Source organism: Saccostrea cucullata, unplaced genomic scaffold (assembly GCF_032062105.1).
Source record: "Saccostrea cucullata isolate Sc308-1 unplaced genomic scaffold, CSIRO_AGI_Scuc_v1 ctg1078, whole genome shotgun sequence".
Lineage (NCBI taxonomy): Eukaryota > Metazoa > Mollusca > Bivalvia > Ostreida > Ostreidae > Saccostrea > Saccostrea cuccullata.
Window position 1 is genome coordinate 149,663 of NW_026924913.1, and position 72,089 is coordinate 221,751.

Sequence of the window (72,089 nt, forward strand, 5' to 3'; positions counted from 1 at the left end):
TGCATTTTTTAGGTGACATGAGTCATTCAGGTGACCTATTTGCTATACGTTTTTGTTCGTCGTGCTTAAACCCTTTGAACATTTTCAGATTCCACTCTGAACCCGCTTAACCAATTTTTGCATATTGCATCTACAGGTGAAGGGAACGAAAAGTGAAAGAGTTTCATGGTTATCGGTCTAAATCTATCAAAATTGATGTAATCTTTAAAAGTCTTCTTTACTCTTGGACTATGAGCAGTCAAACTGTTTCCATGATTGTAATAAGCATTGAGCCCCCTACCAAAATTGTGACGTTTATGTACCCAAGGTCAGGGGTTCTGCCGTTAGGGCGAGGCGCTAGTCTATGCATTAACTCTTTGAAAATTTTCCCCTCTGCTCCTGGGTATTACTTCGATTAACTTCTTAATATTTATGAATAGGAAGAGCGCCTCGTCCAAAAAAATATAAATTTAACGCTCATGGGTGAGGGGGTCCATTTAATTTCCAGGGGGTGGTGAAGGGGGGGGGGCTTATTTAACACTTATTATAAAACAGAAAGTAAAATAACGCTTTGAAAATCTCCTCTGTCCCTTGGCATTAATTAAACAAACTACATGCGTAGTTATGATGAGAATGGATGCCTCTTCCAATATTAAGCATCTCAGGGTCCCTGGGTCAGGGATTTTTGGGAGGGCTCTTTTGATTAAATAGCCAACTGCATTTATGTCCCTTAGTACTAAGCAAACTAAATGCAATGGTATCAATATAGATGAATTAGATATGATTGTAAGTACATGTGCCTTTTCTTTGCTTCTGGGTATCTAACAGGTAAACAGAATACACAATTGTGACCATAACACAAAAAGCTGGAAATGTTGTTGATGAATTGAAAGAATGTATTAATGATTCACCTTTTATAAGCATATACAATGATGGTTTAAGCGAAGCAAATGATAGTTACTCCGCTTTGCTAAATGTTGTTTCAAGAAATCCGTGTATATACATAATTAACAGGTTATTTGATCGAATGTGAATACAAGAAAGAATGTTATATATATTCTAGTAGAAACAAAATTGAAAAGAATGTTCGGTTTGAATAAGCAAAACATGATCAAATTCTGAATCTTGCCTGAAAAGCAGTATAAAAAATTGACATAAAGATTATTAATATACACTTAGTACAAGTTGTAATTGTACATAGTATGTTTACACTCTTTACACTAGGGTGGGGATATATAAATTATAAAGTGAAAATGCATAAATTAGTTGAAATTCTTCTCTGTTTGTAGGCATTAAGTAAACTAACAAAGTGCATGTTATGTTGAATAAGGCTGTCTCTTCCAAATTTGTGAATCTAATGGCTCCAGGGTCAAGGGTTCTAGTGGCAGGGCGGGTATATATATATTATATAGTGAAAATGCATAAATTCGTTGAAATTCTTCTCTGTTCGTCGGCATTAAATAAACTAACCAAGTGCATGGCTATGTTAAAGAAGACTGCCTCTTCCAAAATTGTGAATTTCATGGCCATAAACTAACCAATTGCATAGCTATGTTGAAGAAGGCTGCCTCTTCCAAAATTGTGAATTTCGTGGCCCCAGGGTCAGGGGTTCTACTGCTATGGTGGGGTTTTAACGATTATATAGTAAAAAATGAATTATTTTTGCCTCTTCCAAAATTGTGAATTTCATGGCCCCTGGGTTGGGGGTTCTGGTGTTATGGTGGGGCTCTATTGATTTTATAGTGAAAATTTATAAATTCTATAAAAATCTTCTTTTCTGCACTTGGATATTAAACCAATGAGCTATGTACATAGTTATGAGGAGGAAGGATGTCTCTTTGATGTTTGTGAATTTCAGGGCCTCTCGTGTTAGGGCGGGACTCTAATGTTTTTATAGTGAAAATGCATGAATTCTTTGAAAATCTTTTCCTTTGCTCCTGGGTATTATGCCAATGATCTTTGTCCATATTTATGATGAAGAAAGCTGCTTCTTCTAAAATGGTTAATTTCCGGGCACCTGGGACAGAGGTACTTGGGGGGGGGGGGTACATAGTATGAAAATAATTTAATGCTTTGAAATCTGCACTTTGGTATTAATCAACAATATGATAAACTAAAATTTATAAAACTTTAAAATTTTAAAAGATGTGGGCCCAGGGTCAGTGGTTCCTGTGGGATGGGGTGCACAACTGATAAAGTGGTAATGCATTTTCTCTTTGTTACTCTGATCTACCTTTGGGTATTGAGTAATCAAAGTAAGCATGGTAAGTGTATAGTTATGATAAGCAATGGTGCCTCTTTCAAAATTGTGAATTCCATGGCTTCTGGATTAAAACAAGAATCAAATTCAATTGTTGGAAAGTTGTTACATGATACTCAGGTGACCTACAAGGCCCATGGGCCTCTTGTTACTAGAAGAACCCCGCCCCAACACCAGAACCCCTGACCATGGGGCCATGAAATTCACAATTTTGGATGGAGGGTTCTTGCTATTCACAACTATGTACGCACTATTTTACCAGAAACCACAAACGGTGCAATGGAAACTCTATCTGATTCACAACAAATTACATATGTATCTATGTAGTTAGTTTTTTTAATACCCAGAAACAAAGTTTTTCAAAAACTTAATGCATTTTCAGTATATAATTGATAAAGCCCCGCCCTAACACCAGAACCCTTGTACCCTTGACTCCGGGGATTTGAAATTCACAATATTAGAGGAGACACTCTTCATCATAACAGTACTATACATTAAGTAAGTTTGTTTAATACACATGAGCAGAGAAGATTTTCAAAGATTGAATGCATTTCATATATATTCATAGGGCCCCTGCTCCTGGTGACATGAAATTCACAATTTTGGGAGAATGGACCTTTCTCGTTATAACTAAGGATGTATTTAGTTTGTTAGGTCACCTGGGTAAACTCAGATGACCTATTGCTATCCGTTTTCGTCCGTCGTCGTGCGTTAACATTTGAAAATTTTCAGCTTCTTCTCTGCAACCACTCAACCAATTTCAACCAAATTTGGCACAAAGCATTTTTGGGTGAAGGGAAACAAAAATTGTGAATTTCATGATCCCTGCCCCCCTGGGGTCTGAGGGGTGGGTCCAAAACCACTAAAATTAATGGAATCTTTAAAAATCTTCTTCTTTACTTCTGGACATCAAGCAGTCAAACTGTTTGCATAATTGTTATCAGCATTGAGTCCTCTACCAAAATTGTGAAATTCATGGCCCTGGAGTTAGGGGTTCTAGTACAAGGGCGGGGCTAAAAATGCATTATTTCATAGTGAAAATGCATTATTTCTTTGAAAACCTTCTCTATTCCTGGGTATTAAATAGACTAAGTGCATAGTTATGATGAGCAAGAGTGCCTCTTCCAAAATTTTGAATTTTATGGTCCCAGGGTCAGGGGTTCTGGTGTTAGGGCGGGGTTCTATTGATTATATAGTGAAATACATGAATTCTTTGAAAATTTTCTTCTTTGCTCGTAGGTATTAAATAAACTAAGTACATAGTTATGATGAGCAAGAGTGCCTCTTCCAAAATTGTGAATTTTATGGCCCTAGGGTCAGGGGTTCTGGTGTTCAGGCAGGGATCTGTTGATTATATAGTAAAAATACATTCTTTGAAAATTTTCTTCTCTGCACCTAGGTATTAAGCAGATGAACTACCTATATAGCTATGAGCAAGGAACAGGCACTTGTTTCTGTAATAAATTTTTGACCATTAGTATAATAATAACACAAGGTATCTAACTCCGATTTACACCGAGAACCCCCTCCCTTAGAATCGCGCTCATTTACAATTTCAGGGGAAATGCACGGGTAAACTGTTTATACCTATGTCTTCTACGATAATTTATCTACACAACCATAGCTGGCATGCTTGTCTTTATTTTCTTTTATCTCCGTAATCAGCGTCAAAACTCTGCTCGCCGAGTGGAAAGTGAAACTCAACCGTAGAATCGTATATTGTAGTCTCGGGCAGAATGCCAAAAATTAAAATCAAGGATAAGAGAAATTATATACACATGTAATACTTCCCAAATTTTAAGAAAAATAAAAGAAATTAAGTTCAAGAACAATATCGTGAAACCAAAGCTTGTTTTTTTTTTTAAATAATTGTTTGAACTAAGCAACTGTACTGTGCTATTTTCATCTGCTAAAAAATCCAAGATTTTTCGTACTCTTCGGGATTTTTCGTGAATTTATTAGATAACAACTAAAACATACCTGTTGTTGGGAATCACAAACACTCTTGGCGGCATAATTTGATTTTTGATGAAACATGGAGCAGCATCAGAAAAGATTTTGCTCATGGTATGCATAAATTAACATGATCACAACAATATTAAAATATCACATTTAAGGGAAACAGATACAATTAATATTAAGAACTATAGTATGTACAACCATTATGCTCAAACGGAGTCGAGAGAGCATCTGGTGGTACCTCTCTAGCAATTAACAATACATGTAAGTCCATTCATAGCCAAGTAGATTTAAAAACAAATCTTCAGGCAGTAGCTGTACGCCTTTCTCTTGAAAAAACAATTAAATTTGCTCTGCGTATGTACCTCCTAACTATAATTTACAAACTTTAGAACTAACAAAATTAATACAACAACTTCCTGCTCCATTTATGGTTGTGGGAGACTTTAATGCCCATAATCCATTATGGGGTAGCGATAAAATAACATATAAAGGGAAAAAACTTGCAATATCACATCATAATCTTTGTACACTTAATAACGGCTCTAGCACTTACCTGCATCCGGGTAATGGTTCATATTCTTCAATAGATATTACTTTGGTAGATCCTTCTTTACTCTTGGATTTCAGTTGGTCAGTACATGATGATTTATGTGGAAGTGATCATTTCCCAATTATAATTAAAGTAAACTCACCCGAGGAAAATAGTTCTACTCAAAACTGGAAACTTAACAAGGTGATTGGAAACAATTTGAAACTATGTGTTTACAAAATATTTCGGATGAAAAGTTTGAAAACAAGCCTGATCCAATTCAAAAATTTACTGAAATACTATTAAATACTGCAAATAAATGCATACCTAAAACCTCGACAAATTCTACTAGAATAAAAAAAAAACATGGTTTACAGAAGAATGTAATGATGCTATTAAAGCTCGCAAAAAAGCAGAAAGACAGTTTAATAGATTACCAACATATCTAAAGAAGAAAGTATGGTATGTGTCAAATTCCGCCCAATGTGCAAAATCTCTAATAACTGGCCTAAACATACCTAAGTATATGTAAAATAAAAAAATAATAAAATTAAATTTGGACCTGCAGTCTATAATGCACAGCAAGTCATCAAAAATGGGGTCATCTGTGCATCATTTTCACTTTTCTTGAAACTTTTTAAAGTTTCTTCTGATACAATATATAATAATTATTGTACATTTGTTGGTACCGTAAATAATACACTGCAAAATTTTGTTCTAAAGTATGAATAAAGGGATACATTTTCTTCTAAGTACACATTCTTAGTTTTGTTTTCATTATAAATGGCATGGTTTCCATGGTAACCAATTCACAAAAAAATACCAGAACATACTTCAGAAGGAGGTAGATTTGTTTTCAAAAACCAATACTATTTCAATATAACAACTACATGACCCTCAATAAAAACAATTATTTCAGAAAAATTCAACTGCCAACAACATACTTAAAGTACATAATCAATAAAGGTAAAATGTAAACATTAACAATATCAGAGCTCGTGCCCAGTTTACAAACACAGATTTCTGACACGATATTATTAAGAAGAGATGTTTTTGTCAGACATTGAATTTTAAGAACATTTAAGTAAGTTCGATTCATAAAACTGTTTTTTTTTTATTAAGATAGGAATGATAATTGTAAATATTGTAAATGTGTCTGGGCTCCTTTAACATCTGAAGTTTTTAATATTTGTAAAATAAATCAAATAAGATGCAGTGATTATAGTTTACTCTTCTTCATCCTCCACTGAAACCTCATCTTCACTGTCGGAAAAGTCAACAATTCTCGCAGCATCCTCTACAGATTCCGTCCAGTCCCGAACTCCAAAGTCACGGACTTGTTCTTCCTGATGCCTGGCATACGATAGATACCAAATAACACACGCAATATGCCCACACATGCCAACTACACGGGCGCCATTTTTACAAGTGCAATACCATGAGAGGATTGTAGTGTCATACTTTACCCAAAGAGTGTACTTTCTAGAACTAATGTGGCGGCTTTGGATTCTAGCACTGATGATGTTTGGAATTTCATTACTGACCAGAACCTCAAACAACCCATCATCAGTGAAATGTTCAGAGGAGTAAGATTTTGCTGTTCTCAGCTGATATACACCAATCGTTAGCTCTCTGATTTCATCTTCCGTGAGTTTAGGAAATGCAATACATGTATTTGTTTCTTCTGCATCTAACTTCTGCCACTTCATAGACCGCTTATCCAGACCTGAAGATATATGTCGCTTGTTAGAATTTAACGAAGCAAGGATAAAAACTGTCCCTAAATATTCAATGTGGTTATCATATCAAAATTAAATTGAAAGAACAGTAAAAGAATTTAAAATTGTAGATACTTTAGTATTTCATTCATAGTAATTATATTTAATATTCAAGAATTATAAACTACATTGCTAATGATGATTGGTTTTACGAACCATTTTCTTGCACAAACGACTGAAGTTCATTTGATTGCTTAGCCAATGCGGTCATCTTCGAGGCTATAATAAGGTCCTCTTCGAAAACACCTGTATTAATAGGAGGGCGGTACTTGTTGCAAATACTGCAAACAATGCGTAGGTAGTCCCCGATATATGGGATTTGAGTGTTTGGTAAAGTCTTCCCGAGATATTTCCAGGTTTTAATTCTTCCATTGACAGACTCCACCACCCACCTTACCTGAAATATAAGAAATATTAAACTTCTAATTAAATCAAGGAAGGAAAAACTTCTTTTTATAAATTATTCTCAAAATATTCTATAATAATATTAAAAAATCTTAAAGTGACTGAGAAATAAACTCAATAGTTCATAAAATATACAAGTATATTGCAGGAATATGTATTTTTAATTTTGTGTAATTTTATGCTTAAGTGATTGCCGAGAAGCATTACCTTTGTCACCAGTCGAGAACAGTTTGCCTCCTCCGTAGTTAGTTGTTTCTTTCCTTTTTGAAGAAAAGCCGGCATTTCGACCTTTATTCCCAAATCTGTCAGCATGTCCTCAGAGTCTCTGAACCCCCTGTCCACGACAAAAACATCATCCTCTCTTATCCAAGATTTTATTTCTTCGGTATTTGATTTCACAGAGTGGTTTAAAATTGAGGCGTCATTATTTTTTGGATCTGCAAGATAGGGCCCTAAGACTGAAACGATGAACCCTGTTGTCGAAACAATAATCATGGGCTTCAAAAGCGGTCGATGCTTGTGCATGCTGTATGATCTCCTGCTGAAAGTATAGTTCCCACTTTTCTGTATATAAATATACGTGCCGTCAAGGACTAATATAGCAGGTGTTGATCCTATAGTAGAGAACATCTGTTGGGCAAGTGGTCTTGTGTGATTGTTAATGATATCGTTTCTTGTGATGTGTGCAAATCCAAGATTTTGGGGAACAAAGTCCTTCACTAACGCTCGTCTAGCGGAATGCACAGCTCTTCGTATCTATATATTATGATAAAATAAACAGCATTTCAATGAACATATTTTGGTAATTCAGTAGTCAAAGCAAAAATACCATTGAGTTTTTCATATTAATTTCCTTGATGAAAAGTGAAGTCATGAGTTGCATTTTAAATATACTTACAGAAAGTCAAATACATAATATGCAATACAAAATTACTGGTACATATGAAAATATAAAATCTTTAATAAATACTGTTTATTTATACCTGGTATTTAGTCATATTGAATAGCGTTGCTAGCATCTGATTGTCCAAGCCCGATCTCAGCTTCATCAAGAGAATTGCAATGCATGTGCGGATGGACCTAGACTGTGTTGTCCGTATGTTATGCACGCTGCCCATCAAGTCGTCAAATTGTTCCCTGCTAAGTCCGGTCAGATTGTAGTAGTCGGTGTCAGTTAGACTAGACGGATCATCAAAGTCCAGTCTTGAACCCTCTTTTCTCAAAACTTCTTCTCTCGCCTGTTGTAACAGCTCCAGAACTGAAGATCTATTTAAGCAACTTGATTTTCTTAATGTTTTGATTTTTTCCATAGCTTCAATGGAGAGTTGGTCGTTTGCAAGATGAACAGGGCAGCACCGAGACCCGGGGGGAATAAATATCTCTCCTTGAATGTATGCCCTGAAGCGGGTGTAAGTAGAGGCTACCTGCAATTTTGGCCCAGGTCTTTTGCAAACGAAACAGTATGAGTGGCCTGTGCTTGTGCTTGGAATAGCTAACCTGACCGATGGCGGACTCCTGTCTGGTAGAGATCTCATTACTTTAGGAGGCGGTTGATACTCATCTTCATCACACTGTTTATCAGTCTTTGTAGTTTCACTCCGTTTTTTGTAACAGATGTGTGAGCATTTGTTGCATATAACTGAGGATTCAGATATATCATAGACACAGAAATATTTCTGCAGAGTCTTATTCGTTATTTCGTTCACTTTTCTCCTTCCTTGTGATTTGTGACGCTGACGGCAAAGAATACAATAAATATTCCGATCCATAATGTGTACTGAAATAAATATAAAATGTAAGTTAATTATAAAATGTAAAATGCAGTAGTGTAAGGAAATATTGAAGTCAAAATTAATAAAATTTCTTGTATCTTTTAATGTAGTTTCGAGTTTTTGATTGACTGAGAAAAAAAAGGGGGGGGGGGGGGGCTCCATCCCTTTGTACCTGTGTTGACATTTCAATCATAATATAATAAGGCATTTACTACTTATTGTTAAAAATTCTGTAAATCTAAATATGTTTTAAATGCAAAAGTGCAAGGGAAATCTTTAAAAAAAAAGAAAGAAAGAAAATTCAAAAATGCAAAGGAAAGTAAAAAAAAAAAAAAAAAAAATTCATCGTCAAGCCGTGGGTTCGAACCTCTGCCGTATTGACATTGCCCTGAACGCGCAGCAATGATAACCATTACGCTACCGCCGCTTGGCACGAAAGTTCCCGTTTTAAAAATCATTATATTATTTTAGAAGGAGGACATTGCAGAACTATTTATATCCTTGTTTACAAAATGTGTCATAATAGTCTTTATATCTAACCAAAGTCTTGTCAAACGAGTAAAAAATTATACTAAGCGCAGTTTCAAACTAGCCACAGCATGATATTAATTTTTATACGAGAAAAGGGCCATGAATGTATGCTCGCCTTCAATATGCAGACGACAGTACTGTTGTGTAGAGCATGGGGGCTACTAATATTTATCTATTCACTTAATAACCCAAATTTTAGGTTAATTTTGTGAAATAAAAATAATATTTTGTTATTTATCTTGCAAGCATGTAGCGAGCATCTATACGTTTCTATGCATAACTACATGTAACGAGGACATCAGTCCATTAGGCCCTATTATTTATCTATTGTTTACTTCGTCGTTCAGGTAATTTAAATCTTTCATTAATTTAATAAGTGGTAAATATATATATCTTACCTTATGTTTAACATTTCTTTGTTGAATCCATTATGAAAATAATCGACAGAGTACAAAAATCCGACGTAAGAAACACCCTGTAGCTCTGGTGCATTCCTGAATCCGCCACCGGAAATCGTCAAAAATATCAAAATAAAGGGTCTGAACATGCCTCGAGCAACACAAAAAGAAAATTAAATTTGTTTTTTTAAGTATGAAATCAGAAAATTGACATTAGAATTTGCTCGAGGACTGTTCACTATCTTAATTTTACAATTTTATGATAAAAATTGTGTTGAAAATTGGTATTTCCGGAAAAAACGGAATATTCAGCCTGCTCTGGACTTCGATGTAGCGAGTTTCAAAAATTTTATAATGTATATATGACATCTATGAGTACTTAATTTTCTTTGCATGATAAAAGTTTTCGGGTTTAATGCTTTATTAAAATCAAGAAAACCTTGGGCCTTCGTAGTATTACTACCGTACTTAATTCTTTAAGCAATTTTCGTATATTTAGAGCAAAAGATCGGAGAACTATAAATTTTAATAAACGAAAATCTTGGAAAAAGTTCGTGTCCAACCTTAATTCACATACTCCTTTCAATAAGTGTGGAACGCAATAAGGAAAATTAAAGGAAAAGGTCCTGAAAAATATCAACATCTGAAGGTTGGAAATCAAATTATTACGGATAAAAAACAAATATCCAATGAAATAGCTAGTACAATTCATAAAAATTCCTCCACAAAAAATGTGAGCCCTAAATTGAAGTAAACATAAAACATCTCAAGAAAATAAACCGTTAGATTTTACATCTGAAAACAACGAATGCTATAATCACCCATTTACTATTGACGAGCTTCAAAAATCCTTAGAAAAGTCTCATGATACAGCTGTAGGACCAGATCAGCTTCATTACCAAATAATTAAACACCTTCCTATCAACAGCAAAGAATGTCTTTTGAAAATTTTTAATGCAGTTTGGGAGCGAGGTCAATTTCCACCTCCCTGGACCCAAGCTACAATTATTCCTATTCCAAAACCTGGAAAGGATCATACGGATCCAAATAATTATCGACCAATTGCTTTAACAAGCAGCTTATGTAAAACCATGGAAAGGATGATTAATGAACGCCTCATATGATTTCTTGAAACCAATAATATTTTATCTACTATACAATGTGGTTTTAGAAAAAAAACGAAGTACAGTTGACCAGTTGGTAAGACTGGAAACCTATATTCGAGATGCTTTTATCAAAAAAGAGCATGTTGTATCTGTATTTTTGGATTTGGAAAAAGCATATGATACTACATGGAGACATGGCATTTTAGAAGATCTCGACAATATGGGCCTGAAAGGACATTTACCAATTTTTATCAAGAATTTTTTAAATGATAGACATTTTAAAGTCCGCGCTTGGGGTCTACTTATTCGGAAAGTTTCAAACAGGAAATGGGTGTGCCACATGGGAGTATTTTATCAGTCACTTTATTTAGTATAAAAATTAACAGCTTAGCTAAAGTACTGAAAAAATTATATGCATGGAAGTTTATATGTGGATGATTTTGTTCTTTGTTATAAAGCTAAAAATATGAATTATACTGAGCGAAAATTACAGTCTTGTCTAAATAAAATTCAAGACTTGGCCGATGCAAATGGATTCAGGTTTTCAAAAGGTAAAACCGCTTGTGTGCATTTTTGCTCTAAGCGGAAGGCTCATGACGAACCACATTTGCTGCTAGATGGAAATCCTGTAAAAGTTGCTAAGGAGATAAAATTTTTAGGTATAATTTTTGATAGTAAACTTTCATTTGTATCACATATGAAAATGCTAAAAGAAAAATGCACAAAGGCCTTAGATGTTGTTAAAGTAATTGCAAATACAAAATGGGGGGCAGATAAAGATACTCTTTTAAAAATATACCGCTCTTTAGTTAGATCCAAGTTAGATTATGGCTGTATTGTATATGGCTCTGCAAGAACTTAATACATAAAAGCTCTTGATGCAATACACATCAAGGCCTCCGACTGTGCTTAGGAGCTTTTTGAACTTCTCCTAAAGACAGTCTATATGTTGAGGCAAACGAACCGCCTCTCGACTTACGAAGAATTAAACTTACTTTGCAGTATATTTTGAAAGTAAAAGCAAATGTTAATAATCCTGCTTATAATTGTGTTTTTCATCCGCAGTACGAAGACTTGTATCATAAGAGAAAATCATATGTAAAACCCCTTGGTCTAAGATCTAAAAAGCATATCAGAGATTCTGAAATACCTTTGGATATTATAAAGCCTTCTAATTTTTCGGAAATACCGCCATGGAAATTAATAAATCCAATTGTAGATTTATCTTTAACTGAATTTAAGAAATCGGACACAAGTTGTCTTGTCTTTAAACAAAAATATGCTCTTTACTGCCGAAGCAAAGGCCATTCAACTTGCATTTGAATATATAAAATCTAGTGAAAAAATATTCACAATATTTTCGGACTCGCTATCTTGCTTACAATCTATGCAAAATAAGAATATTGATCAACTTTACATTTTAGATATATTAATCCAATATTATCATTTGGCGCAACAAGGTAAAACGGTAAACCTTTGTTGGATTCCGAGTCATGTCGGCATCCCTGGAAACACTAGAGCTGACAGTGCTGCCAAAAATGCACTTCAACATGAAATTACTTTATTCAAAATTCTTTACACCGATTTGAAATAACTCGTTAAAATTTATGTTAATTCTCTTTGGCAAATATATTGGAATTTTTGTGACGAAAGTATGCTTTTGAAAACAAAGTTAACAAATCACCTCACTTCGGTCTGAAACGTCAGGACGAAGTAATTATATCAAGAATACGTATTGGGCATTCAAAAATTACACATGAATATTTATTGAATCGGGAGTCACAGCCAGTGTACGATAACTATTAATCACATACTTTTAGAATGTTCCGATTTTACACCTATTCGAAGTAGACTTTTTGGAAGTGTAAAAACAATGTATGAACTTTTTACAAATGTTCATGTTTACAAAATTTTAGAATATATACAAGAAACGGATTATTATAGTAAAATTTGAATAAAATACATGTATAGAAAATAATCTTAATGAGAAATACATGTACATATATCATTACATTTTATTAACGTTTATACAATATTTTTAACAGTTTACATATTTTTAAAAAATATTTAAGTCCATCGGACGGGACGTTAAATGGTGCCCCGTGTCAAGGATAACAACCCCCTTGGCACATAAAAGATCGTTTCTCTGGAGTTCGAAAAAGAGTAGGCTCACTGGGGGCCGCCAGAGAAACCAAAAACTTTACCGATCAATTAACCTAATAGTCCGCCGAAATATGGCTGAAAAATTGCCGACTCGGCGTTAAACAATATACAATCAATCAATCAATCATTTGTGATAAAAAGGAATTCTTTCAAAGTTCATTGTTTGTAAGCACTGACAGAGAATTCATAAATTTCATATAAGCACATATGCTCCATCACAAATAAGTTGACAATAAGCAAATTAAAAAAAGATATATAATAATATACTAGAGAAGGTAAAATGTACTTCTTGTTCCTTTTTTGTAGGGGTGGGGGTGGTGGTAGCTATTTACAAGTTTATCTTTTAAATAAGATCGGTGAGCTAGCGCCGTAGCAATTTTTAAACACTGAAAGAGGGTCCGTAATGAAGTGATTTATTTTGGTGAATACTTTATTGTTTATCGAGGCTGGAGTGCGATAAATTAATAATTTTTTTGTGAAGTGCATTTTATGACACATAGGTAAATAAACCGGGGGAGGGGGGGGGGGCAGTTTTGTGTTGACCCATTGGAGTTTCGAATGTGAAGTACCTTGCTCCTTTGGGTCATCTTTGTTTATAACTGTTAGGTTTACAGCCATACACATAAGATTTTTTTTTTCATATAAATAATGAATTTGTTCGTATTTTTAATGTAAATCCTTGTGTTAGGAATTGTTTGCTTGGCCTACATTGCCATCATATAGAATATATTTTTACTGTGGTGAGGTCTTGGCAAGGATGAACCAGGAAACCACTGGGCTAAGGTTATTATAATAGTAAGCATTAAAGTTATCAAGTGACAAGATATATGGTAATTTAAAACATGTTTTGTGAAGCACTCTGTGCCTGGCGGCAATAAAGTTCGTAAAAGCTATTTTTAGCATACAAGGCACCGTAAAAGTCACAAGGTCATTGATCTTGGTGTTATTTGAGAGAACTTAATCAGCGGAGAATGTATACCAAATATGCAGCCTGTATGTCTTATGGTTCAAAAGTTATGGTGTAAGTTGGATAAAGCTATTTTTAGCATATAGAATACAATCAAGGTCACAAGGTGATTGATCTTGGTGTCATTTATAAGACCTTAATTCGCAAAGTAAGCATACCAAATATAAGTATCCATTTCTCACCAGTTTAGAAGTTATGGCAAGGTTAAAGTAATGATAAGAGACAGACAGACAAACAGACAGACAGGACAAAAACCGAATAAATACCCCCTTCTATCAGTCTGGGCACACAAAAATAAAAAGATTGAAATGATACACATATATAATTTATTGCAATTTTTCTGCAATAGTTATTTGTCAGCATACATTTTTAAAAGTTGAGATGTAGGTATTTTATTACATGTTATACATGAATGCAAATTTTGAAGCAAATGTTATCATGTTTACACATTTAAACTATGTATCTGGTAAATGTAGAAGAATGGAATTGGAAATGAAAGCATGAATACATATAAATCTAGTTTCATGTGAAAGGAAGTCCATGAACTTCCAGCCATTATAAAACATTCAGTCTGAAAATAAAAAGCACAAAGACAATAATTTTTTAAAAAGCTGGCATAAAATTGTTAATCCAATGTGCACAAAGAATGATTTCAATTGAAAAACACAAACATTTCTTAATCATAGTTGTCTTTCTTGACAGAAGAAATGCAAGGGAGTCTTATGAACAAAAAAATGAATGTTCTACATGTATATATATGTTGCTAATACATTGTATCTAGGCCTATATAGTTGCTTACAGAAACAATGCTACTAAATCTAAAAAAAATGTAGACTTCCTTGAATGTACAAGCAAGATAAAAAGAACTTGTAAATTATAAAGAAAAGATGAGACTGATTTAAGTGCACACACAAATATAATTTTAAATGTGGGGGAAAGTTACTTTTAATTTTGTTGGTGAGCAGAATTGCTTCTTTAATCATCTTAGGAAGGGGATAATACATATTTTAAAATCAGAGATGGTATAAAAGGCTAGCAACAGTAGTAAAAGGAAAACATATTTTGTTTTTTCGCTTGATAAAATGAATTGAAAATGATAGAGTGTTAAACAAAGAAAAAAAATTTTGATGAAGTAAAAATGAAAAATATGAAACAAATTCTCAGATATATACATTGTATAAATATACAGAGAATATATATATGAACAAGCGGTTATGTAACCATTCTTTGTTACAATTATTGCATAAATGTACATGCATAATGAAATGTGATACTGCCAATTAAATGGTTAAACATTGTCAAGATTTCTGAAACATCAAGGCTTCTGCTGATAGCAGCAATAACAAAACAAAACTATTCTGAGTTTCTTGTTAGAAATGGATGATGAGGAATACTTCTACAGTCAGTGGTATAATTAACTGACTAAACAGCTTCCAATGAGGAAATTTTGTCTCCCTTTGGGATGTATTTAACAGTTACTGTAGAGCAGGAAATTAACTCGCGGAGTTAATTTTCGCTATATTCGCAGAAAAAGAAATTCCGCGAATTTAACATACAGCGAATAATTCTTCAAAAGTTTTATAAGGATAAATTGAAATTTTATTATTTTCTGTGATTAGCTGTAGACTGTCTTTACAATTATGCGAGTGTATGGATCAATTACAAACACGTAGTTGTTGGTTTTTTAAAGTTTATTAATTGTTTAATTTTTTTCTATAGCTAACGATTAGTTTTGCAATCCTATAAACGTGCGATGTAATCATTTAATAAAACATGCTTGTTTAATCTCACCAGTGCGTATCACTCAGTCATTACCTTTAATCAAGGCATTTAATACGTAGTTAACAGGATAACGACAATTTATTCAATTATTAATTTTCAATTATATGATTTAAAATTCAACATCTGAATACGGTATAATTTTTTTTCTGATTTGGACCTGGAAATAAAAAAAAAATAATTTAAATGCGTACATTTGTAACATTATTTTGACTTCAAATCGGGATCAGTGCGGTGTTTCGTTATAATTCAATCGGGATCAAAATCGACTTTTCTGTCTGATATGCGTGATATACTTGTACAGACTTTCGTAAGATAGAGACGGGAAATATCAGTTTAAACAATATAATAGGGCTGGGTATTGGCCCGAGATTTCGTATTGCGATATATTGCGATATTTTTAACTGTATTGCGATATGTATTGCAATATTTTTAATGTAATAAAATGGCATTTTCTTACAATATTTACTTTAATTTACATGCAGAATGTACATAACTATGATAAGTAACCAACACGGAAAAAAATCTTGTTGATTTTATTTAAGTTATGCTCTGAAATGTTCCCACAAAACAACTTCTGTCTTACTGTTTGGCTTAATAACAAACTTTCATGAGTCCATTTTTAAATTTAATATCAAAATTCCTTAATCTAAGCATATTGCCAATATATCGATATTACAAAATTGTATTGCGATACGATATTTTTTGTCATTGTATTGCAATATATTGAAATATCGATATTATTGCCCAGCTATATTATACCTACAGAAAAATGCTTTCAAGTACTGATTAAGAAATGTTTAAGAAAGTTATCCTTTCCGTGAATTCAAACGACCGCGATTTGCTGAAAATTGAACAAATCGCGATCTTTTCCGACCGCGATTTTAACCTGCTATACAGTAATGGGAGGAATTCTTTCAAGGTTTCCATGAGGTTCTCTGAATTGGATAGGTCTGGAGTTTTTCCCATCGATGAAAAGAGCTGCTGAATGGCATCTGTGAATGCTGTAAAAATCTGCATATTATTTTGGTTGTTTTTGATGAGAAGTTTAACTACAACGGCATGTCCGGCACTACTGACAGTATATTTAATGTGGCAGTTGGAGCATGTCATCATTTCCTTGATCTTTCTTTGTACATTGTAAATTGTAAATCACATGTGCTCCATATTTAAGTCAATTGTATAAAGTTTGAAACTGACAGGACTTAACAGAAAGTAATGGTGCATTGAACAATATTAATTTAAACAGAGAGGATATATTTTTTACCTTGATTCATAGTGATGTAAAAACTTTGTTCAAGGTTATTGTGCATGCATTGACCAATTGCACTCTATGAGTGAAGTATGAGGCACATTGGACAAAGGAAGAATAAGATATATTGCTTCAGACAAGGATTTTTTCATATAATATTGCAATGACCTTGATCCAAGAACTAGAAACATGGTTCAAGGTCAGTGTACACTTTTATCTGAAGACACAGAGTGAATTAAGGGCAAAGGTGAGAGAAGACTTGCTCTGGACAAGATATCTCATATGGACGGATGGATAGACAAATTGATCATTAAAGGGCGCTTGCAGAGTGGGGCCCTATTTTTTTTTTATTTACCTGTAGGTGTAATTGTTCTGTATGCCAAAAATCTGACCAACATGATTGTTTTCTTCCTGTGGAATGTCATCTTCAGAAGAGGAGATGTCTGAATCAGGCTGGAGGAACTGAAAATAATGTTTATTATATTTAAGAACAGCTGAATGTAGTGATGTTATTGTTGTTCCCCCCCCCCCCACACAAAATGTTTTGTTAATCTAAAGGATATTAATTACAATTTCTTACCAGTACAGGTGATTTGTCTGGAATTTGACAGAACCGGAATTTGGCTTTCTGTCTTAGAGTCAAAAGTAGAAGTTTTATAAAAGTTTTTGAGTTGAACATAATTTCCCTTTTCTACAGGTGTGGTGGCCAAATCTCTCCAAAGTGCAACTTTAGTAGAGCTGGATTTGTCTTTCAACTTCAACTGCTTGAAAGGAATTTCTTCATTGCTTGATTTTCTTCTTTTTGTAGTCAATTTTCCAACCTACAAGTACGGTTTATGGAATGATATTTTTTTTCTGTAGAAAAGAATTTTTAAAATGGAATGCATTTCACTTTTGCAGTAGATCTTACACACAAGAATAGAATGAGGGTCAATTATGAATAGATATACGTTAAAGCTAGAGTTGCAAATAATGCATGTTGAAGGATCAAAGCATTGTTAGACATTAAACAGAAGAGTTGCAACAATTAATGTTTGTTACTTACACTGGTTACCTTTCCTTTGACACAGAATTCTTGTTTCACTGGTGAATTAGCAGCCCATTAGAATACTGACATCTTTAGATGTTGAAGCTTCTTCAACCTCACTTAATATTTCAGGAGGGACAGTGATGGAGTCTTTAGCTGCTGCGAATATTGTAAACCCATGTCTTATGATTAGGACCTTAAGAAAAGAAGCAAGAATTAAGGATTTATGTACTACGTGAACCTAACTTTGGGCTACATCACTCATCTGAGCATTCAACATATTAAAAGGAGAAATTATTTCAGATTTGAAAACTTCTGACAATGAATTTTCATATTGTGTTGCTGAACCTCTTGGGGCATGATGGAACACTTTTGAAACTTATTCTACAATTTCGAGGTTGCTCCTAAGACTAGTTGTAATGTTCTTGAGAAGAATGTTTTTATTAGCTCTAATGGTCAGAGACCAGAAGAGCTTAATATGCGATAGTAATATGCGTCCGTCTTTCTGTCTGTCTGTCCGTGTGTCTGTAAACAATTTTTCAAAACGCTACTCCTCCTACAGTTTTGGTCTGATTTTAATATAACTTGGCACACAAGTAAACTACATTAAGATACATAAAATAGTGCATCGGTTTTTGATTTCGATGAACGGTGTTGCCATGGTTACTTAAAATAGAATTTTCGGTGAAATTCTTTTAAAATGCTACTCCTCCTACAGTTTTGGTCTGATTTCAATATTACTTGGCACACAAGTAGACTACACTAAGATACATAAAATAGTGCATCGGTTTTTGATTTCGATGAACGGTGTTGCCATGATTACTAAAAATAGAATTTTCTGTGAAATTCCTTTAAAATGCTACTTCTCCTACAGTTTTGATCTGATTTCAGTATTACTTGGCACACAAGTAGACTACACTAGTCTAAGATACATACAACAGTGCATCGGTTTTTGATTTCGATGAACGGTGTTGCCATGGTTACTAAAAATTGAAATGTCTGTGAAATTCCTTTAAAACGCTACTCCTTCTACAGTTTTGGTCTGATGGCAATGGCTTCTTTTCTCATCCTTTGTTATAAGTACAAACCAGTAGAGCTACAGTCTCGACAGAGACTTCTGGTTGATTTATATGTAGTATTTTTTGTATAAGTTTGATTTCCTGTTTTGGGTCCACCCAACACTGGGGGTGTTGATTTTAAGTAATATAAATATACAGTTCAAGAGGATATTTTAATATCATAGAACAATTCAGGGATTTGGTCTTTGCTGTCCTTAAGAAGAAGAATTTCAAGATTTACATGTAAGTATTTTAATCAGTATAAAATTTCCATTAATGACCCATTGTGGCTTGACCCAATCTCTAGGGGTTATGATTTAAAGGAATTTGAATGTACACAATCTGATGACATTTAAAAGAAAATGAATCTTCACATAAGAATACTTTGTGCTGTTTGGTTGAAATTAGCCGAATGGTTCCGAGAAAAAGAGGAACATGTGAAAAAAAGTTCATGATGACAGGGAACAAAGAAATTTTGACAAGAGAGTTCAACTGAGATTTTTGCTTAAGTGAGATAAAATGTTATATTATTTTTGTAAAAAATGATTTCATATTTTACCAAATGCTTACCCATCTGTCTTAATAATGTCGTGCAAAACAATGCACTCATCCTGTCGAAACAAGGGAAACATCTTTGGGTCATAAGTGCATTTAGCTGATCCTGTATCATCTGCTATGTTTAGTTTTAATAGCCATTCTCTGTAACCACTTAAGGGGAAGAAGGACCTTTAGCTGAAAAAATACCTGTAATTTAATTTTTTTCATATTTTGTATATATCTTATTTAGTATGTCCCACATACTATAAAGCAGACATATCAATAGGTTTCTAGACTTATATCTAAGAAATTGAGTGACAAATACCATACCCCACAGTGTCTGAGCGGAGTTTTGATTCTCCGTGTTTCTGGGTCCATTACTCGGTCGATAATTGAATTTTTTCAGCATAGATAAAAAATATGCCAGCGGAAATGTTCTTTTTACAATATTTCAGAGTATGAATAGGGTTAAAAATTCGAAAAAGCAAGATTCTTTTGTAACACCACATCTAGAGACGGAAATTTACGTACTTTTTAAGACAACTTAAACATTTAAAAAAATCAATTTGCAAAAAATCCTGTCATTTAATATTGGAAAATTTACGTCGAAGTGTAAGTTTGTCATTGTTTTGATTAACTGTAAAAATATAGATTGGTGAAGCTGAGCTCAATATTGCACGGGGCAAAATTAAACAGTCATGATCACGAGAAAAACGTGTCATGTTTACATTTCTCGAGTACGGGAAAAACCCAACTATGACGTCACACATTTCTGAAATAAGCGAAATAAGACACACCCATAGAACATTTCCGTCAACAACCATGTAAAATATTTTTTGCCCTCTGCAATTCATAAAATACCCCACCATGTACATATTATGGCCCGTTTTTTTGATTTTATACTACCCGTTTTTACCATGTATGATCTTACTGTACTAGGAGATCCACTATGACGTCAACGACGCGCTGGACGCACAGTGTAGGGATACGGCAGAGTGGATTAATTTATTCCGTAATTTGATAATATTTGCAAGAAATTTTAGATGTTTTCAGATATTTTTATACTAGATGGTGAACGCAAACAAACAGTCAAAATACTATACAAGTACTGTGGTTTCAATCTCGTTTTGTACATATTTTATCAGAGATTATGACGTAAATCAACTGAGTCACGTGACCATACATCCTTCGTCCCCTTAAACTTTGTTGCCACGCATGGTCACCGATTTTAATGAAACTTCACCCATGCTTAGTACTTCACACCAGAAACAAATATCAAACAAAATTTCGTTGCTATGTGTCTCGGTTGCTATGGCAACAGCCAGAAAATTTTGAAAAATCGAGATTTTCAGCCACTTTAAATCTTGACCGTGGCTTAATAAAAACTAGAAAAAGCATACAAACCATTCTCACAAAAACATGACACATTGATGTCACTTATACTGTAAAGAAACTGTTTAGAATATATCTCTAAGTAAGTGGTAACCAAGGGTACATTTGGAATACATTTAAAATGCTGAAATATGCTGCAAAACACTCTGTATTCACTAATGGTAGGTGTTACATGCTCAAACTCAATCAACGACTTAAGAAAAACAATAAAAATATTTGACCTTAAGTATATAAGGAAAAGCAATATTATTCTATAAATAACTTTTATGGTTGCCATGGTAACACAGTGTAACCATGCAAAACCAGTAAGTAAGATTGGGTTAATGCTACTGTCTTGAGGAAAAACATGAAAATTCAAGATTGGCAAATATGCATCCTTAGGACCTTGCAATACCAAAACCATAAGAAAAATTGGGTATAAATGCTACTTTGCAGTGTTACCATGGAAACAAAGTACCAGTGCTTAAAAGTGAATTATTTTTCGCTGCATTAAGAAATAAATTGCCATTTAATCAAGAAACAAATTAAAGGACTCAGCTTGAATAGTACTTATCTGTTAGAACTGAAGTTGAATATCATATATTGATAAAATTTGATGAATAAAACAACACTGCTGCTATGGTTACCAAGAAGGGAAAATGTTCGATTTTGTGAACTTTATATCAAAATTAAACCCTGTGTGCCAACTTCTTGCATCCACTTAGAGATTGGATGACAGTCAAAATTAAAAGTCAAGTTAGCTGTTTATAAATATCAATCATAAACGTTTTGGGAATCTACATTTAAGGGTACGTATCCAAGGAAAGAAAATATTTTTCAGGTTTTAAGCATATTTTTTCTGCTTATTTCCATAGCAACGCTCTGTTTAAAGAATCTAATCTGAATTTTTTCAAATGTGAAAACTTGGAGCACACCAACATCTTATAAAATTGATCATTAGTTATGAGGAAATGTGCTTTTTTTAAAAGATAGGATCAGATTTAAACATTCAGAGTGTTACTTTGAAGGCTCCCTGTGGTATAAAATCTTGGCAACCATTGCCAACCAAAATGAAATATCATATTTTGTTCTTGGTATATGTTTCAAGGCTTTTTTTTCTATTACTTGGTCACATTTCATCCTATAATTGCTTTTTATTTTTACGTGTATGACTTTATAAAATTCAATGAATATTTTTTTTACTTTTGAATACTTTGTTACCATAGTAACGTATGTAATAGTTGATTTACCAAACATGTTCATCATGCATTTGAGACATCTGACTTTCAACTTTTGGAAACAGTCACTGCCAATTGTTTGCTTTGCCGCAAATGTTAACTGTGGGGCTCTAAACATGTTAAAAAATGCCATTTTTCGAACTTTAAGACATGTTGCCATGGTAACTGTAAAACATAGCAACCAATTTTTGCCTAATTTTAGTTTAGGGTATCAATGACTTTTATCATAGAGAGTTTGGAGAAATTCTGAGACTATGCGTGCCACAGCTTCTATATAAAATTTCAAATCATTACAGAGAATGGCTCTTAACATGGTTCCCTCTTCACTCTTTTTGTTTATGTATTTCATGGGGTTTTCTACTTTCAGAATCTTTGCCGTTATGAAGTTCCTCATGTGATATTCACCTTCTTTAGCTTGTAGCGAACATAAAGTGTTGACATTCCCTGTAAATAAATATGAAAGGTTACAAAATGATAAACATTTGATATGAGTCATTAGAAGAGAAATACCTTTTTTGTTTGGATTTTGTTATAATTACCTGATTTATGAGCACATCTGTCTGTAAATTGTAATTTTCAAATATTGTGGAAATTATTAAAGGAAAAATGCAGTTTGACAGAAAGAAAAATAATGTAATTGAAGTTTCAGATGTGTTGTCTGGTTTATGAGCACATCTGTTTGGAAATTGTAATGTTCAAATTATTGTGGAAATTATTGAAGGAAACATAGGTGATCAAAGATTACGAAGCTCGCCTCGACGAATGTTATCAGTGTAAGTAATGCAAATCTCACATAATATTTTCTGAATATTTAGTATTTATCCCAAAATCAATATTTTTGCAAGTTGTGTTTAACCCCTTACATGGCATATACACATTTCTACGCCTGTCGCATGAAAAACATGTACAGTGTAAACAAATATTCATAACTTTGTTAATACTGCAGACGTCAAGTTCATTGGGATTGATCTGTTCCCAAAACTTTAGCCTAGTCTCTTGTATGGAAAATAAAGGTGAGATCCAGGATCTGAAGCAAGTCTAGTAGTGTTCATCACTAGATACATCATCCATGCAAGTTTGGTTCAGGTAGGGCTTGTAGTTACTTGGGAATGAAAATAGGTCAGATCCAGCATCTGAAGCAAGTCTTACGCTGGTAGTGTCCAGCCCTAGATGCATCATCCATGCAAGTTTGGGTCAGGTAGGGCTTATAATTACTTGGGAATAAAAATATAGGTCAGATCCAGCATCTGAAGCAAGTGTGGTAGTGTCCAGCCCTAGATACATCATCCGTGCAAGTTTGGTTCAGGAAGGGCTAATAGTTACTTGGGAATGGACCTGCTCCAAAAACTTGAACCTGGTCACTCATCAGGAAAATGGAGGTCAGATCCTGCATGCGGAGCAAGTCTAATAGTGTCCATCACTAGATGCATCATCCATGCAAGTTTGGTTCAGGTAGGGCTTATAGTTCTTTGGGAATAGACTTGCTCCTAAAACTTTAACCTGGAACGCCAATGCTAACGCCGACACTGGGGTTATAGCATAAGCTCATCTCCACTTCGTTGACGTGAGCTAAAAATGCAGTTTGACAGAAAGGAAAATAATGTAATTCAAGTTTAACCTGTGTTGTCTGATTTATGAGCACATCTGTCTGGATATTGTAATTTTCAAATTATTGTGGAATTTATTGATTACTACCCGTATGTTCCTAATATATTCTTTCGCTGTTTCCACAACCAAACATTCCTCATAAAGAAAAAATGCAGTTTGACAGAAAGGAAAATAATTTAATTTAAGTTTCATATGTGTTGTCTGATACAGATCTGTATAATCTTAAATACTTCTGTACTACAGTTGCATTGGCAGTTATTTTACTAACATCAAAGTATGTGAGGAATAAAGACTGTAATGTTCTTACACGGCTTAGGGCGACATAAACTTGGCCATGTTCAAATACAGGGTTTTCTATACATATAACAGGACTATCTAATGATAGCCCCTGAGCCTTACGAACAGTAGCTGCCCAACATGGTGACAAGGGAAACATTTCTCTGATTATTTATCTATTTTTAAAGATAAATTCCTGTCTGACTCTGTTAACAGAGTAAGTACCATTGCTTGAACGAAGTGCTGGAGGCAATTCTACGGAATGGTTGAAGGAAACATCAATGGTATAATATACATGATTGTCCTTGGAATGAACACGAACAACGGTACCTCTTGCACCATTAACTAATCCATATATATTGTATATTCAAGTTTCTTAGCAACATTATTCTTGTACCTTCTGAAATATAAAGTTGGTCAAGAAGTCCACCAGGATTTCGGTCGTCTTGAGGTATGAAAGGGTTATCTAGTACAGGGTTATAAGGAGTTGCATCATTATCAGAAAAGTAATGGTAAGCTTTAACAAGGAATTGTTCATGTGGTAACATTTGCTGCATTTTGTAATTATGCAAGTGTACTTGCTGACATAAAGGAAATATATGTAAACGGTCTAAATGTGTATTTTCAAAAATTAAACGACTTTTAAACAATTTGATGTCATCTTGATTTAGAGATGCTGTACGAACTCTGTTTAATAACTGTGCAAATGAATGATCTGATCAGCTTCACTTTGTTCAAATAAAGAATTTTCTATGTTTGTCAACTGGACAGCTTGAATAATATTTTTCTAATTCATTCAGTTGCATTCCAACACATAAGGCTTGTCTGTCAAAGTTAACATATTTAATCAAAAAAGCTTGCTTACTGTTTGTAAAAGGGTATATCAAATTGTCATCATTTCTATGTGGTAAGTAGAGTTATAAAAGTGCATAATAATAGTCATCTGTTCCGTAAGCAGGTTTGGTAACTCTAACTGTTGCAAATTTAGCACGTTGTGTAATAAAAATGTTTTCAGGTAAAGATAGTTTAAGAACTTGCTTTGTTTTGGGGGTTTGTCGTGAAACTTTGTATAAACAGATGAATCTGAAAACAGAAATTTTCAAGAGATTCTGGTCGAGCATAATAATAATCGAAAATATTACAGTCAAATGCATCAGTTGCATTGTCAGACATAAATTGCAACTGCTGTTTGAACTTCAAACGTTTGAACCTTTTTTTCTGGTTTACATGCAATAACACGCACAATCTCTCTGGAGTACCAAACAAGTTGTAAATTTCCAATACGGTATGCTGCTTCTTGAGCAGTAAGAGTTCTATGTTTTAATATGCAAAATCCTATTTTAGAGAGACGACTTCGCATAGATGGTTCAGCATTAGCAGTGTTCATGTTAGAAAGAATTTGAGCTAAAGCATTTTTTAAAACATTGGGTTCAGCTTTGCAAACATAACTGCATATATAGTATGCAATGCCTAATGGGCCATCAACCATCTGAATATCCATGTTAGCTTGCCAGTGTAATAGAATACATGGATTAAATGCATTTACCATGCTATCTTGTTCAGTACGTTTAGTTTCATAAAATCGCCTAGAGGCAGAAACATCTAATGCAGGAATAATTCTAGTATTCTCACAAGTTGTATCTGGAAATGAAAATCTACATTTGTTACCTCTTTTGCATGTGTTGCAATGCTTGTGTATTTGTAATGTTTTTACTAAAGAGTACAATGATGTGTTGCTTTTAGGTATTGTGGTATGTATTGTTCTATTTATGTAAGCAATCAATTCTGCAGGAGAAGTCTGCAAGGAAGGTGCATTTTTCACCCAGACGAATATGTGCAAATGTGGACTTCCACGAGACTGGAATTCAACACGAGCAAAGTAATCAGTTATTTCTCCAAGAGGCTGTTCACCTGAAAGCAACACATGATTCAATAACGCCTTCCACCTTCTTTCAAAATGAATAGCTGTAATGAGGGGATTTAGTTGAACAGCTTTGGGCAAATTTTCTAAAGGAATTTTCAAGGTTTTTGCAAGCTCCTTCCAGTGGTTGTCATTGGCAGAGAGAGTCATGAAAAGTTTTGGACAACCCAAATTTTTGAGCATAGCAATTAAATTAAATAATACTCTTTCCAGTATGCTGCAGTACCACGCATTGTTTTCATAAACATGTAAGAATTCTGAAGTATATCTGGATTTGTAGAAATATGGTGAATGTCATGAAGATGAATAGATCTTGCAGTTTTTCTTATTCTCATATACTGATATAAGTTCTAACAATCTGCTTTTTTCAAAAGATCCAACTGAGGAAAGTAAGTAAGAAATATCAGAACGCCATCTTTTATCAGTATTGTATAATCTGGCTTTGTAATTTTGAAGAAGTGTTAACTTTTTGTGACGGGGGTATGTAAAGCCTGATTTTCCATATGGAAACAAGGTAGGGAAAGCTAATTCTTCACCATTTGCTATTCTAGTTAAATTTGTCAAGTTCTGTGCTAGAGGTAACATGTATGGTTGTTGAGATAAAAAATTGCTAATAGTTATATCTGGTAGAGTACTTTTCATATGAACTGTTCCAAAGTCATGAAACTGAAACTGTCTAAATTTACAGAATTATGACAATAGTGTTGTGTTGATTCATACCAATCTCGAGAAATATCTGAGTATAAAGGATTATTAGCACAAAGCCACCTTAAAGCATTGAAAACTTTTAATGGATTTATTAAAGATGGTTTGCTCAAAGATGATGGAACAATAATAGCTATGTTAGAAAAAGCACAGAATCGTGGTAAATTATGAGCTACTTCAAAAACTGGCAATGGTAAATGTACTACAAGGCCTTTCATACCTACCCTACTGGAAAAGCTGGCAAAATTAATAAAGTGAAGAAAGTATTTATTTTTGAAATGCATCGTTTTTCTGCTAAACTGAGGTCTTGCAATTCTTGTGGGATGTCTCCAGCATTAAGGTTATTCAAAATAGAATCCAGTGGTGGAAAGATATTTTTACTTAGAGAAGATTTGCACCAGCTACATAATATGTCACCCTGACTGACATCATAGTTTGGATATTCATGTGAGCTTTTATAAACTTGGTTTTTAAAAAGGAATCTATTACATATTTTACAGGAAAAATCAGGGTCCATGTGAATGTAGTCTGTATATGCTTTTGACAATGTACTTGTTGAAACTTCATTACTGTTATTACATGTGTAATGATGCTGGAATTGAATGTTTATTGTAGGTGCTATTGTCTCGCACTTAGATAAAAGAGGTTGATGAGGCAACTGAACAACAGGACACATGTTTGATGCAGTAAACTCAAAGTAATTCAAAGACAAAGAGTTGTTATAACAATGATCATGACTGACATGAGAATCAGTAGAGAACTTGTGTTTTATTTTTTTCTTTGCAGGCTTTTGTGATGAATAAGTATGGTTAAGGTTGCAAGGTGTGTCTGAATATATTTGAGAATTATGACATGAATCATGTTCAGTAGAAGAGTTGAAGTTGGATGCAGAATTGTTGTAACAATGATCATGAATGACATGATTGTGTTTTGGTTTTTTCTTTGCATGCCTTTGTGATGAATAAGTATGGCTAAGTTTGCAAGGTGTGTCTGAATATGTATGAGAATTATGACATGAATCATGCTCAGTAGAAGAGTTTAAGTTGGATGCACTCATAAATGACAGTGTGTTGGAATCTTGTGTTATTTGTGATGAGCTTGAGTAAGTGTGGTTAAGGTTGCAAAGTGTGTCTGAATTTTGCTGAAAGAGGAATGATTGCATGAATGATCCTGAATGTTGAAGTTTGAAGGATTCATAGATGATGATGAGTTAGAATCCCTACAAGATAGGAATGGGGTTCTCTGTTTTATCTGTTTTTCTACAGAACAATTGAGAGATTTATCTTGTATACATTCTCTTGCTTCTGATGAGTTTGATGAATCAGGTAGAACAACTGTTTGTGTGAAACTGAATGCTGTAACTTCAAACACTTGATTGAATTGTCTTGTTTGTAAATGTTGCAAGATGTGCTGAACAGTAGAGAATTGTAAAAGGATTGCATAACCATCTGCATCAGTCTGTCCACTTTCATTGCAAGCATGTGAATCAAATAAATAATAGGAATTGGACACTTCATCATAGAATAAAGCAGTGGTATAATTTGAAAATGTTGCTAAAAGATAATTAGACGCAAAAAATGCGTTTAACAAGGCTGATTGCAGACTATGACTACCTTCATATGGGTTACTCTCAGTACCAACAACACCATAAAAGATTTCATGTTGTACAATTTGTAAGTTTATATTGGAATTTAGGAAATTTGACATAGATGGTGGGAGTTCGTTATGCTGCAAGTTTTGTGGGTGTGCTAGACCAAGGCGATTACGAATAGTATTTATATATTCATCGTTCCCTCTATATATAATGTTATCAATATCATCAGTTGTCCACTGACTACCAAGCTTGACTGTCGCCATGCAAAGGGCTATGAGAGCAATAGCAGTACACTGTCTGCCGGCAAATTCCCCGTAAAAATAAGGACATCCTTGATGAATTCTACCCTGTAAAACTCGACCCATATCTATATTAAAATTGTTTTGTAGATATGGACTTTTATATATATAATAAAATATTACATACCAGATTGGGCGTCTGTTTTGGCAGCCATTGCTCGATCGGTTCATTTGTGATTCGGCGTGAATTTTCCCGCGTGAATGTCGTTTCTTTGCTCGGGTTTTCCGTACAATAGACGGAAGCCAAATTGAACAATGGGAAATTATCTTGGTATGTGCTAAATCGTAAATTTTTCCCGCTTCAATGTCGTTTCTTTGTTTAGTTTGTTTAGTGAATGTCGTTTTTTTTTTATCGGATTTTTCCGTAAAATTGGCTGAATCGACCAATCAGAAATTAAGAGTCTATTTTGTGCTTAGATGTAAAACCTTTTTTTTTGTTTAGAACAATCAGATAATTACACGGGCTTTTCCGTCAAGAAAAAAGGAAAATTTGCAGTATTACTAAAATAAATAAAGTTATTTAATGATATAGCGAAATTGTTATTGAACGGTCTATCTATAGTAGTTTTCACAGTTTTCCCAGAATGCACCACCGTGAAGCCGAGCATGCGTATTCCAGCAATTTGGACTAACATAATTGTTAGCGCTCGAGAGCGCTAGCAACAAGAGCCTAAGTAAACAAAATCCGCCAAAATGTCAGATGAGGGTGGAAAACGTGCAAGGGCTGATGATTCAAGTATTCCGTTGTGCGCGTCTGTACAGATAAACGGGGAACTGAAGATAAGTAACAGAACATACGGTTATGATAAACATGATATGTGGTTCCAAGCAGATTCTATCAGACATTACTGTGGAATAAGACAAATCTGACATGTCAGCATTAAACAGGTCCAGGTAAATCAGTAGATCCACCTATATAGCTAAATATAGCAATCTAGGTATTTAAAACTATTATTTATTGCTTAATCTACCTACATCTGAAGCTGACATGCACTAAATGTCATAGAATTCAGAGTTAGGAATTGTCGCATACTGAGTACTACATCTGTTAACAATACTCAGTCACGTGCTAAAAATTCTTATAAAAATGCCGTGTTTCCATGATTTCTTTTCAATAAAGAGGCAGAATGTGAAGAAAAAATACTCCTGACTTGCCTTCATAAAGAGAATTTGTTTTTTTCTTCTACTAATCTTTCAAAACTTGTGTTAAAATCTTGTACGTAGCATCCTTTGTGGTAGTCCATTTTCCCATGCAGCGGAAATGAAAAAGGTTGTCTAGTTGCGGAGCCGGGTCGATAATTTCTTTGATGCCCGGTTTACATCACTTGTGTATGGAGGACTATTGAAGTCATAAAAATTCAAGTTTATTAGTTTCCTAATGTTTTATATCTTATTTTCATAATTTCGGTTGCGTATATATACTTAAGGTATAAAAATAAATTTTGCATTCTGTAAAAAAATTCTTTTACAATAGAGAAGGGTAAGAGGTATGTGAGTGTGTGTTTGTGGTGGTGGTGGGGGGGGGGGGGGTAATATATATATAAAAATACCGAATTTCTTTCAAAGTAACTGCTGAAAACTGGATAAAAGATAGATTCTGAAACAGTTTCATTCTTTCATTTTTATCTGCAACCATTTGCAAAAACATCAATGAACTCTCAAAGAAAGAGAAATCAAATTTGATTTTTTTTGTGTGGAACATTTATATTCCCTTTTCAGATTTGGCAAAAACCTACAATCCTACTTCTTCTCTGGTAGTCGGAGTGTGTGCACTCTAAATTCAGTAGCTCGGTCTGCTGCTAGCTATCGTGCTCTTCTATCTTGGACCTAAGACCAAGCATGTGATGCAGTGGCAGTAGGTGAAACAGCAGACACAATTACTTATTTTGACAACAATCAGATACTTGACAGAAGCTGGCGTGTCCATTACGATAATAAAGCAATATTCTTTCTATCACCACCATTGTTCACTCCTTTCCAAATACCCCAACCTTTCTACAAGAGAATCCTGATTTTCTCCCAGGAAATGGCTGTATGCACAGTCCTTTAACACGCTTTCCTCAAATCTGTGTTAATTTAGAAATTTTTTTTGTTTCTTTCGATATCTTCGATCATATTTCATTGAAAGCCATCTCCAGATTATTGTGAAACAGCAGAAGGAAGGATTGACAGGCACCACGGATTCCATCCAGGAAGCCATCAGCCGTCGAAAGAGAGTGAAGGAAGATGAGGATACCTGCTCTAAATCCAGGATTCGGAACGATCCCTATGATTTTGTAGAGCACAATCATCATGGCAAACCAACGATTATAATGGGCAATCCTGTAACAACCCCTGTTCCTATGATGCAGTGAAAGAAGTCCTAACTACCATCAAAGGCTCGACAACGGGCGGTTGCAGAAGGTGGACGGCTATTGGATGCGATGGCCTCCCTTATCTTATTGCGAGTAGAGTGAAAAGGGATCACAGCGAACTTTAAGATATCCTTTTGCAGCCTGGCCTGGGTCACTTCGAAATGAACATGACCAAAGGTATACAACAATATTAATATTACACTAAAAATACGATATAGTTTTTTTTTTTGTTAAAAAAAAGAAAGAGAATTATAAACATTCTTATTATAGCCATTATAAAGCTGATTTGGAACGTTGTTGGTGAGGAACTGGCAAATATGCTGGGGTACAGATCGCCCAAGGCGTTATAAGCTTGCTTGGATGCAAATGACCACCATAAGGCTTTCCAGTTTTTAGAAATATTGCTTTTTGGCACAGGTAGTACTATACACTAAAATATGATTGGAATAAAATATTACAAACTCTCTACAGTTAACATATCTTACGTTCCCGTGTATTTTAATTTCTTTTAACACTGCGACATTTAAGTCCGGACACGACAAAGTCCGGACTTTTAGGTACCCTTTCGAAAAGACCTACATTAGATTTTTTTCTATATTTTGGTGGGATTTTTTATTCTGACCTCATCATGTCAATCTCAACTTCCACATTGTAGTAGTTTTCTCATAAACCTCTGTCAAAACCTAAAATCCCATGGGAGAATGGCGGGATTTTTCATCCCACCAAAAATCCCACCAAAATCCCATGGGAGAAAAAAATCTTTGAGGGATTTTTTCTCCCATGGGATTTTTTCTCCTATAATAGGCGACATAGGATTAAAAATCCCATATTTGCCCTTCTTAGGATTAAAAATCCTGCAAAGTACATAATACTGGGTATTTTTAATCCCATGGGATAAATAAATAAGCAGATATGGGAATAATGGGATAAGAATGCAATGTCTGAATATACTTTATGAAGCATTTTATCTTCAATTATATACAAATTCAAATTATTTTTTATGTGGCAGATCTAGAGGCATAACAATGCAAAATTGACTGTTATATATCCATTGTTAAACTGCTTTTGCAGAGCCTTTTAATTAAAGTGAGGGTCATAAACAAATACTATTGCCAGAGAAAACTCAACCAAATGACTTGCCAAGAGAAGAGGAGTGTCTGAGATACTGATTTTTATTTGTTAAGAAAAAGTACAATCAACCGAAAGGGGACTTAAATTTGTGCTAGTGACACTGTCTTATCTTTGTTTGCATACAATACTGAAATCTCCTGATTCTGCTGAGTAATGACCAGTTTCCAAAACTGCTTCCTGATGGAAAAAACTGCATTAGTGGGAATCTTCTGTAAACACTTGGATGGACAGCAATTCTTCTTTTTAAAAAACTATAATAAAAAAATCCTTTGATCCACCACAAATATTTTAAAATAAAAAATTTACTCCTCAAGGATCCACCACTAATGTAAGTTAAGACCATGATCACACATGGCATATAAGCTTAATGTTGAAATCAGTAAGCCGTAATCATTTATATCCTTTGATCCACAACAAATATTTTTAAAAAAAATAAAATTAATATCCACTCCCCATGGATCCACCACTTATAAGTTTAGATCTTGATCATACATGACATATAATCTTAATGTTTGAAATCAATTAGCTATAAGCCTATAATCATTAATATCCTTTTACCCATCACAAATACATGTATTTAAAATTAATATCCACTCCTCTTGGATCAACCACAACTACTATATAACATAAATATCCACTCCCCCTTGGACCCATCACTTTAAAATTAAGATCATGATCAAACATGACATATAAGCTAAATGTCTGAAATAAATTAACCATAATCATTGATCATTAATATTCTTTGATCCTGCACCCACCACAAATATTTAAAAAAGATTAATATCCACCCCCTTGGATCCACCACTTATAAGTTTAGATTTTGATCACACATGATATATAAGTTAAATGTTTAAAATCAATTAACCATAAACATCACATGATCATTATTGATTCCTTTGACACATTACAAAATTTAATATTTAAAAATATATCTATCCACCCCCTTGGATCCACCTCAACTATCAAAACAATTACTGGTGAAATATACATGCCTTTGATCCATCACTTATCACACAAAGAAAGGTTACTTAAATGTTTAAATAAATGTGCAATAATTATTAGTATATCCCATGATGATCTACAATAAGCATGATAAGTAATTAAAAATTCAATATCAACTCCCCTTGGATCCACCACTCATAACTTTGGACCATGATATCACATGACTTATAAGCTAACTGTTTGAAATCAATTAGCCATAATCAAAAAGATAAAGCCTCTTAATTAGATCAACCTACAAATAACTCATTTTGATTTGTCTGGGGTAAATGTGAAATTCAAAACCATGCAATAAACAAAGGAAAATATTGGAACCCATTCCCTTTAGATCCACCATCCTGTCTTTTGGATATTGATCACCAATCTGATTTATTCTCTTTATCTTTTAATCATTATGTTGGGTATCTTCATCATCTTTATGAATGAATATATAAGAATGAAATTTAATTACATCTCGTATGTTTCTCTTTATTAACCTAACTGAAATAACCACCTACCGGCAAAAAAAAAAAACCCAGGTACATGTAATGAACATGATGAAATAAGACATTTTTATCAATGCATTCAAAGCTTAATACTACGGTGCTTTATTTACCACTAGTTAGTTTTTGAAATGTATCCCTATCACCATGATCACATCCATCAGCTTGACTATTAAAACTACATTGGATAACAAATCAATTAAGTTTTTACATACATTATGTTCACTATAATTAATGTTAGAATTTATATGTTGGAAGTGAACAATAATTCTTTATGTTTCTAATTTAGTGTTACTAGGGGTTTTGAAAAAATATCAAATTGTGAAAATGTTTGCATTATTCAAAGAAATATACAAAAACAAGATGTGTTTGTGAAACACTGTGCCCCCACAGCAACAAAGTTTGAAAAAGCTATTCTTAGCATAAAGGTTACAGTCAAGGTCACAAGGTCATTGACCTCGGTGTCGTTTGAAAGCACTTAACTAGTGAAGTAGGCATACCAAATATCAAGTCTCTATCTCCTATTGTTTAAAAGTTATACCGAAAGTTCAAAAAATCTATTTTTAGCATATAGGTCACAGTCAGGGTCAAAAGGTCATTGTCCTTGGTGTCAGTTGAAAGTGCTTAATTAGTGGAGTCTATGCATTTTATATATGAAGTCTCTATCTTGATCTGTTCAAAAGTTATGGCGAAAGTTAAAGTTGATAACAAATAGAATAAAAGTAGGTCAAACTCCAAGGTCAAGGTCAAGAGGTCAAATTTGGTGGTACCCAAAGAAAGGTTATGTCACAAGTAACACACCTATGAATTATGAAAGCCATAGCCCCTACCACTCAATAGTTATGGGCTAGGTTAAAGTTGGGGGACAAACAAACAAACAGACAGACAGACAGACAGACAGGCAGGACAAAAACAATATACCCCCGATCTTTCGATCCGGGGGCATAATTACAGAACATAATTTCCAGATTTCTTTTTCATCAAACATAGTTTTAGAAGAGGTGTACAAATCCATATAAAGACATTCAAAGTATTGTACCCAGGTCCTTCATTAAGTGAAACTCTGAAACTCCAGGGAAGATCCTAATAAAGTTCAAACTACCGGTATGTTGCGTATGACCTTTAGAGAACTGAATTTTCATTCTGCATAATGCAGTCAGGCGATATTGATCGATATTGCTTTTGCATTGAAATAGATCTAAATGTATGTCAAACTTGATATATTTTTTATTATGTCAGCTACTTAAACTTCCTAAATATAATTTATTGTTAATTATTTAAAAGAAGACCTAAATTTTTATAAAAAGCATCTACCGGGTATATGCAACATCATGTCAAGGTCAGTCAATCCCTTTTAGTGTATGGTTCTATTGATTTTTGTCCTCCTTTTTATCAAATGCAAGATTTCATGATAATTAATTGAATCTTATCATCTGTCATATGTAAGTCTGTTGGTCTGCTCATCTGTCACAAAAACTTAAAACCTTGGTCATAACTTTTGAATGAGATGAGATAGGGCTTTCGACATGTTCAGATTATACATGCATTCCCTGTGGTAATTCCTTTCATAATGAACTAGTACATGTAACTATGTTTTTAACTAATAATGATTTTTGACCATGGTACCTTGACCTTGAAGTATGACCTACTTTTCAAAAATCCTTTTGACTTTTGATTTAGAAGAGATAGGGTTTCATATTTTACATGTGCATTATCTGTGACATGATATTTCTGTGCATGCTATATCTGACACCTTAATATTTACCTTCATGTTTGACCTAATTCAAAAAAGTGGTGCTACATTACATTAACTCTTCAATGACATATGATAGGTCTTTCATATTTGACAAAATATGTCGTATATGCTATCATGGCTATTATAACAACATTTCACCAAATATGAATAATTCACATGATACAGAAAAAAAAATTATGATTCCATAAGGTACTTCCATAAATATCATATGATTGGTTCTTTGATTTTGAAGTGATAATTTTTGGTTCACATTTTTTTTTTTAAAGAAAAATAGAGATTTTACATCTATACCACTGCAGCAGTTGATCAGATCCACCCTTGTGAGTACCCCATAAAAGTACATAAATCCCCCTCCCCCCATTTGGGGCTTCATTTTTGAATTTATTCCCAATGTCAGACCGAACTTTTATTAGTATCCATAAAAATACACTGAACTTGAACTTGATTAACCTTAGACAGGCACAATGTGACATTATAATCTAACTGATATGTGACATCCTAGCTGACAAAGTTGCAACTTGTGGGAAACAAGCTATCCATGCCAAAACATATTCCTCCTCCCTTGGGTAAGACAAAAAACTAATAAACGGGATAAAAAAAATGACAATGTTTACATCCCAAAAAATCTTCAGTCTCAATGTGGTAATATCTACCACATAGACATTTTGCCAGAAATAACCCCCAATCAAATTCATAGCATGCACAGTGTAATGGGCTAGTAATATACTTACATCACTCCAGTCTCGTACACAAATTTATTTCTTCGGACACCGACAGCAGAATTCCAATGGACATTATTGGGATGATGTTAATGGAGTAATTCACACACGCTAAATCAATCAAATTGATTTAAAAACCTGCATGAATTAACCCTTATTAAAATAAAGTTTAATTAAGGTCATTGGCAACGAAGGGTTTCCGGAGAAAAAAGGTTTATACCCAGGTTTCTTTACTTATGAAAAAAAGTCATTGAGAGTGATCTCCCGTATGGAATTCTCTAGGCGCTGAAAACAAAGAAAGCATATGTAACAGACTGAGAGGTAAACAAAAGCACGTGTGTTTTTTTATCGGATATATTCAACTCTACAGCAATAAAAGAAAAGCAGCGATGGGTTTGTTTACATTGTGTTGAGGGGGCAGACAGTTAACAGGTCGTCATTTAGAATAGGTAAATGATTGCTGGGAACTGCAAATGTGTGAAATAATTATGCTGAAAGTGTTGATAGCTAGCACTCTCTACCATCGGCTCATACATTTACATGGTGTCTGAGAGAGGAACGAACGACAACTCTGCGTAGGAGATTGGATAGCTAGGTGGACCGAATGAGAACGATTCCATAGGTTATGTGAATGATGCACCATTAAAAAGTTACTATAAATACTTGCAAAAATGTTTGTTTTGACAGTTCGTTTCCAATTAAGTAAATTATAGAATAGAAACAAACAACCACTCTCTTGATCATTATGAATATTGATTAGATGTTATTACAGTAAAGGGAAGTAACTCAAAATTAAAGAACAGTGCTGGAATTTCTGAGTTTTGTTTCAATATTCGCATTTTCAGCCAAATTATATGCATGTCATCGGAAATAAGGTTTCAACAATGTGTTTTATGTATAAACCTTATGAAATAAATGGGTTTTAGAGAAAACGTATGGTTAAAAATAATATAGGCCCATTTTATCAACTTTTTACATAGGAAATGCATTGAAAATTGTAAAAACATTGATTTGACAAAATCGTTAAAGGAAGGCTGGCTTGATGGGTAAAAAGGACCTGAAATGAACATGTTTGGTACCATTAAACCTGTTCAAAAAATCTTGAAAAATTCTATACGAAAACCAGAAACGTTGCCAATGTCCTTAACTTCTTACTTCCATCATCATGACAATCAATCCAGGCAGGTGGTCTTCTTATAAAACGCTCATTTGACCCTGACCAAGTGTTGACTAAAATGCCGAATTGACTTTGTGTTCACTAAAAGGCCGAAATAGAAGATAGCCCAACTGCAGTAGATTCATTCTTTTAAATGGAAGTTTCAAATCTTCTTATATCAACTGTATATTAACTTCTCAATCTGGTCAATATTCTAATTAATATTTTTTTCCTCATAATTAATTTTCCGTTACAAGCATATATGTAAGATACCAACATTACTTTTTCTATTGAAAATATTCATTGAAGTACACCCCCCCCAAGTAAATACTACGGTAAAGAAATATAAGGAAAATGAAGAAATATAAGGAAAACCCCCCCCCCTCAAAATAGGATAACAGAGTTTGAGCAATGGTTTGTTGTTTTTTTTTTTGTTTTTTTTTTTTTGCTTCTCAACTTTTCCAGGCCGAGTAATTCCCACAAAAAAAAAAAAAAAACAATTGTCTGGCTCCACTTTTCAAAAACGATGCTATATGCCTTAGTCATCAGATGATTTATTTTTCATTTCCCTCAGGCTCATTTTTTTTTTTTTTTTTTGTATAATCGAAAGAAATAACTATCAATTAATAAATGTTTTGTGTTGTGCCAGATGGTATAACAACATGCTACATTGCTATTCAATAAAATAAATTTTATTCTATAATTAATATAATTTTTATTCCACATTGCAAATGTATGGAAATCGCGTATTAGGTATGATAAAGAGGGGGGGGGGTGCATGTATTCATTCATTGGTTTATTAGCTTCGGCGCACTGTGCCACAGAGTATGGGCGAACCACTCTACACACAGAGAATTGAAAATCTATTGTAAGATTCACCCTCAGACTGTATTCCGAGGGTATACATATACACGCACATGTGTATATTACAGTATTCGGATCCACACCTACATAGTGACACCTGCCATTTCTTCTTGATTGCATAATAATAATCGTCTAGTCCCGTCTTCGAGCACTGTCTACATGAACAAGTTTCAGATTTTAAAATTATATATGGTTCATCATTTCTACCTCATCTGAGGAAGTATACAAAGATAGCAAGAATGTTTAATTTTTTTTTTTTATTTATATTAACAGGTATTAAAAATTAAATTTGTTAATTTTTTTCCCTCTTGTTTTCAGGTTATATTGCTTCTTTAATAAAAGAAAAAAAAGTTATATTGCTTCTTTAAATTTATACAAATATACACTTAATTCTTCATATTAAATTAAATGATGTTGGACGCAATGAGAGTTATAGAATGCACAATTACTAAAAATTTCAGGCAACAGTTCAATTGGTATTGAAAGTAAAGAAGAGAAAACTACACCATCTACACTCGCGAAATAACGGAAAGCTAAATTAATATTCCTTATACTTTTTATCGTAATTCTGTAATCAACAACAACAACAACAACAAAAGGGACACACACACCCTTCCCGACGTTTCAATTACGCTGCGAATTTTATGGAACAAAATTATAGAATTTATTTAAAACCCCATCCCATCCAAAAAGAAAACAGAAAAGGCTTTCAGAGGCCTGATTATTTCAGTATGCATTTTACTTGATCTATTCGATCGAAACTTTCCCTCAAGTATTGATATACAACTAATTAACATATGTAACAGAATAATTTTTTTTTAAAAATATGTACATGTATGTGGTCTTTCTAGAACGATTAAAAAATAACAATGATGTCATCTTTTCAAATAAAGTGTTTAGTTGCTTTCTCCCGACCGACTGACAATTTTCATTAAAATGACCCAAATCAAAACTTTTTAAATTCCCGGCCGTGTGCGATGTTTTCTCTCTCTCTCATACCGCTGATGCAATAATTTTATACTGTGTCAAGAGAGAGAAAAAGAGAGAGAGGAAGCCATTGATAGCCTGACCACTGAATGCTTACATGCAAAGCAGTACCCGATTGATTTAATTGCAGGAGTGTTGAATCTTGAAAAGCAGTCTTAATTAAAATCCCTTTTATTAGTGTTGTTATGAAAGAGATGATTTGCAGATGGATTTTCAATTAATTAATTCTAAAAAATCTTTTTAACTTTGTACAAGAGCAATCAACCTGAAATCAGTGAATTTCACACCTTAAATTTCACACCTTTCTAAATATATTGAAATTTTGCCCGAAGGAAGGTTCTCACACCTTTCAGAGTTTAAGTCTATACGATGATATACACATATATTCCAGAATTCATCTCCACACTGCATGACTGATCATTACACGTGCCGTTTCCTGTTTATTTAATCCAATTGTGTATACATACCCTGGTAGCTTGTTTCAGAGTAACTACTCTCAAAATTATTTTCAAAAGTTTTCCAAGTAAAGAGCACATTTCAAAGTGTTGATTGATGAACATACATAAAATATTAATTATCATTATTAATAGATACTATTTTTTGAAATTTTATTAATTGATAATTATATTGTGTAATTACCAATGAAAACAGTCATGAAAATTATATCTTTTAAGTGAAAAATTCAGTATATTTGGATGTGAGCAGAGACCTAGTAATATCTGGTATTTATGTCTCTGATGTAAGACTCATTAAAAAATCTGTTGCAACTTATTTCAATAACCATGATAACTAAGAATTCATACATGTATAATATATTTTTCAATATCTTCTTATATTTGGAGAATCCATCATTAGATTATACCCAGTCAATGGTGTATTCTCTTAAATGGTCATAATTTTTCCCTCTCTCAATGAAATTTGGCAAGTATGGTTTTATATTTCTTACAATGGTATAAACTCTCTAAATCTTACATGATAAATTGTAAGAGATCTGAAATTTACATAGGGAGAATCCATCACCAGGCTATATGCAGTCATGCAGTCATACCGGTGTGTTCAGTTCCCTTAAATGGCCAAAACTTTTTCCTTTTTCACTGAAATTTGGTAAGTATAGTTTTATATTTCTTAAAATGGCATAAACTTTATAAATCTTACATGATAAATTGTAAGAGATCTGAAATTTACATAGGGAGAATCCATCACCAGGCTATATGCAGTCATGCAGTCATACTGGTGTGTTCAGTTCCCTTAAATGGCCAAAACTTTTTCCTTTTTCACTGAAATTTGGTAAGTATAGTTTTATATTTCTTAAAATGGCATAAACTTTATAAATCTTACATGATAAATTGTAAGAGATCTGAAATTTACAAAGGGAGAATCCATCACCAGGCTATATTCAGTCAGTCGTACCAGGGTAAACTCTTAAATGGTAATAACTTTTTCATTTTTCAATGAAATTTGGCAAGTTTGGTTTTATTTTTCTTTCAATGGCATGAACTTTGTAAATCTTACATGATAAATTGTAAGAGAACTGAAATTTACACATTCACAATTCATCACCAGGCTATATTCAGTCAGTCATACCAGGGTAAACTCTTAAATGGTAATAACTTTTTCATTTTTCAATGAAATTTGGCAAGTTTGGTTTTATTTTTCTTGCAATGGCATAAATTTTGTAAATCTTACATGATAAATTGTAAGAGATCTGAAATTTACATAGGGATCCAGAATCCATCACCAGGCTATATTCAGTCAGTCGTACCAGGGTTTGTTCTCTTAAATGGTAATAACTTTTTCATTTTTCACTGAAATTTGGCAAGTTTGGTTTTATTTTTCTTACAATGGCATAAGTTTTGTAAATCTTGTGATAAGCGGTAAGAGAACTGAAATTTACATAGGGAGAATCCATCACCAGGCTATATGCAGTCATGCAGTCATACCGGTGTGTTCAGTTCCCTTAAATGGTCAACACTTTTTCCTTTTTCACTGAAATTTGGCAAGTATGGTTTTATTTTTCTTACAATGGCATGAACTTTGTAAATCTTACATGATAAATTGTAAGAGAACTGAAATTTACCTAGGGAGAATCCATCACCAGGTTATATTCAGTCAGGCGTACGTACTCTGGTGTGTTCTCTTAAATGGTCATAACTTTTTTCTCTTTCACTGAAATTTGGCAAGTATGGTTTTATTTTTCTAATCACTGGTTTATTTGATATTACTGATATCACTTACTTTAGGTATATTAAGCTAAATATTTCAGGCAAATTGCTCACATTTTTTGTGAAAAACAATTATTTAAAGTAAAATTTCAATTAAATTCAAATAAACTTAAACAAATACATTTGTAATTTTGTATAAATAACTTTTCAGACCCCTTCCACAAATCAACAGGATCAGTCATCTCAGCGTCACCCTCAGACTCAGTTCCCATCTCAACAACACTCGAACAACAATATTAACCAACCAGCTCCATCTCTAAATCAGACATACCATCCATTTCGACCCAACAATGGACAGCAGCTACTGCCTCTAGATGGTCCAAGCCCTTCTCATCAACAGTTTCATTCACACCATGAGAACTCTCAACAGCATTTTCAACCTAACCTCTGCTACCCACAGCAGCAGCAATTCCATGGACAGAACCAGGGCGACCCACACCAGCAACAGTTCCACTCAGGCATGCCACACCAGCAACAGTTCCACCAGGGCTCACCACACCAGCAACAGTTCCACCCAGGCACACCACACCAGCAACAGTTCCACCAGGGCATGCCACACCTGCAACAGTTCCACCAGGGCATGCCACACCAGCAACAGTTCCACCAGGGCACGCCACACCAGCAACAGTTCCAACAGGGCACGCCACACCAGCAACAGTTCCACCAGGGCACGCCATCCCAGCAACAGTTCCACCAGGGAACGCCACACCAGCAACAGTTCCACCAGAATTCACCTTATCAGCAACAAATATTAGCATCATGACTTAGCCAAGCAACAACCATCAGCTGATGTCCAAACCCTCAGTTCACAAAAAGACAAAGTCAACAGTCCTAAACAGCAACATCCCAACAACGTCCAGGCCAACTGTCTACCAGAGCACTCTGATTCAGACCCCGATGCAACTCCAATACAGCCCCGCTTTAGACGTTTTGGACAGCCACCAGATCACCAGTCAAATCCAGTTGACACCAATCAAGAAAAACAAGAGAGACTACTACCAAAGAAGAAGTCAGCTACACGCCTTTCCTTTGCTGAGGTAATTTGATTTATATTAAGCTGGCACAAGTAATCTTTAAGTTTAAGATGTAATATAAATTATTAGATTTGTCAGAAAATCTAAATCAATTTGATAACAAGTTACACTATTTACAACAGTAAATTGCATTTAAAATTTGCCAAAAAAAGGTTCTTGTCATTGCCTAATGTTCAATGATTTTCCCCATGATTTTATGGAATCTTTAAAGTAACATTATGATTTCTTTAAAGGGATGTCTGAGGAAATTTCCAGAGGAAACCAGATACTGGACGAGTTCCTAGAAAACACAGCTGACAATACAGATGAGGTACAGTGGATTTGTGTTATATAATATTTCAAATCTCATTTTATTTCAAATCTCATACTTTTTACTCACAGATGGAAACCTGATGATGTGTTCTGCATTTTCTATAAGTGTTACTTTACTTTTTAGTTTGTGTTGCAGTGTGATTGCTGCAAGGCTGCTTTAAAGGAAAAGGAGAGGGAGCTAGAGGAGGTGAAAAGACAGCTTTTCCAAGCTAGGGAGGAACTTCAACAGAAAACGTCTAAAATTTGGTAAGTATTTGTATTTATGATTTCTAAAATAATAATGCATTAAATAAACACTGTTTTTAAAATTTATTTAATATGATTAAATTTTAATTGCAAGACTTACACTGTTGTCTCATGGGATTCATTGACTCTATTTAAAATAAATATTTTTTATTTATAGGTGAATGGAATACCCAGAAAGATGGATACCAGAGCAGGACGTGCAGGTAGGATCAAAGGAGATAGCATATACAGAACCATAGTGTAAGTTTTGGATGGAATTACAATGATTAGGCATAAAAAATTTAAAGAAACACTATCCAGATTTTTATAAGTTTAAGAAACAAAAGGTTGATAGAATGTTGGTCAAGTTCTTTCATGAGAAGGCATTTGAAAATGAGGTCAAAATTTCACTAATACCTTTACCCCTGTTAAATACCATTTGGTAGGATATGATAAACCTATGTAAAACCTGATAATATTTCCCCTTAAACTGTCTGCTTAGATATTTTCATGATGGGAGTGGTCACATCAAATTGAAATGGCTAGTATGTTCAGAATAGGTCATTCTTCAGATAAACGGAATGAGAATAAGGGACTAGTAAATGAAAAAATATGATTATTTGATTGTCAAACATATCAAAATATGAATGTTATCCTAAAAGCTTGTTTTACAAATATTCTGAAACAAATGTATGATTTCTGGTTTTCACAAAAAGTCAATTATCATTCAAAAGAACAAATTGAGAGAACACAATTTAACTCTGTAATACTTTACTAGGTACAATGACATGACAAAGATGATTGGAAGTTTTTGCTTTGTGAAACTTTGGTACTTTTAAAAGTGTATATTTTTGGTACCGTAATTAATTTTTTTTTTTGATTATCTAGATGATGGAGCTAATGCCTGGTAGTGGGATCTACGTTTACCCAAAAGATGTGCGGGCCCTCAACAAAAAAACCAGTGGAACTGGAAAACGTTTGATGTCTGTGTTTTACACAAATGAAATTGTGAGGCAAGGAAACCTTTTATATTTGGAAAAGAAGGATGGCAAGTAAATTTTGAAGACTATTGTTGGTAAGAATAAAAAATAACGAATTTTTAACAATAATGACAAATTCCTTTTACTTAGAATTAAAATAATCAGTCACACTTACATTTTTCAATGCTCTATTTGGTAAAAACGAACTGCTTGTGATTTTCAAAACAATGATATGCAATTTATTTTGTGTTAAATATTCATTTTTTTCAATGAAGCAATCAAGCTGATTAATTTATATATTTCTTTTAGACTATGCTGTTGTTAAGGGAAGAGATTGTCCAAATCAAGTTTTCGATGAGGAAAGATCAGTTCCCTGGTCAGCCTACAGAACAGGAAACAGAATCCATTGCTTCAATCCGTAATGTGATATCCTTCCATGACATTAACTTTTTTCCTTAAAATAATGTGATAGTGAATTCACTTCATTAGGATGTGATCTGTCCATATTGAATGCGTAGCCAATGTTTAATTGATTCTGACTTTGAATTTCCTGAAATTTGGCAATGTTTGATGTTATATGAGAATTATGATGAATTTCTATGTGGGTATATTTATCATCCAATGTTTAATTGCAATGGCATAAATTTCCTAAATGTGGGTATATTTATCATCCAATGTTTGATGTGATATGAGAATTATGATGAATTTCCTATGTGGGTATATTTATTATCGAATGTTGAATGTGATACGAAACTTGCAATGAATTTCCTTAGTGGGTCTATTTACTTTCCAATGTTTAATGTGATATCGGACTCCCTCCATAAGAATGCTGCCCATTTATTAAAAGAATTGTGATATGGAACAACTTTCATAGGGATATATATTGTTCATTTTTAATGTGATAACGTGTGTACAATGAGAAGTTATATTTTGTTAATGGATTTTAAAGAAAAAATTAGTTCCAAACACTTTATTAAAGATTTTAATTATATCAACAATAGTCGCTGTATTTAATATGTTACATATGAACAACAGTTCCTGTACATAATTTGTTATTTATTATCCATTAACTTTAATGGTTGTTGAAATGTGTGCTTTTGTACAGAAATGGTGCCTGTAATAAATTTCTTGTAGATTTTCAAAATATAACTTTTCTGTAACTTTTCTATAACTTTTTTTAATAACTTTTCAGTAACTTTTTCCATAACTTTTTAAAGGTATAACTATTTTTAGGTATAACTTTTTTGTAACTTTTTTCATAACTTTTATCGGGTATAACTTTTTTGTAGCTTTTTTCATGAAATTTGGGTATAACTTTTTTGTAACTTTTATGATAACTTTTATTAGGTATAACTTTTTTGTAATCTTTTTTCATAACTTTTATCGAGTATAAATTTAACTTTTTTCATAACTTTTATCGGCTATAATTTGTAACTTTTTCCACGGTGTGTTAAAAGTATAACTAAGGTATAACTTTGTAACTTTTTTATAACTTTTTGTGTAACTTTTAATAAGTATAACTTTTTGTCGTTATAACTTTTTTATAACTTTTATGCAAATGTTGTATTTAAATTGAAATAAAAGATGAAATTTGTTTGAGTTATAACTTTCACCACTAAGTTATACTAAATTATACCTCGCATAACGGTGTGTTGTTCTCTTAAATGTTATAACTTTTTTGTCTTTTTTTAGTTATGAAATTTGGCAAGTTTGGTTTTATTATTTCTTGGCAATGGCAAGAACTTTGTAAATCTTACATGATGAATTGTAAGAGAACTGAAATTTACATAGGGAGAATCCATCACCAGGCTATATTCAGTCAGTCGTACCAGGGTGTGTTCTCTTAAATGGTAATAACTTTTTCATTTTTCAATGAAATTTGGCAAGTTTGGTTTTATTTTTCTTGCAATGGCATGAACTTTGTAAATCTTACATGATAAATTGTAAGAGAACTGAAATTTACACATTCACAATCCATCACCAGGCTATATTCAGTCAGTCATACCAGGGTAAACTCTTAAATGGTAATAACTTTTTCATTTTTCAATGAAATTTGGCAAGTTTGGTTTTATTTTTCTTGCAATGGCATAAATTTTGTAAATCTTACATGATAAATTGTAAGAGATCTGAAATTTACATAGGGATCCAGAATCCATCACCAGGCTATATTCAGTCAGTCGTACCAGGGTTTGTTCTCTTAAATGGTAATAACTTTTTCATTTTTCAATGAAATTTGGCAAGTTTGGTTTTATTTTTCTTACAATGGCATAAGTTTTGTAAATCTTGCGTGATAAGCGGTAAGAGAACTGAAATTTACATAGGGAGAATCCATCACCAGGCTATATGCAGTCATGCAGTCATACTGGTGTGTTCTGAATAAGTTCCCTTAAATGGTCAACACTTTTTCCTTTTTCACTGAAATTTGGCAAGTATGGATTTATTTTTCTTACAATGGCATGAACTTTGTAAATCTTACATGATAAATTGTAAGAGAACTGAAATTTACCTAGGGAGAATCCATCACCAGGTTATATTCAGTCAGGCGTACGTAGTCTGGTGTGTTCTCTTAAATGGTCATAACTTTTTTCTCTTTCACTGAAATTTGGCAAGTATGGTTTTATTTTTCTAACAGTGGCAAGAACTTTGTAAATCTTACATGATCAATTGTAAGAGAACTGAAATTTACATAGGGAGAATCCATCACCAGGCTATAATAATGCAGTCAGTCGTACCGGTGTGTTCAGTTTCCTTAAATGGTCAAAACTTTTTCCTTTTTCACTGAAATTTGGCAAGTATAATTGGTTTTATATTTCTTGCAATGGCATAAACTATGTAAATCTTACATGATAAATTGTAAAAGATCTGAAATTTACATAGGGAGAATCCATAACAAAGCTATATGCAGTCAGTCGTACCGGTGTGTTCACTTCTCTTAAATGGTCATAACTTTTTCATTTTTGAATGAAATTTGGCAAGTATGGGATTTTTTTTTCTTATAAAAGCATAAACTTTCGAAATCTGAAATTATAATTTGTAAATATTAAAGGACTGAAATTTTCATGGGGAGAATCCTTAATTAATATGTTATGCTCGAAGAGTCATAATGGTGAGTTCTCATAAAGGCAGTTTATAGTATATGATATAATAATTTTTTTTCAAGGATAGGGGTGTTAAATTAAACATTAAAAAATATATAATTCAATACCTTGGTACTTGAGAAGCCTTTCTACTACTTATTCAAAGTTGTTTTAAAATCCCTATCACAGGTATAATTAGTTAATGACACCTTAGGGTATTTCACTGTGTATCCATTCATGCAGGTAGACTGCTAGCTCCAAGGCAATCACACCTGTACAAAATTAGCCCCTCCCTCACCTGGAATAAAAATACCACCCGGTAAAAATTCTCTGCCTTTAAATGACCATTTCTTTTTCTTCTTTTTTTTTCTCAATCATATTAAGCCAATTTGGAATATTATTTTTGTTGTTGTTAATGTTGTTGAAATATTTAAGATAACTTTCTTATCTGCATTATATCAAGTTACATTTATATCCACATATATTACTTGCACTTACAAAAAGAAGACTAATGTTAAAATGTAAAATTTTACATACATGTATATCTTGTTGCAGTGATGTTTATTAATCAAATTTAGTTGTCTAAAATATATAATATATTACCTTTACAATATTAAAATATGTAGGAGTTGATGCCTCAGATTTAATTACACCGGGAAAACAAAGATAATCTGCGCTTAATGGTATAGGAAAAATCAGAGGCATATAAAAAAAAACCTTTGTAGAGGAGTTGACTCCTCAATTTTTTTTAAACCTTAAGTACGACTTGGTTTGTGTACGAGTTGACTGTAAATCATCCGAGATCTCAACTGCGCTTGGCAATCGTAGTAAAATAATACATCATTTGATGAATTGTCGCAACAGAGATGCAAGAACTCGGAAAGAAGAATTTGGTGATTTGATCAGATTTTAGTCAATAATTGATTTAAAGACTAAATTTTAAGGATTAATTCACGTACATTTAAATCAATTTAGTCTCATTCATATTCATTTCTTTGAGATATTGGTTTAACATGCTTGAATTAGTTCATTATCATCTCAACACAAAGTGAAGCAACTAGCAAGTGAGTATATAAATCAGTAAATGGTCAAAGTTATATCAACAGGTACAGATAGTATAGCTGTATATGAGCCTTGGGTAAATTCACCTTTCAACAGACACTAAACAGGTGTAAATAAAAAGAAATACATTTTATTATCAGAAAGAAGTGTTAGGAAGGAGCATGTTACATGTTACATGTGAACAAATAATGAAATATGACTGTATCAAACACAATAACAGAAGTACAAATCTGTGACTTTGACACATTTTTAATTGAAAGACATGTAAAAAGTACTGTCAGAATTATGAAGTTCATATCTTGGATTCATTAATCATGTTAATTAATTATGTTAGCAGCTGTCATTATAATCATAATCATTCAGAGAAGTTAAAGAAATATATTGTAACATAGATAACCTGCGTAGACCTAGATATTCATATGATAGATACATGTATAACAAATATCATTTCAATGTGTACAACCACTGCAAAGAAAATGAATGGCAACTGATGGTGGACAGACAAATCATCAGTAGCAAGACAATATGCCTTATTGGGGGTAAATAACAAAAAATGATAATGAAAAAAAAATATTTTGAGAATACTACATGTATACTACATGTTACATTCTTCGGCACTAGAAATAAAACACCACTCTTAACGGTGCTTAAGGTTACTTATTGTGGTTATTTCAGATTTGTTATATATTTAATAGGTTGGTGGGATAATTTCTCCCATCACATACCAAAAATATGGGATAAATCCTATATTGACATCAATTAGTGGGATATTTTGTCCTGTGGGAAAAATAATCCCATTTTTGCAACAACCGTGGGATTTTTTTTCCCATGTGGGAGAAATTATCCCACAGTACTTTTTCTCCCATGGGATTTTGGTGGGATGAAAAATCCCGCCATTCTCCCATGGGATTTTAGGTTTTGACAGAGGTTTATGAAAAAACTACTACAATGTGGAAGTTGAGATTGACATGATGAGGTCAGAATAAAAAATCCCACCAAAATATAGAAAAAAATCTAATGTAGGTCTTTTCGAAAGGGTACCTAAAAGTCCGGACTTTGTCGTGTCCGGACTTAAATGTCACAGTGTTTTTTCTTTTTCCTGAAAGGAAGGGGATGAATTACTATTGCCTTATATCAGGCAGTGTTTGAGCACTGATGGCACACCGTCAGCTCAAGGATTCTTTCAATGGTGTTGCGGAGTAAATGACCCCAATTACAAATTCGAATCCACTTTCTAGATAATTCATTTATCTTATTTTAAAAAATCATTTAAAACCAATAATAATGATACCTTGCATTATATTGATAGATTTCTCCAGGAGGTCATTTTCACATACACTCTCTCTGTTTACTTGTTTCGCGCTGGTGTTCGGAGGAACAATTCTGATGAAATAATGGCTGCAAGACTAATATTTGCACCATTATATTTTGGCACCAACAAGTACAATTACCAGCATATAGAAGTGTTAGATTCATTGATGAGAATATGTGCACCAGCTGAAGTTTCAAAATTTATAAATGACAATGAGTCTCTAACTCATAAGCGTACCAAAGTTTGTCTTCTCTTTTTCCAAAACATGTTACATCGAAGTAATATGAATAGAAAAAGGAGAAAGACTTTAGGATAATTTTTTAAAATCATTTTTATAGAATCAGGACATCCGAGTAAAGGTGAAGGATGCGACTTTATCCTTGAGTCTCGAAACAAAATGACAAAAAATGGCTACCTCCAGGCGCCTAAAGAGAAGCACTGGAACCAAGCCTGTCGAAATCTTGACAAACTAGAAAAGGTTTAAATACTGTATATAATGTGCACTTTGCATTTTTATTGCACAATTTCAAACAATTAACAATTATTTACAACTAATAAATTACATTACAATTGATTTGGACAAATAAATTTCACTTTTTTAAGAATCGACTTGTTGGGAAAAGTGAAACCCAGACATCGGTCATGAATCCAGTGCCGTCATCGGCGTGATTTATGGTCACAGCCGACCCAGTACCCCTTCTCCTCCTCCTCAGAAAGGCAAACATTACACTGTTTGCTAAGGCCAGCAACAAAGGAGGAAGTCTGGGTACTTTTACTGCTAGTTTTGCATGCTGTTGGTTTCCCTCTGCCTGATGCAACTGGTGACCTCCGTCTTTTACATTTACGGGGAGAAGGGGGGGGGGGTAGTCTAAAGATTATTCAATTTGAAAAAAAAATCCCTCCCTCCCTCATGGGTATGAAAACCCTCAGACGGCAATTCCATACAAACATTTTTTAAGGATTGCGTGGTTACAAGAATTTTATATTTTAATTTTTATTCATTTTCATTTTAGGTGACAAAGGAACTAAATGACAGAGAAAGGAGAATCAAGAACATAAACGATGAACTGAACAGCATCAAAATGTTTCAAAAGCATAATAACAGTAACTTTGTATCTGTCATGCATCCAATCTTAAAGGCTCTGTTTTCTGTGACATATGAAGGAAAGGATGGTTCTCAAAACCTTCAAAGGGATTTGCGATATATGAAAATTGCAACTAATGAACAAGTACCCAAAGTCCAGTCTCTTGAACACATTAGAAATCTTATCAAGAAGGGAAAATCCAGGGTGTCTAGTACAGTAACTGACGGTGACTTCGACACAACTCCAAAAAAGATGCTTGATCAAAACACTGAAAATAAAAGCTCCCCCAACTATGCAAGCCCACCAATTTCACTCACCCAACAACAGCCGTTAAACTTTCAACTTGGACATTGCAGCCCATACTACCCCATAGCATCACCTACTACTCCCTACCAATACGTTGTGTATCCATTTCACTGGAATGTATATGGGAATAGCTATATGTATCCAACCAATCCTGTTGCGTCGTCCACAGCCCCTGAATGTACTACTGAAATTCCACCATACCCTTTGGATCCACCACCTGAAAACCCACCATTGCCAAAGGACATGAATATAAGACCGTGAACCATCATGTTCATTCTTGCTGTTTAAAATGATTGGTTTTGTTTTGTGATTTTAAATATGACACTTTCATTAACAACTACTAGGTGCTTCAAGGTTGGCAAGAAACAACACTCGGTTTATTGCATATTTCATTGTACACTTCATTGTACATGTAATTAAATTTTGGGTTAACAACATTTTTTTTTTGAAGACTCTGATTCTGATAAATCACGAATACACATTTCATTTGTGAAAAAAAACAACTTTTTAAATATTTCAATTGTTATCAATTTTCTTTTTATAGAATGAAAAAAATTCAGTAATAAACTTTGACACCATTCATTTTTTTTTAATAAATAAAGGTCATATACATGTAGTCTAAGTTCAGTTACAGCAAATAAATCAAAAAGTCTTTGAACAATAGGAAAAATTGCTATTACAGAGATTGGATTATCTAATGGTGTGTGCATGCAAATTTCCATCAGCTGTTCACATGCAGGCAACAAGAAAAAAAAAATATTTATTTGATGTACTCGGACCGACCCATTAAGTCTCCCATACGCAATAATTTTTTCAGCACTGAATTTAGTTTCATTTTAAAGCTAAGGTCTTTTAGGTTGAAAATTTTCATATCAGTAAATCTGTATCCTACTCTAGTTATTTAACATGTATTGAAAACATCAATAAATTGTGGAGTCTGTAATTTTTTCCAAGACAGTTATAAAAAAAATACCTGCTCTCCTTGAAAAATGTGGCTGGAAGTACATCAAACAAAAATATTTTTTATGATTGTCAAATCATTGAATATTTTAAGCAAGGTTTTTATCAGAAGTAACCAAAAACCAATATTTACATATAGCTTGTGTTAGTTGATCGTAGCATGAAGGAAAGAAATGGGCACTGATAATGATATGAAATGTTTCTTCTTTTTTGTCAAATTGAAAGATTTAAACAATTAACTGAAGAAACTATACACGTCTAACAAACCAGTTCACATATAAGAAGCTCATTCAAAACCCGTAAATAAAATAACGAGTTGATAAGGGGACGACCATTTGATTCGGCGGGAGGGGGGGGGCTGGCAGATTTTGGAAATAAATAATCTGTCCCTGAAAATGTTGAAAATAAATAATCTGTCCTCCTCTGCAAAGAAAATAAATAATCTGACCTTGACTTATGATATTTGAATATTGTGAAAATACCTTTTTATTTACGTTCAATTTAACCTCAGAATCTTCAATTCAGCATTTTTTTGGCTCGCTTCGCTCGCCATTTTAGAACCAAATAGTATTTAAAAACAGATTACCAGACTGGATACTTGTAGTCAGTTGATCATCATGGCAATGTGCACTCAGTAGATGTGATGAATCACTTTAAATACAAGCCAATTCTTAGACACCACAAAAGATAAATTTTCTTGTCAAAGAAGTATACTTCCAAATAAATTAATACAAAGTATACAGTGGCGGATTTAAGGAAGGCGTACATGTGTATGATCCCTCCCCTAAAATTTCAAAGTATGATATGAATAATATTAATATTGCCATAGTTTAGTACAATACCAATATTTTTGTGCCTAGTTTTACTCTTAAAATACACAAAACCCAAGAGCTTCAGGGGGCTTCGCTCCCTAGGCCTCCTTCATTCAAAGTATGATATGACTAGTATTAATTATGTCATACTTTGGAAGATAACTAACCAATTTCTACATAATTGTGCCTGTTTTTACTCTTAAAATACACAAAAACCCACGAGCTTCAGGGGGCTTCACCCCCTGGACCCCCTTCATTCAAAGTATGACATGACCAATATTAATAATACTATTGGTACATAATAACCAATACCACTACATGTATAATTGTCCTGGTTTTATTCTTAAAATACCCGAAAACCCAAGAGATTCTGGGGAATTTCCCTCCCTTGGCCTCCACCAGTGATTCACCCAGGACCCACTGGGGGCCTTAAGGCGGCCCCAGACCTCTTGCTTGAACGAAGTTATACACGTCCCCCCCTCCTGAATCCGCCTATGGTATATAAATGATTAGTCTTTTTAGAATCAATCGATCAAGGTACGTAAGACAAAGAAGAAAATAAATAATCTGTCCTCGATAGTCTTGAAAATAAATAATCTGTCCTTGACAGGCATGAAAATAAATAATCCGTCTCAAAAAAATCAAAAGAATCAAATGGTCGTCCACTAATGTAGAGGTAGAAATTTTATTTTAGTGGGTTTTTTTAATAACTTTGTTGATAAAAAATCAGTGAAGTTAACAAATATAACTTTATATTCTCTTGAATGATTATAGAAAATGTTAATTCCAGATGATTATGCCCTCTTGTTTTATTTGATGGTAACGGTCAACAATAAAAAATGATTTGTTCGATGTACTCCGTCTGACCCGTCAAAATCGCCCCTACCCAATCATCTTTTTAAATTGGCACTTTGAATTTTATTTTTTTTAAAATTGCTTTGTATAATTTCTCAAGGAATAAGGATGCTTTTTGATTGAAATTGTTATGACAATAAGTATTATGTGTATAGCTATCTAGTGTTTCATAAAAACAATAAATTTCTGAGCATGATTTTTAAGACAGTCAAAATTTTGTCCATTACTGTAAAGCAAAAAGAGAAAATTGGGGTCGGAGTACATCAAACAAAAATATCTTTAATGATGGCCCTACTAGCAAAGGCCATGTTTTAAAAAAATGTTTGCTTGCACGCCCTCTCCCAACTGAATCGTATAAGGAAAAAAAGGTGGATGGGAAAACAAATAACTCAAAAGCACTTGCAAATATGATGTTAAAATGGCCTTGGAATGTATTAAAAATATACTTGTTTCCATGGGAATAAATAGTTTTGAGTCAGACTCAGGTTTTAGTCAGTCAATTGGGAGATACTGGAATTGGGAAACAAACATTTTTTTTTTAAACATGACCTAATTATCCTAATTTGATAAAGAAAATCTCAAGTCTATGAATTTGTTGATTGCAGCTTTTAAACAAATCTTTGATACTCAGGATCAAAATCAATTAAGTTCTTTTATTCATGAAAGTTTTACATCTATGCAGTAAACAGCCACTAAACAATTTAGAGGTTCAAGAAACATTACTTATAACCACATCTTAGGAAAAAAGATGGCATGTAGCCTTTGAAAACTGAATATTCAAGTGCAATTACAATAGCTAATGCCGGAAATTGTGACACAAATTTCTCATTATTTTTTAAACGCTGTCTCATGAAACCAAAAACACGCTCTGCAACATTGAACTCTGGACTGCATGGGAGCTGAAAACCAAGTTAATGCCATGGTTATCCAGTAACTCCTTCGTTTCCCTTGTCTCTGATGGTGGAAACTGCAGTTGTCCATGATGACCACTCACCTCGTTTGAACATCGGACCCCCAATATAATTTTTTCGGCAAGTGCTTCATTGAAAAATGCAATCATTTCTAAAGCATTCGAGGCCCCATTAATTATGGTAAAAATTTATTCCGAAGAAAACACAGCAGATATTGACAGTAAATGTTATAGAGCTTGCGTATTTTTGCACTTCAATGGCCCGTTTACTCTTGTGTGAATGTCCGTACGAGCGATTTCCGGATGTTGTGATAATAGATGCCTCATCAAAAAATGCATCTGTGTATAATTATAGTTTTAAGGTAGGTAAATACTATTAGAAATAACTGTCAAACAGTTTATTTTTTCTCTCTAATAACTGAAACAACTCTTTAACCAACAAAAAAACCCCATAAAACATGTACCTTTGCAGGATTATTTTCATACTACGTGCTAGAGAGCACATATACCCCAAACTTCAAATGCCAATTTTTAACACAAGAAGAAAACATTTCATATTTTATTCAAGTATGCAGCAAAGCACAATGTTTCGTGCTATAATCCATCCAATCTAATAGATAATCAATTACAAAGAGAATTGTTTGAGCAATTCAATTAAAAACATGTAACATTTAACATTTATATTGCTCACATCCATCAGAAAAAAACCCACATAATAGCGTTATTTTGAAAAAATTCCAAAATTTATATTGTTTACATGCCATTTTTTCTTTAAAATTATCTAGAATAATATCTAAGGTTACCAAAAACACATATTTTATCATGGTTGACCTGAGATATTTTATTAAATCATATCTTGAATACCCCTACCCCCATTTCGGTAATAGCATATTTTACCATTATATTTTACAAACTTTGAAAAATATTAAAATGTAACAAATAGATCCATTCTCAGAATGAAATACAAATGGAATATTAAAAAATACTGAAATTTTGGTCCTTCTAAACACTTAGAACACATATAGTTTGGGGGGACCCTTCCCTGTTTTACATTTTTTCCCATACAAGTACAAAATTCTTTTTACAATTTATAATCTCAAAAATATTAAAAGAACTGATGTAGTGTAACAAAACATATATGTAGATTCTAGCAAGTATAGCTCATAAACATATAATTTTGTTGTATAAAAATACATGTACTTATTTCGAACTATAAAGAGTTCAAATACTCAACAACTTTGCCAATGATTTTCTGCGACTTTGTTATTCTTGGTGTCTTTGAACCAGATACAACCTCACTAAAGACAGTCTGAATCCCACTATGGGGGTCACGCTTATGTATAAGTTTAAGTTTGTTTAGGCTTAGATTGTTAGCTGTAAGCCTGTTAGAGATCAGTGTAGATACTATATTGCCTTGTACCAGTGGAACTAATGAGGACTTTACACTGTAATAATTCATGGTAAATATATCTGAACCTTCACATTTGAATGCTAAATTTGACTCGTACAGTTCGCGTAAACTACAAACATCAGATAGAGCATTGTGTGCATCATAACTTTTCCCAAGACACAATCTGACTAAGGTTTCTTGCTTAAAATCCCCCATTGTTTTCTTGTCGAAAACTTTCTTTGCAAGTTTATATGTATCTAAAAAACCTAAAACATTTTCAACAAATTGTTTAAGTAAACCATGTCTCTGCAAATGATACTGGAGAATTGGAAGATCAAAGTTTTGAATATTGTGTCCAACAATGACTGGTTTTGATTCACAACCTCTAACAAAGTCTACAAACTGGGTCAAACCATCGACTTGACACGTTGAAGGCACAGGTTCTCCATGAAGAGTGAGCTGTCCCATGTCATATCTGAGACCTGTTGCAGCCGATGCTTCCTTACAGATTGGTACACTGGGGTTCAGATAAACATTGATTGACCTATCTTCACCAACTGCAGCAATCTGTACGATGTCAGATGTTCTACTTGAAAGCAAAATTATACATGTTTATTTGATACCAAACCTGAAAATTGAAGTATTTATATTTGTTAGTAAAGGTTAAAAAGGTAAAGTGGAAAAAAAATCGTACTAAGTCCGGTAGTTTCTAAATCAAAATACATGAAGCAGCTGCTCTCTGGAGAAATCATAAGGGGCTCTGGATCAATGTTATCAAGATCAACATCCTCCTCAAGACCAATATCTGACTTGTATGATTGTCCTGTGACAAAGAGAATTCAAGTGAATAATACTGAAATTCCAATAGCAATGGCTTCTCTAAATGTGTGAACAATAAACAATAAATTAAAGTAAAACGTTACACTGATTCAGTTCTATTTTAACTGAAACTCTACCTTCTAGAACATTCCTCGCTGCTTCTTTAGACAATCTGGCGGCTTTTAATTCCAATCGACGTCTCTTGGTGGACGGTAAACTCTGCATGAGACGTTTCCGTTTGAGCATGTTGGCAAGTCTGATGGTATGCTTCATTGTGAAATTGCCAGGTGACAATGCCATTTTCTTGTTCAGCTGTAAGATATAATTTATGTTTTAGTAAATATTTTCATTTTGTGATTGTTCCATATTCAAATAAAATGGTAAATTGGTTAATAAGAATAGGGATAAATTTTGAATGTGAATTTCTTAAGAAATCCATCCTCTAGGTACTTTATGTACATGTTTATGCAGATAAACATGATTGTAAACATCTTACTAAAGACTATTTGTTTTTATAATTTACAACATTTATTGTGGAAAACTATTAAAATCAAAAATATACTTTAAGAACACTAAATACAAATGCAAATAACATTTTATGGTTTGCCATAAAAAAGAAAGAAAACATAACACATAACAACAAACTGTAATGAAAAACAAATTTCAAAAATGATCAACTTGAAACTTTCAACACATTTTTCTACCTCTGATATGTAACCGTAACCCATATTCTTTTGGCAAACAGTAGCTGAGAGTCTAGCATGTAGACTCTCTGAACCTCCATAAAACCTTTTGGACTTTGAATCTCACATTTCAGACTCAATTGTTAAGATCATATCCAGAACTGTTGTTCTAAACAGGAAGAAGTAACCAAAGTACTTACAATCTTTTTGGGGCTTTAGTGGATACCATATGGTTAAAGTTCTCATTGACTTGGGTGGATCCCATCATGGCCAGCTCCTCTGACTTACAGCAGTATTTCTTGAATAAAGCTTCTACAGCTTCTCGGAGTAAGGTGCAGGATAGAGGCTTTCCATATGGCAAATTTCGAGGCTTATAGTCAGTCTTTTTACTGCGACACCAAGTTCCACAGCATTCGTGTTCACCTTAAAAAAAAGATCTGGTTAAAATATTTTCATTCTTCTTTCCTAATTTTGTAATGACTTCTATATTGTTGATACTCTTACCATATAAATGTGGAACAATTTTGCCAAGTTCATTTTCAAGATCTTTAGCCTTGCCCCTGTTTTGCTGTACACAATACGTAAAACATCTAAAACAGAAGGAAAAAGACACTTATTTTTTTAAAATAATAAGCCATAACATTTATAATCATATGTAACAAGTTTTTTTGGACTACAGTTGACCAAGGGATATTGTACTGAAATATTACACTTCAGAAACACAAACCTTTCAATGTGACTTCTAAGTTTTTGATTTTTCAAAACGTTATGGGTGTTGGCAAGCTCAATCAAAGCTCCAGTAAAACCTTTTCTTGTATGGTTTTTGTCAGCTCTTTTATTAATGGTTGGGTCCACAGTGGCTTTTACGTGAGCAATGGTTGTTGAGTCATTGTCCATGACTAAAGTTCCTATCTGTGAAATACATTGGAAATTTGTACTTCAGTTAAAAAGCAAAGTTTTAAATATACATGTACATGTATATTATGGTACTAAACTGTACATCCATATTTGACATTACTGCTGATAAAAATTAAACATTCAATAAAAAGCTACCTTGCACCCTTCATCTTTGATTGCACTCAGCATTTCACAGGCCATGGCCGGCTCCATTGCTTTTGCCGATCCCTGCCAATTCTTTCGGCAGTTGTGTTTTCTGGGTGGAACTCCTTTAGCTGTTGCAGCTGAGCAGATTCTGCATTTTTTACTCTTTGAAGAGAAACTTACTATCTTTTTAGTTTTTTCTCCTACTAGAGATGCGTGACCTGTAACAAGATAAATACTGCTAGCATATAACTACATTTACATGTACATGTATTAGAATATGTAACTCTACATCTCAATCTTTATTGAGGAGGGAGAATCAAAACATGCAACAATAACATTATCACCAGGGCATACCAGTGAGACTATTGTATCCTCTACCAGTACCTCTCTTCTGCCAGGCACCATCAAAAGACACAGTGATGTCTCCATCACTCCTACAAAATGAATAACACAAATGTGCAATTACATGTATTATCAAATATTATTAACATGTAAATTCAAAACATAATTTATATATCAATACAAACAAAATAAATAAAAAAAAATTACAGTTTCATTTCTTCTTGAAGAACTTCATTACAACTCTGCCCTGCCATTTCCTCTAAGTGTTTCCCCACCTCTCTTTCTCTGCTTTTAAGACTCTTGTTAGTGATCCCCGGGATATTCAATGCAGCCAGTAATGCATTTACATGAGTAATTCCATAACCACCATTTAGCATACCTAAGAGATTATTACCAGAAATAAAATGAAAATAAAATAATTCTTTTACATTTTAACTTCTGTATTATTAGTATTGAATTATTTTTATCTGCTTATTTGCAAGTCTAGATAAAATTTCTAATTTATACCTGCAGCCAGCTTTGTGTTGACATCCCAAGCATATTGCTTCATATCTGCTTTAATCCTATGTTTGCTGCCCGTGGGTATGTCGTTAACATGGGCACAACTGGAATGCGTGCACTTTATCTGCAGAACCTGCAATTGACCAAAAGTTAACTGAAAGTGAAGGGGAATGCCGCATCTTTCAAAACGAATTTTTTAGGTACATAGTCATTGACCATATTTAATAAAAATAAATACCTGTCCTAGTCCAAACTTCCTTTCACCTACAGTGTTGACAAGCTGAAGTGCATTCCCACACATAACGCAACCTCTTTTCAAATTATCAACAAGAGTGCCGAGTTCTACAATCCGTCTACCGACACGCCATGAACTCTCTGCACTTTCTGCACTTTGACCATTACCGGTTCGTAGGACAGGGGAAGAATCATTTTCCAAGCACGGAGCATCATTTTTGGCATCTAACATTTACAAAATAAATGAATCTAATGATCGAATCTTTTGATACGTATTCCAACTGTCAAAAATAGAGCAGAACGCTCGCACAATACAGACACTTAGTACTTACCATGTTTACCTCGTAAGGCATGGGCTTCTCTTGCTTCTCGTGCTTTCTTTAGCCCCTCAAGTCTGCGCATGAACGAAGCTTTCCTGAATGTCCCTTTTTCAGACCGGGGCATCGTTGCATTTGTTTTCAATCACATGAATTTTATGTTAAAACAAACCACCGAAAATTTGCGCCAAGTCCAAGTGATAACCGGAAGTCTGATGTCGGTGTATAAAATTTAAAACCGGAAACGAAAAAGTATGACCTTGCCTTAAAAGGTTGCCAAAAAGCTTTTACCCTCTGCTCGTGTCCTGGTCGTAAAGTCTCATCTGGGATCATGGTCAACTTCTTGTGGGAAAAATTAAGCTTGTGTTTCAAAACATGAGATATTCGTTTCACAGACGGTAAACTGTTAATGGTACAAATTTGCTCGTCCAATAACTTCTGTCAGATTTCTCTTCAGTATATTTAGGGTTTCTTCCGTTTCTGGTATTCGATAATCTGAAGATCAGTCTGCGACTTTTCGGGACCTATTAGAAATTTTTCTCTGCGTTTTCACGATCTGATTTTGTTCATAGTCTCTAACAATGTTTGTACATGTACATGTATGCGTGCATCGTCCAGTTTGTTTTACGATCTCTCTGTAGCTTTTACCTTGCTAATACAACTTGATTATACGCTTTCTTTCATCTTCAGAAGTTTGTTTCCATGTCGTATGCGCCATTATGGTAAACACGTTTTGAGATTTGGGCGGAGCATAAAAAAGGGCCAATCAGATTCTTTGATGCATTGTGTAGTTTGAATACAGCCGAAATGAATTGTAAAACTGTCAAATCCATCTGTGTCGTCACTCAACGCAATGGTAATCAAGTCAAATACTGAAATCTGATTTTTCGGATCCAATCTTCAGAAAGGAAAATTCGGGTACAAGTTTAAATTCAAGACGTGGCATCAAATAATGAAACTTTTTAAGGGGGCCGACTATAGTTTCCATTGCGCAATATTTCGCGCATCATAGTAAAATGAAGCGTATTTACTGTTTTAATGCAACTTTTTTCGCTTAATTATTAAAATTAAACAAAATTAAGAAATTATAGGTATGAAAATGTAATTACAATTTGATATAACTGATTTTTTAACCGATTTTGCAATTGATAGGTATGTTGACGTCGTTGCAATGTGTTTTTGACGTTATGATAATCTGAAGCTCTTAGAGAAAGGGGTAATAGAAATATTATTAAAGAAAAAGTCATAAACATACGCTCTTGAAATTTAAAATATAGAAATTTGAGAATATCTCTAATTTTTATTATGTTTTCATTTGAATCCATTGTGTACGTCATATTTTGTAATACTCTATAAAAATAGTAAAATTTGCCAATTTTTTTGCATTTTCAGATGCCCCCTCTGGTAACAAGACGGTAGAATTTTGTGTTTCTTATATATATTGTATAATATAGTATTACTCATCAAATATTACAGTTTGAACAAAATGTCTATTGTAGTATTTGTATAATTTGCTTTAAAGTGCTAAAAATTGGCATTTTCCTATATAATCCTATAGTAAATAGACGGTCCCTCAAAAATACCTGGACGGTAGATTTCCCCCAAACTTTGCATGTACACTGAAGTTAATGTAAGTTATATATGGTATAAAAATGAAGAGTTTCGCTATTGTAGTTTTCACACAAAAAAACTATAGTCGGCCCCCTGAAGTATAGTTTGCAAAAAAAAAAAAAAAAAAAAAAACCAATACATAAACAGAGAGAAAGTTTGCAACTCTTTTTTGGCCGTTTGCTTTAACACCGCATGTTGTCAAAAACGCATGACAATTTATGGAAAAATGAAAAAAAAAAAAAATGAGGTGCCCTCGTTAAAGGTAAACGCATTGTTCTGTGGAAAGGTCACAAAGTGTTAGGCTTTGCGTCCATATATTTTTATCAAAAACTTTTTTCTCGCTAAAGCCTTGAAACTAATATTTTGCTTAAACAAAATACAGATCATAAAAGAAAACGTGCAAAAAGACTCATGTGCAATAACAAAATAAAGAAAAAAAACCAATTCACCGGCCTTAATTGCTATTAAGTTTAGATAGAACTATACGTAGTGTATGAATGAGTTCAAATTCAACTTTTTAAGCCTTATTTTGAATAACAATTTAATACATAATCGTTTTATAATAAGAAAAGATCGAAACAATACGCGCATGTTACGTCATACAGGCATTTTTACAAGGTGTAATATACATGTTTATTGAAAATAATTAACAGTAATGATAACTTTTTGATTTATACCCCCATACCAGATGTTGATTTGTCAACTTAATAATTGACGTCACTGCGAAAGGATTCTCATCATCACGTGACAAACGCTTTTCATTATAATGTACAAGAAATCAATAACTACCTGTTAGTCGTTATCGAGCGGTTAAAATGTACTGGAAAAAGTAGCAGTAATTTCACATCAAAAGGTAAGTCATTTTATTCATTTTTTATTTTCAAAATGCGTTGTTAATATTTATATTCTGGCTACAGTCAAAAAGACATTTTTAAAAAACTAGATATTAAGTTATCCATAAAACAATACAATTTCCAAAGCGATGCTACAATGCTGCTGAGGTTTGGTCAATGCATAAGTTGTATTAGGTGTGACATATTGTTATGAAGCTAAGATATCGATTTTATCATTGCTGCAATTTATTGCTCCGACTCCAATATTGTCCTCAACAGGAATTTTTTAGATCAATGATGCCATTTTCTTCGAGACATCAAATACCATATAAGAAAATATTGTGTAACTAAATTTATTTCTTGTACTTGATTGAAATAAAATCAAATAATCACACTTGACATTTTCTCAACATTAAATTTAATGCGTGTTTGGTGCTATATATTATATATATCATGAGTTATTTCTTTTGGTGAATATCTATACAGAAAAAAAGTTTATTGACCTTCTCAACAACTTGAATGTCATTACATGTATATTTTATTTGCAAATAAGTTCTTTAATGCCTTGCATTTTGACTTTCTCAAGTCCTGTGTGTATTTATTAAAAAGGGGTATTTTATTTAGGGGAAAATCAATGTCCTTTTACGAATTCATTCGGAGATTTTAATAAGTAAGGATGTCACTGGGTGTGGCTGTACTACATGTACAGGAAACGCTTACTCGTCAATTTATAGAACCTGGTCGCACCACTGGTGGTTTAGACATGTAAAGGGCCTGTACTATCACTCTTAAAAAAGTTTTACTTAGTAGTCATTTTTTACTTGAAATAACAAAGATAAGTAATAGATAATTACTAAGCATTTACTTAAAATTTTAAATCAATTACTGAAATATATGTCAATTACTAAATTCAAATGTTTTACTTGATTTTTGTATTTTAAAGAATTGTTTTACTTACACACTAAAAAGTTTTACTTAGTAATTTATATTTACTTAAATTTGTGTATATAAGTAATAACATTACTTGGTCTTTACTTACATTTTACCACTATTTACTATATAGCTTATATTTTTTTGCTCCCGTAAACGAAGTTTCGGGGGTATATAGTTTTTGTAGTGTCCGTCTGTCTGTCTTTCTGTTTGTCTGTTTGTCCGCACAAACTTTAACCTTGCCCATATCTTTTGATTTAGCGGAGCTATGACTTGCATATTTCACTTGTCTATTCCTTTTGACAAGACCTTTCTTTGAGTATCACCAATTTGACTTTTTGACCTTGACGTTGGAGTTTGACCCACTTTTACAAATTCCAAACTTTATCTTTAACAGTAAATACCAGGACATTAATACGTCACATATATATTCTTTGTTGAAAGACCTTTCATGGGATACCAACAACCATGACCATTTGACATTGACTTTGGAGATTTCAATCTATGTGAAAAAACGTTAACCTTGGCCATTACTTTTGAACGATAAGGGATAGGGCTTTCACACTTACAAATATGTAATTCCTGTGAGAAGACCATTAATTGGATACCAAGAACTTTGACCCTTTGACATCGACCTTGGAGTTTGACCCACTTTTAAAAAGCAAACCTTGACTTTAACTTTAAAAGGGTTAGGGTTAGTGCATTCATACTTTACATATTTCATTCTTGTGACAAGACCTTTCTTTGGGTACCACTTAATCTGACCCTTTGTGAATTGTCCTTGACCTTGGAGTTTGATCTACATTTCAAAATCGGTAACCTTGACCATAACTTCTGAAGGGTTGGGGCTAGTGCTTTCATATTTCAGATATGTATTTTTTTGTGGCAGGACCTTTCATTAGATACCACTAACATTGACCATTTGACCTTGACCTTTGAGATATCAAGAAATACCAATATATTGAATTTGCATATAAGAAAAGTTTAACCTTTGCTATGTTGCCATAAGGGGGGGGGGTCAGTGTTTCACAAACACATCTTGTTTAAATTGTATTTAATTGATTTACTTAAAACAATAATTTATTTACTGAATCAAGGAGAATTCAAAGCAGTTGTAATACAAATAATTACTTAAAAATGGTAGTCTAATCACTATCAGGATTGAATTCTTGAAATGTAATATATAGTTTTGGCTTCCATCTTATTTGTCTGTGAGAAGGAGTTATCTTTCTTCTAAATATTCCTTCATATGAAAAAAAAGTCATACTAATTAAAATGTTGTATTAAGTATTTGAAACTTTGAACCATTTCTAAAATGGTCCTTAAAAATATACAACTTATTCAATTTATAAGGCTTTTAATACTGGGATTAAATGTTTTATTGTTAAATATAATAAAACAATTACAAAGAAATTGGCAAAACAAATAGAAAGTATTGTTACCGTTCCATGTAGATCTCATCTAATTGATTACTCAGAAAGCTCAACTAGGAAACTGTGATTAGTCTTACATTTTATACTTTCATAGTTACATGTATCTCCTTCATCAGAGGGTTGATACCTTGCAGTTTTTCTAGTAAATAATGCCGATTTTAGTAAATATGATAAGTATTTCATTTACTTAGTATTCTCTTAAGTAATAATATTCTAGATTTTAATTGATTTCAGAATTACATTTACTTAGTAATAATTCATAAAATCTAGTAAATAGAAAGCATATTATCTCTAAATTAAGTAATAATAATTTACTAAAAATGAGTAGTTCATTTACTAAGTAATATAATTCCTATTACGTATTGATACTTAGTAAATCATTTTATAAGTAAATGAATTCATCCTTATTACTAATTATGTTTACAATTACTAACCATGATAGTCATTTACTTGCTATTCTGACTAAATGGATTACTAATAATTACTAGTTTTTCTTAATCTAATATCTTATTTTAACAACAACAAGTAAAACTTTTTTTAGAGTGATGTGCTCACCCTTTTCTCGCCAAGATGATATCCTACGCAAGCACGAAAAGTAGGATTAATACAGAAAAAAAAATCTTTGTAGGTTCATTTGAGGGTGAATGACCGTCATAAAGCAAACAAAATAATTTTACAAATTTTTCTGTTGTTTTACATTCAACTTTATTTTATTTTCAGAGCAGATATTACCCCTTAGGTTTTTCTTAGGGGTAAAAGGTTATTGTAAACATTAACACGTTGTGTCTGGGCCTTACATAGAGGTTTCACAGACCAACGTCTGCAAGTGCAAATTAGAATACCACGCACGTGTTTACATCACTTTTAGAATTTATAACTTGTAAATGCTTTAAATGCAAGAATTTTTATCTTCGGATAATTTCATTTTTTGGCATAGATCTATCCAGTGCAATTTTTAAAGTACATATTAACTATTTTAATTGAATATATGCAAGTATCCATGAAATTAAACTAATAATTAACTTTAATAACTTTGATTCGTTAAGTCATATTTACTGTATTTATCTCTTAGTAAAATAATCATTTACCATGATAAGATAATTTCCTTATGTCCGTACTTGCACTTTTTTTATTATTGACAGAAACAGCAATTTAGAAAATATAAGCAACAAATTTGTTTCTACGGATCGATCTCTACAATCTCTAATAAACGTGGATACCTGTAGAATTTCATTATATCAAAAATGATATCGCAATGCACAGATTTCCCCGTTGCACGTACAATTTGTACTTTGGCTTGCAGAACCTCTCTAATACATGTATTTAATACATACGGTGGAATATCCAAATCTGTTAAATACAGAACGTTTTTAATTTTTTTCCTAATGGTTTAATAATGGCGGTATTTGAACTATATGAACTTTTAAATATTCACTACGAACATTTTTATAAAAGGATAAACCACGCTTTATTTCCTTGCCCACATATAAAACAGATTAATATTGTTCTATTCAGCACAGGTTCGCTCCTATGCATGACATTTAAAAAAAAACTGTCGATACTGAGATCGGACAATTTGCAGTTTGTTATATTTCAATCAGTTATCAGAAGGATTCACATTATTCAAATCAAACTTTGAATAAATTTTTTTTTAAAAAATATTAAAACACCATTATCATAAGCGTTTAGCAACAAGCAGTCAACACTTTGAAGTTAACGCTGCGGTTTTTTTTTTTCGGATAAAAACCATCAAGGCCTGTGTCGCGACAAACGATATCACGATGGGTATCTCTCGTATTGGTGTCCTCAATCGACCTGCGTGCATAATAAAGGTCTCCATACATGTAAGTGACAAAATCTAAAACATGACGTAAAACAGCAAATAAATTATGTACCTCCTTTGGAACTGAAAGGCAAAGAATACTCGTTCTAGCAATTTGTTATATTTTAACGCAGTTTAAACGAAGGTGTAAAAAACATTAAAATACTAGTCTCTTCATACGTTTAAAACTACGAGTTGAAAATTTCAGCATCATTAATTGCTAAGTACCTTTCTTTGTTACTTATTTAAGGTCAGAAGATAAAAACAACTATTTTCTTTGGATGAGACTTAATAAAACGTTTAGAAAAGTGGATAGTTCTTAGAATTTTTCTCGTAAGAACTGGAAAATGAAATAGACTTGGAAAATATTAGTAATATTTCAATAAAAAACAAATATAGACAAATCACACTCAGTTAAGTATTTTCCAGTTTTTCTAAGAATTATCCACTTTTCTAAACTTAAGACATGATTTTAAGTCTCCTCCAAAGAAAAAAATTGTTTGTACCATCTATCCTTATTTAAAATAGTGCTAAAAATTTTTAAGTCCTTGACATTAAATTTAAATGTCTTCAGTGAAGTTGCTAATTATATTAAAATTGGACTATGATTTAAAAAAAATTCATACTTCAAAAACAATATAACACAATAGAAGGATTTTAATTCAAAAGAAGTGCTTTAAGTTAAGTATTGCTTTATCTATGCATATTAAGTAAACAATCATGACTTGTTGCAAGTTTTTGTAAATTTTTGTAATTGATACTGAATACAAGTATCATACATCCTGTATATTTTGCCATTTGTTTTTAGAACACACTCATCGAGTTTTCAAAGACGTACCATTTCTAAACCTCAAGAAAAGAGATGATTAACTTATAAGCTGCAATTCAATTTACTTTTCAGAAATCTAATGCACAAATAATTATTAACATACATGTAACAAATGGTTTTCTGGGTGTGTGCTTGACCAAGGCGTTAAAATTGTCATCTAGTATTTCCAGCGACTCATACTAATTAGTTGAAAACATGTAAGGTGTAATATTAATTTATTGATTTAATTAATTACAACAACACGAAGTAAAAAGACAAATGTAAGGCAACTGCCATACATACAAGTCGCCCGCGTGAAGCTGCTGTTAGTAGTCACTGTGGGTTTGTTCTAATGTTAGTAACAAAGGAGTTGATCCTTAATTCTGAGGCGATTAAAATGTTCAATTTCTTTATATTTTTATATTTGAAACCCTTCTTGCGAATTTATTCACATGGAAACGCCACAACCTGCCGCGCGCGGTGAATGGCTGCAAACAGACTTGCACTTGGCACTCAGGGCCTTTGAGCAAAGAGGGATCGTTTTAGTCCTGCGCAACGAGATCTCGATATAGGGATTCATACTAAGGACTGGTTTTCACATCCCGCACTAGGATTCGAATTCGCAAATTAAAACCCTTTCTCCGCGAATCTACAGCAAACAAACTGACTAATGCGCAATGCGGGCAACTCAAAAATGCACCTTGAACTTTATATCACTTGAATTAGGAAAATCGTGTTATCTTTCACATAGCGTATGTTCAGTCATAAGTTATACTAAAGACGATTTCCATTTTTAGCCCTCGACTTGCAGTAAACTGTCAGACAGTGTCACGTGATCCCATTTAAAGACGTAAAAAATAAAGAAAAAAAAAGACGAAAAAAAGAAAAAGAACAGTTTGAAAATCATACATTGTACAAACATGTTGTATGATCATTTAAAACAGGTATAAAATCTTTGGCTGCTGGTGAGATGAAACCTATATAAAATACTAAGAAAACTGCCCATTGGTGCAAAAATCTGAACCGTTAATAATTTTCATTCGATTTTATTTATTTTTGTAGGTAAAGAAGAATTTCTGATTATATGAAGTCGTATAATGAATATCACGTCGGACCTGAGGTTGGACAACAAAATGGGTTCCGTAAACGTCAAGGTCGAAATCTTCGGATTCATTGTCTTGGCAATCCTAAATATTATTTGCAATATTTTAGTTTGCGTTGTGATACGACGAAGTCGCCGAGTCCAGTCAACAACAAACTATTTTGTTGCCGCTCTTTCAATTTCAGACATTTTATTTACAGTTCTTGTAATGCCTTTCGTTATCGGTCGAGCCCTAGCAGGAAGCTGGGTTTTTTCCAACACCATATGTCGGATTATTCGCTTTGTTCAATTCACAGTTCCAGGACTTATCATTTATCTTCTGCTTTCTATCTGCTTAGATAGGTTTTACACCATTATTTATCCGCTAAGCTTCAAAATCAGAAGAGGCACCGCTAAGCGGATGATTCTCGCAAGCTGGATTGCGGTATCGATTCATTGTATTATTTGTTTATATGTTTTCCAGGAACAACTATATGGCCAAGAAATAGTTTGTAGGTTCTACGTTAATATCACGAACGTAAATCTATTATTTGTTTTATACATTATTTCAATAATTCTTCTTCAGTATATATTTCCCATGATTATCATTGGTGTCCTTTATTCGAAAGTTTTCTATCACATATGGAAAACGAATGGTTGTTGCACTTTGCAAAGGACAAGTAATATTGTGTCTCGGACAAAAGTAAATATGGTAAAGCTACTCATGTTAATCACAGTGATCACGTTCGTCTTCTTTTCTCCAATGTACATAACAAACACAATATTTTGCTTTTTGAAAGTTCCACGCCAGGACAGTTTTGTTTTCCGCATCTGCACTTGGTTAGTTTTCCTTACTGGAATAATCAAACCATTGCTCTATTTTGTTCATAATGCCAACTTTAGACGAGGATGCCGGGAAGTGCTATGCTTCTCGGGATCGCGGTGCTACAGAAGTAACACATACGCCATTACCATTGCTCCGTCTTTTGGGAAGAAGAATTTCGTGGGTGTCATGCCACCTGACAATGGGAGGTCCTCGCCGATTCGTGCCTTTGATCGATCTACACATTGCGATGCCAATCCTTGGACAAACAATAATACGGTGACTTCTTATGTGTAAAAAAAGGATATAAGAAATATAAATCATATTCCACTAAATTTGTCGCTTTCAGGTGCTGATTTGTCTAGTTGTTGCTACCATTTTTTGGTTCTTAATAAGAATATTGTTTTTGTTACATATTTCTGACAAATAAATTGAAAAAGGCAAAAAAGGACTTTTGTTAGAACTTTGTTTTCGAAAACAACATTGATTGAATGTAAATAAAATCTGTTGTTGCATCTGTAATTGTAACATTTTAAAAGCTTAAAAATACATGATTTTTTTTCAAAAGAAAAAAGGGAAATTAAAAAAATTATGGCAAAGTAAAATAATTAAGCAAAGGAATGTAGATAGTCATGTTCTTTCAGCATAATACATTTTATTTTAAGAATGGAAAGATACTTTTTTCTTTACTGAAAAATGTCCGAGAAGAAAAAGAGGGAAAGGGTTACCAAATAGATTTTAGAAAATCTCACCGCAAGAAAAGGTCACTCAGAATCTAACTTTATAAGAAAAATATTATTCCAACCGTTCAAATAATTTTGATGCAGTGTACCAAATAACAATATTTTTTGTGCATGCACCTTTCGTAGTATTTATCTTTGCTCTCATCTCAATTTTGAAATTGATTGCTTATAGTTTTGTTTACAAGGGACGACAATCCCTTGCAAACCAGTACTCTCTTCCTCTCCACACGTAAAATGTTTAATGCATATTATATCAATTTTCAAACTATTTAGTTACAGTGGACAAAGTCACTGTGTGGAAAACATTGATAAGATTTTTTTCTTTATTTTGAAGATTTAATGGGAAAAATTTTTTCGTTTGTTTAACGTCCCTCTAGAAATTTTTTCACTCATATGGAGACGCCAACCACATGCCGATGAGGAGAGCTACAGTTTGTCCTGTACTTGGTACGTACGGCCATAAAGCATTCAGTGGTCTTTTTCGTGCCAGCACCTACTGCAACTCGGTTTATACGGTCTCATCCGAAGGACCTTTTTACAACTCAGTGGGATTCGAACCCGCGACGTAGGGATATCGAATGAGTGCTGAACAAATTAGGGATTCTAATTAAAGTGGTTTCGAAACTGATGAAAAACAAAAGCAAATGGCCCATCTTTGGACACTAATAAGGATGACTTATCTCAGGTTTCCGAAGTCAGAAAGGAAATATTGTAAAGTATATGCTAAATCAAAAAATGTTCAAAACACAGCTCAATAACAAATTAAAAATTTAATATCTTATTATTTGATGAAAATATATTGGAACAAAATTCAATATATGCTAATGCATTGGAAAATCGAACTAAAGTTTTAATTTCTCATTTTTGTCAAAACATTTATTTCTTGCAATGTGAATTACAATGTAAAGGTTACATGTATTTTTAAACATCATTTTGCAAATATTATCTGTGGTAAAGCTCATGATTTTTTTTTCAAATAGGTCTCCTCTAGAGTCGCTAAGTAAGGAATTGATGCTTACGTCGCGGGTTCGAGTCCCACTGTGGGACCTTCGGATGAGACCGTACAAACTCAAGTCCTGTAGGTACTGGCATGAAAAAAAGATCCCTCCCTGCTCAATAGGCCTAAGTGCCGAGTATAGGACAAAATTTTCAGCTCTTCTCCGGCAAGTGGTTGCGTCTCTGTATGAGTGAAAAATACTCGAGAGAAACGTTAAACAACATACAATCATTCAATCAAATAAAGAAAGTCAAGAATATGAACAAAAACCATTCCCAACAAACATTTCTCAATAATATCTTTAACCATATTTTATATTGATACCATTAGAATAAGGGCAACAAAAGCAACATGATGTGTAAGTTTTTAGGTCGCTATCGTATTTGTACGTCGTCGTTCGTTAACATTTTCAATTTCTTCTCTAAAACCACTAGACCAATTTCAACCAAACTTGGCATGTGGACATCAAGCAGTCAAACTGTTGGCATAATTGTAATAAGTAAGGAACCCTCTACCAAAATAGTGATATTCATGGCCCCTGGGTCAGGGGGTTCTGGTGTTAGGGTGGAGCTATATAGATCATATAGTAAAAGTGCATTATTTCTTTGAAAAATGAAAATCTTCTCCTGGGTATTAAACAAACTAGCCAAGTATATAGTTATGATGAGAGTGTCTCTTCCAAAATTGTGAATTTCATATCTCCCCTGGGTCAGAGTTTGTGGTTTTAGGGCGGGGCTCTATTTATTATATAGTGAAAATGCATTAATTCCTCAAACATCTTCTTCTCTGCTCCTTTGTATTAAACAAATGAACTATGTACTTAGTTATGATGAGGAAGGATGTCTCCTCCAAAATTGTGAATTTCATGGCCCCTGGGTCAGGGGTTTTGGTGTAAGGAGAGGGCTCTTTTGGTTAAATAGTGAAACTACATTGATTCCTCAAAATCTTCTTTGCTCCTGTTTATTAAACAATCCAAGTATGATGAGCAAGAGTGTTTCTTCAAAAATTGTGTATTTCGTGACCTCAGGGGTTGGGGGTTGTGTTGTTAGGGCGGGGCTCTATTGATTATATATATTGAAAATGCATGTATTCTTTTGAAATCTTTTGCATTGCTCCTGGGTATTATGCCAATGATCTTAGTATATATATTTATGATGAAGAAAGAGGTGGTTAATTTCATGTTCCCTCAAGGGGGGGGGGGGGGGGGGGGTGTTACAATACATAGTCTGAAGATAAATTAATGCTGTTAAATCTGCTCTGTGGTATTAATCAATCATTTAATATGATGAAATAAAACTTATGATAAAATTTTCCACAGTTTTAAAATATGTGGCCCCAGGGTCAGCGGTTCCTGGGGAACGGGATGCACAACTGGTTATAAAGTTGATATACATTTTCTCTTTGTTACTCTGATCTAAATCTGGGTATTAAGTACATGTAGAACGTCAAGGAAAGAAATAGACGCTTCAGAGTTGCGTATCTTGTGAAAGGAGAGTTAAATAATAAAAGAAAGTAAAACACAAACAAAGGAACTTATACAACGAGAACAATTCTAAAAAAATA

The 72,089-nt window shown here is 33.3% G+C and overlaps 6 protein-coding genes across 6 annotated transcripts; 2 read left to right on the forward strand and 4 right to left on the reverse strand.

Moving 5' to 3' along the window:
- Positions 1 to 5,183: 5,183 nt before the first annotated feature.
- Positions 5,184 to 8,769, reverse strand: LOC134267604 (uncharacterized). The gene is made up of 4 exons (XM_062749806.1): positions 7,897 to 8,769; positions 7,121 to 7,669; positions 6,665 to 6,905; positions 5,184 to 6,456 (listed from the first exon to the last, which is right to left on the reverse strand). Exons 1-4 carry the CDS (start codon positions 8,680 to 8,682, stop codon positions 5,957 to 5,959), a joined length of 2,076 nt encoding a protein of 691 aa, XP_062605790.1. The 5' UTR covers positions 8,683 to 8,769; the 3' UTR covers positions 5,184 to 5,956.
- Positions 8,770 to 38,399: 29,630 nt separating this feature from the next.
- LOC134267599 (sex-determining region Y protein-like) lies at positions 38,400 to 41,948 on the forward strand. The gene is made up of 2 exons (XM_062749802.1): positions 38,400 to 38,405; positions 41,337 to 41,948. The coding sequence occupies exons 1-2, from the start codon at positions 38,400 to 38,402 to the stop codon at positions 41,946 to 41,948; spliced, it is 618 nt and encodes a 205-aa protein (XP_062605786.1).
- Positions 41,949 to 55,325: 13,377 nt separating this feature from the next.
- On the reverse strand, positions 55,326 to 55,973 carry LOC134267600 (uncharacterized). The gene has a single exon (XM_062749803.1). It carries the CDS (start codon positions 55,971 to 55,973, stop codon positions 55,326 to 55,328), a length of 648 nt encoding a protein of 215 aa, XP_062605787.1.
- Positions 55,974 to 57,203: 1,230 nt separating this feature from the next.
- LOC134267595 (uncharacterized) lies at positions 57,204 to 58,892 on the reverse strand. Its single transcript, XM_062749798.1, has 6 exons — positions 58,601 to 58,892; positions 58,406 to 58,485; positions 58,061 to 58,269; positions 57,735 to 57,919; positions 57,512 to 57,597; positions 57,204 to 57,430 (listed from the first exon to the last, which is right to left on the reverse strand). Exons 1-6 carry the CDS (start codon positions 58,768 to 58,770, stop codon positions 57,204 to 57,206), a joined length of 957 nt encoding a protein of 318 aa, XP_062605782.1. The 5' UTR covers positions 58,771 to 58,892.
- On the reverse strand, positions 58,890 to 59,623 carry LOC134267601 (uncharacterized). The gene is made up of 3 exons (XM_062749804.1): positions 59,461 to 59,623; positions 59,133 to 59,353; positions 58,890 to 59,027 (listed from the first exon to the last, which is right to left on the reverse strand). The coding sequence occupies exons 1-3, from the start codon at positions 59,570 to 59,572 to the stop codon at positions 58,890 to 58,892; spliced, it is 471 nt and encodes a 156-aa protein (XP_062605788.1). The 5' UTR covers positions 59,573 to 59,623.
- Positions 59,624 to 61,859: 2,236 nt separating this feature from the next.
- Positions 61,860 to 69,191, forward strand: LOC134267594 (probable G-protein coupled receptor 19). Its single transcript, XM_062749797.1, has 2 exons — positions 61,860 to 61,909; positions 67,945 to 69,191. The coding sequence occupies exon 2, from the start codon at positions 67,980 to 67,982 to the stop codon at positions 69,081 to 69,083; it is 1,104 nt and encodes a 367-aa protein (XP_062605781.1). The 5' UTR covers positions 61,860 to 61,909; positions 67,945 to 67,979; the 3' UTR covers positions 69,084 to 69,191.
- Positions 69,192 to 72,089: the final 2,898 nt, after the last annotated feature.

What these genes read in the sequence shown, in the direction of transcription:
- LOC134267600 (XM_062749803.1), bottom strand. Translation starts at nt 55,973, where the DNA reads ATGGGACAGCTCACTCTTCATGGAGAACCTGTGCCTTCAACGTGTCAA.
- LOC134267604 (XM_062749806.1), bottom strand. Translation starts at nt 8,682, where the DNA reads ATGGATCGGAATATTTATTGTATTCTTTGCCGTCAGCGTCACAAATCA. An exon ending in TCAATATGACTAAATACCAG is followed by an intron (nt 7,670 to 7,896) that starts GTATAAATAAAC and finishes CATAATATATAG; the next exon opens with ATACGAAGAGCTGTGCATTC. An exon ending in GTCGTTTGTGCAAGAAAATG is followed by an intron (nt 6,457 to 6,664) that starts GTTCGTAAAACC and finishes ATATATCTTCAG; the next exon opens with GTCTGGATAAGCGGTCTATG.
- LOC134267601 (XM_062749804.1), bottom strand. Translation starts at nt 59,572, where the DNA reads ATGCCCCGGTCTGAAAAAGGGACATTCAGGAAAGCTTCGTTCATGCGC. An exon ending in TGCCTTACGAGGTAAACATG is followed by an intron (nt 59,354 to 59,460) that starts GTAAGTACTAAG and finishes TGTAAATGTTAG; the next exon opens with ATGCCAAAAATGATGCTCCG. An exon ending in GGAAGTTTGGACTAGGACAG is followed by an intron (nt 59,028 to 59,132) that starts GTATTTATTTTT and finishes GGTCAATTGCAG; the next exon opens with GTTCTGCAGATAAAGTGCAC.
- LOC134267594 (XM_062749797.1), top strand. Translation starts at nt 67,980, where the DNA reads ATGAATATCACGTCGGACCTGAGGTTGGACAACAAAATGGGTTCCGTA.
- LOC134267595 (XM_062749798.1), bottom strand. Translation starts at nt 58,770, where the DNA reads ATGCTAAATGGTGGTTATGGAATTACTCATGTAAATGCATTACTGGCT. An exon ending in AGGATACAATAGTCTCACTG is followed by an intron (nt 58,270 to 58,405) that starts GTATGCCCTGGT and finishes ATCTTGTTACAG; the next exon opens with GTCACGCATCTCTAGTAGGA. An exon ending in CTTAGAAGTCACATTGAAAG is followed by an intron (nt 57,598 to 57,734) that starts GTTTGTGTTTCT and finishes CTTCTGTTTTAG; the next exon opens with ATGTTTTACGTATTGTGTAC.